Source organism: Benincasa hispida, chromosome 10 (assembly GCF_009727055.1).
Source record: "Benincasa hispida cultivar B227 chromosome 10, ASM972705v1, whole genome shotgun sequence".
NCBI lineage: Eukaryota > Viridiplantae > Streptophyta > Magnoliopsida > Cucurbitales > Cucurbitaceae > Benincasa > Benincasa hispida.
Window position 1 is genome coordinate 485806 of NC_052358.1, and position 72089 is coordinate 557894.

Genomic DNA, 72089 nt, shown 5'->3' on the forward strand with positions numbered 1-72089 from the left:
CATCTCTAAATTTGGGGGTGGGAAAGGTTTGAGCAGATGAGATCAAATGATGCGGTCATTAAGAAAATGCGTTCATTATTATCAAAAAAAAAACATTCTCATACAAAACTCCAATGTCAGCGCAAGGGAAATTCCAAAAAAAATCCCAACCTGATAAGAGTTAGTCGTGAAAGGAACCTGCTCGTAGTTGGATGTTCGCATGACACCCATGGGAGTAAGCCAAAACGAAGGAGGGTTTCCAAGAATGATGCAATATGAAACGAAAAAAAATGAAAAAAATAATAATAAGAGTATACGAGACAACTTCTCTGACCAGCAAAAGTTAAACTTAGCTGAAAATCAAGAGTTAAATTTGAGATTGGCACACAACCGTGGTTGGATGTTCGCATGACACCTGTGGGAGCAAGCCAAACCGAAGGGTGTAACCATGATCGAAAATCTCTAATAAATGATGCAAACTTTGACCACCGCATCCGGACGCATCAAGTTGTTTTTACACAAAGAGGTAAACATTCTTTTTAAAACTAGAAAGGAATTTTTGAGTAGAAATTTGTTGTATAAAATAATAAAGTAGGGCTTGTTTATGAATTATCAAGGATAGAAGGAAATTCCATTGTTAAGTAATGTTGCCTAGGTGGAGCATTCGGAGCAACCAATCGACGCAAAATTTAGGATAGGAATTGAACAATATTGCCTTAGTCACGATATGTTTGAGGACAAGTATATATCTAAATTTGGGGGTGTGATAACTTGTAGAAATACATGTTATTTATACTGTTTTATTTAGATATTGCAGCCAAAAGAAAGAAAAGTTGCGTCGATAGTATGAAAATTGGCTAAGAAATACGAGAATTATAAATTATCGTAAATACACCCACTAACACCATTGCGATGGTAGAAAAGAATGTTTCAAGACTGTTTTGTAGGAAATCAAGTCATCGCATGCGTTCATGGCTCAAAGATAAACTGAATAATGCATCTACGTCGCATTGCACCCATCAATTGAGAACGAAGAGTTGATCAATGCATTGACGGCGCATGCGACAATCGATCACGAGCTTTGCGATCAACATAAATTCAACCGCATGCGGTAATCAAAAGCAACATCGCATGTGGCGATCGATCGAAGATGTAAAGAGCAACGCATTTGCGGAGGATTCTGACGCGTGTACAGCTTTCAGTCGTGCATTTCTAACGGGATTGATTGCATAACAGAAGGAATATTCACTCCACCATTTCAGGAACTACCTTAATAAGAAAGTGGGGACCACAGTGCATAGAGTCAAAGCTTCGCTTATAAATAGCCTCTACAATGCCATTGAAAGATATACTTGATACGGCTGAGCTGAGAGAGAGACTGGCTAGGTGACTAATCAGAGTAGATCTGGGAAAAATTAAGAGGCAAGGCCGAGAGGTGAGTCTTTGGGTAAAGAATCCTTCCAATCCCCACTGTTGAAGCTCTGTACAAAGGTCACTTCTATCAGAAGAGTAAGCCTGATAGGGAAGCTCTTCTCTCCATTTGTTCTACACATCGGCAAGCAGAACCTCCGTCTAGATCTGTGTCAAGACGTTGACACTCTTCTGTATTTGTTTCTATCTCTTTTCATCACTTGTATTCATCTTCTTAATCTTTCATTCACACCATGTATCAGACGCTTAATCTTAGTATTAATTGTTACGATAATTTCCATTATCATCTCTCTATCTACTTCCGTTCATCCATAATTCATTTTCTCCATGATGTTTTCCTAATTCCCTGGGTAATTAGTAAGAATTAGCGAGTAAATTAATCTGTGTTAAGGAAATAACTATGTTTAGCTAAAGCATGCTAGATGACATCTTCACCTGTGAAAGCAGAAGTGAAGATGCTATTCCGCTTATCGAGAGAGGGCTGGAAGAATGCGTTAACTAAAGCGAGAAGTACTTCCAGAGATGGAAGCAACCTTGCGTTCATCACGTTCATCCCTATTTCACCATAGAGATATAGGAACGTGGCCAATCACCGAGAGGTGTACGCCAAGGGAAAACGGAACCTTAGTTACATCTTTAACGCAATTAATAAACTTGTGATGTTTTTACTAGTTATTCTTTCTATTTCTGATTCATCCCTAAAGACTTGCCATCACATACCACGATCTTTTGTATAAACTTCATAGTCAGTCTCGAACTTAGTATCATGTATCATGTGTCTTGTATCTTGTATCATGTTAGTTTAGGACTTTACTTTTATCGCACTTTTATTTTATCAACGCAATTTATTTTCATCACACTTTAAATTCATGTACAAACAAATTCTTTATTAATTGTAAAAACCGGTTGCATATATCACAAAAGTAACACACTAACGAAAAAAATCCCTGTGTACGACCTCGGATTACTCTGAGAATGCATCGAGTTCAACATCTCCGCTTGAAAACCTCTTAAAGGAATATATAGCCTAAAACGATGCATTGTTAAAAAACCAGGCGTCTTCTATCAGAATTATGGAGATACAGGTGGGGTAGATTGTCAGTGAGTTGAAGAATCAACAACCAGGAGTCTTGCCCAGCAACACGGAAACCCTAGGGAATAACAACGAAAAAGAGCAATGTCATATGGTGACATTGCGAAGTGGCAAAGCTTTTGTAGAAAGAACCATGAACCCAAGAACCAACAATCCTTCAAAATAACTCAACACACGCCCATCGGCATTAGAAGATCAAGAAGAAAGGATGCCTGAATCCACGAGCCATTCGAAGCCAAGCACATCTAACGCGGGAGAACCTGCGGTGTAGCTGAATGCACCATTTCCTAGACGCTTGATGAAAAAGAATGATGAACAAAAATTTAAGCGTTTTCTTGAACTCCTGAGGCAACTGCACATTAATATTCCACTTGTAGAAGCCTTAGAACAAATGCCAAAATACGACAAATTTTTTAAGGATATTTTGATGAAGAAGAGGAGAATCAGCGAGACAGAAGTAATTGTGCTAACGCAGGAGTGCAATGCATTAGTCAGCAATAGATTACCCAAGAAACAGAAGGACCCAGGAAGCTTCACATTCCCGTGCTCAATCAGAGGGTTGGACGTAGGACATGCGTTGTGTGATCTGGGAGAAAGCATTAACCTCATGCCACTCTCAATCTTCAAGAAATTGGGAATTGGTGAAGCACAACCCACTTCTGTAACACTTCACTCACTGATAGGACGATCACATACCCTAAAGGAAAGATTGAAGATATTCTGGTAAAAGTTGACAAATTCATATTCCCAACGGATTTCATCATCCTAGACTATGAAGCAGACAGGGATGTACCAATCATTCTTGGACGACCCTTTCTAGCCACTGGGAAAGTATTAATAAACGTGCACAAGGGAGAACTGACCATGCGCGTAGACAATCAGGAAGTGAAATTTAATATGTTAAACGCATTAAAGTTCCCGGATAATGAAGAATTTCAATTGAACAAAATAGAGTTGTCTGAAGAAGAAGCGACCCAAGTTTGTGAGGTCCTCGCATTGGAAGAAAACATGAAGGAACTCGAGTTGCCAAGTCTGAGTGAGCGGCAGACGAAACCAACGCATCCATCATTAGAAGAACCACCAAAACTAGAACTGAAACCGTTACCTAACCACCTTAAATATGCTTTTCTTGGATCAAACAAAACCTTACCTGTAATTATTTCAGCAAATCTTTCCGAGCCTAACGAACATTCTCTTTTGCAGATGTTGCAAAAGCACATGCGTACAATAGGATGGACACTAGCTGACATTCGTGGCATCAACCCATCTTACTGCATGCACAAAATTAGGCTAGAAGAAGGGAAGACTGGATCAATTGAGCCCCAATGAAGTCTGAATCCCATAATGAAGGAAGTAGTCAAGAAAGAAATCTTAAAGTGGTTGGACGCAGGAGTAATCTACCCTATATCCGATAGCAGCTGGGTAATCCCAGTTCAATGCATTCCCAAGAACGGAGGAACAATAGTGATAGTCAATAGTAACAATGAGCTCATCCCTTCAAGGACTATCACGGGTTAGCGCATCTGTATGGACTATAGGAAACTCAATGCGGCAACCAAGAAGGATCACTTCCCTCTTCCCTTCAAAAGAATTTTATTCTTTCCTAGATGGATACTCTGACTATAACTAAATTTTAATTGACCCAGAAGATCAGGAAAAGAGGACATTCATTTGCCCCTTTGGAACATTCGCGTTCAGACGCATGATGGAAATTTTCTCTAACTTCTTGGAAAAGACTGTTGAAGTTTTTATGGATGATTTTTTTAGTTTTTAGAGACTCATTTCAATCATGCTTAGATAACTTGAAGGTTGTCCTCGCTCCATGCGAGGAAACAAATCTTGTGTTGAATTGGGAAAAAAATGTCACTTTATGGTGACTGAAGGCATTGTTTTGGGCCATAAGGTACTTAAAGTCGGGTTGGAAGTTGATGAGGCCAAGGTAGATGTCATAGCTAAACTTCCCTCGCCATCAAATGTAAAAGCTCTACAAAGTTTTCTAGGACACGCTGGCTTCTACCAAAGATTCATAAAAGGATTTTCTCAAATTGCGCGACCTCTAAGCGCATTATTAGAAGCAAACCGGCCCTACAAATTCAATGACGACTGTTGCGACGCATTTGAAACACTGAAGTATGCATTGACTACAGCTCCGATACTAATAGCACCAGATTGAACGCAACGTTTCATTCTAATGTGCGACACAAGTGATGTTGCAGTAGGCACCATGTTGGGGCAGAAAAAAGGGAATTTGATACACCTCATCTCTTATGCATCGAAGACACTGAATGACTCTCAGGAACACTACACAACCACGGAGAAATAAATGCTGGCTGTAGTGTTTGGCATCGAAAAGTTTAGATCTTATTTAGTTGGTGCATCAACAACCATCTATATAGACCACTCAACCATTAAGTTCCTGATGAGTAAGAAGGTCGCGATAATCAAATTGGTGCTGCTATTGCAGGAATTCGACATCAATATTCAGAACAGAAAGGGGACTGAGAATCAGGTGGCTGACCACCTGTCCAAATTAGAAAATCAGGAAATACAAGACCAAGAAGATGAAATCAAAGATGCATCCGCGAGATGAAATCAAAGATGCATCCGTGAGATGAAATCAAAGATGTATCCTCAAGATGAAATCAAAGATGCATCTCCCACTTGCCCTAGTCTATCCGCAGGCAATCCTAAGGAACCCTCACACTTCATGGATGAAGACCCTACAGAAGAACACAGGGATGACGTGCCAGCACAATGAGTTTGGAGGTGTTGGTTACTTTGTTCTTTGTTTCTTTTGATCTTTTGTATTTTGTTGTAATGTTTGTTTATTCCATTACTGAGTTATCCAATGAAATGAATGAAATTTCTATCATTTTTCATCCTTGCGTTTCTCCTTAGCATACCTTTTTGTTCTTTAGCTATTTGTCTCGTATTGTGCGCTGTTTTACCTCAATGATATTAGTGATATGAAATTTATAAGTACAAAGTAGGCGTTAGGAAAATCAACAAAGCCTGAACTTTTCTAAAAAGTCTACATGTTTTCTTTCTAACACATGCAAGCTCTGAATCAAAACTTCTTTCTAAATTCTCAAAGCCTTTTCGAAATTTTGTTTCTCTTTTAGCAATGAGGACTTAACTGACCTCCAAAATTTGGGGGTAAGGGAAATCCGAGTTAAGACGCATTCATCGAGTACATCAAAAAGAAAGGAAACAAAATAGAAAGATGTTGAATACAAACTCCTTTGTCAATACTCTAATAGAAAACCTCAAAGGTGGGCAGGGGACTGAGAATCAAGTGGCTGACCACCTGTCCAGATTAGAGAATCAAGAAATACAAGACCAAGATGATGAAATCAAAGATGCATCCACAAGATGAAATCAAAGATGCATCTCCCACTAGCCCTAGTCCATCCGTGGGCGATCCTATAGACCCATGCTTCATAGGTGACCCTCAAACACTGTAGCTATGAGAGCCTTTGTAAATGGGTTAGCAACATTAAAATGGCCTGGGTTAGTCTGATTCGTCTCATCTCCTCAACCACTGGAGGCATCTTAGGACACATGTCCTTAGACAAAGTGACTTCATGCCTGAACGACAGTAGGCCCCACTTGAAGTCCTACATCGAGTACTTGAGCAACATTTTGTCAATGTACGATGCCTAAGACATTGCTATCACTCTGTTCTTACGATCCCGAAAGATCTATATACTTAGAACAAATTGAGCCTCTCCCAAATCTTTTATTTGGAATCAGGTCGCCAGCCAGTTCTTAACTACAGTCAGTAGACCTACATCATTCTCAATGAGTAGGATATCGTCTACGTACAACACTAAGAAACTACTAGATGATATTCTTGTAAACACAAGGTTAATCAACGTTTTGGTTAAAGCCATACGACTCGATCGCAGTATCAAATCATATGTTCCAAAATTGAGACGCCTGTTTCAGTCCATAAATGGACTGATTCAGTTTGCAAACCTTTTGCTCTTGACCTTGGGCTATGAATCCCTCGGGTTGCACCATATAAATGGTCTCCTCAAGATTGCCATTCAAAAAGGCCGTCTTGACGTCCATTTTCCAGATCTTATAATTATAATAAGCTGCAATGGACAGGAGGATACGGATTGACTTTAACATGGCAACAGATGAGAAAGTCTCCTCATAGTTGACTTCTTCTACCTGGGTATAACCCTTTGCCACAAGTCGAGCCTTGAAGGTCTGTACCTTCCCATCAGCACCCCGTTTGTGCTTGTAAATCCGTTTATAACCTATAAGTCTTACCCCATCAAGCTGATCTATAAGATCCCATACCGAATTGAAGTACATCGACTCCATTTCGAGATCCATGGCCTTGACCTATTCATCCCAGTCAACATCCTCCATTGCCTTCTTATAAGATAACAGATCCGCAACGTCGCCATTTGCTATCATAGCAAGAATTTCCATGAAACCCATATAGCAAACGGGTGGGTTCGCAACCCTTCCACTACGTTGAGGTTCCCACAACTCTTGAGGTGGAACCGACTTATTGAATGAACTCCCATCAACAACTCTTGCTGATGTAGCAGGCTCTTCAACAACTCTTGTCGAAGTTTCAATAGTTTCATTGAAAAGCTTATGCAACACGACCTTACTTCGTGGAATGTGCTCCTTTATATGATCCTCCTCCAGGAAAGTAGCGTTTGTTGAAACAAACACCCTATTTTCTGTCGGATCATAAAAATAACACCCTCATGTACCTTTGGGATAGCCTACAAAGAGGCATAACCTCAACCATGGTTCCAACTTCTTTCGATTAGTCTCAAGCACATATGTAGGGCAACCCCAAATGTGGAAGGATGTAAATTAGCTTTACACCCCTTCCACAACTTCAGAGGTGTTCTTGCAACACTCTTTGAGGGAACACAGTTGAGTATGTATACCGCAATCTCCACTGCGAAAGCCCAAAATCTGTCTCTTATACACATCTAGATGTGTATAAGAGACAGGTATACCGCAATCTCCACTGCGAAAGCCCAAAATAAGTCCGGTAAGGAAGCATAACTCATCATCGAGTGAACCATGTCTAACAAGGTCCTATTTCTCCTCTCCGCTACACCATTTTGCTGAGGTGTACCCGGCACTGAGAGTTGGGCAACGATTCCATGTTCTATCAAACCTGGAATGCCGAGTCCAAAAACTCTTCACCTCGATCCGATCGAAGTGTTTTTATCTATCTATCTAATGTGTTTTCAAATTCAGCCTTGAACTCTTTGAACTTTTCGAAGGATTCAGACTTCCATTGCATAAGATAAACATACCCGTATCTGGAGTAATCATCAGTAAAATTGATAAAATACCCATAGCCACCTGGGGCTCGCACATTCATAAGACCACAGAGGTCAGAATGTACTAACTCAAGAGACTCCTTGGCTCTATACATTCAAACGTACAGTTATGCAAACTAACAGTCAATTAAAGGCATGCTTTGAACAAAAATAAATGAGAGAGAGAGTTGCCATATCAGTTGAATACATTCTTCAAACTTCGGAACTCAACGCAACGGAACCCTCCACCCGATCAACCAACACCCAACAGTAGCGTCGACTACAGCAGCACGAACAATCGCACGAATATGAATGCCGCGGGGATGACACCACCAGAAAAGAGCCCCAGGTATTCTTGGAGTAAGAACCCAAAGCGTGGTCTTTGGTGAATTTGGTAGGTGATAAGAAAGTTGGAGGGAAAAAGACGCTGTCATATAGCATGATACATATAGTTTAGAAGAAACTACACGACCGTGTAGATTTTACTGAACGATCGTTTAGGAAATGGTATACGATCGTTTAGCAAACTCAACACACACTACGATCGTTTATGGAAGGTATCTGATCGTGTAGGAACTAGTGTGCGATCGTTTAGTGCGACGTGGACGATTGTTTAGGCGGAGAGTGACTATCATATAGGCTCTCGAAATACCTAAGCGATAAATTACTTTTCACCAGTGCGATCTCTTTTTCTTTTTGGACGGACGATTCAAAATGAAAACTATTTTCATTTTAATTCATCAGTTAAAATAACTGATGCTACCCCACTAACCCTCATCCGAACGTGAAAAATTGTCTTAATTATCATATAATTAACCAATTAATTAATAATAAATATAATCATATTATATTTTTAACCTATAGTTTGATATCACATATCTACTATAGTATTTTCTCCTCTACTTGATATAAATCACATTATATCTAATTGTCTTTAAAATAATGTATCTCATACATTTAACCAATTATATCATATATAATTAACCAGTCCAATTATATCATATATAATCAAACTTCCTCTTGTCAATTTGAAGATTTCAAATTAACCCAAGCATTGGTTCTCGACTTCATCCAAGCTACCCAAGGGACTTAATGGACCTGTGGCTCGAAGCTCCAACAGTCTGTGAATAGCTGACTAAACTCTTTAGCCACAAGATCCACCATCCGTTAACTATCAGACATTGCACTAAAGACCAACAGCTGAACTCTTCTTACCATAGATATATTTCTGTGTCCATTGATATAATCAATCATGAGTACGATGACCCTTCACAGATGCTCGTAAGTACAGCTGAACCAAATTATCATTTAGCCCCTGTAGTTATATCTCACTCCTTAAGTACCACTGATTCCTCTAATGAACAATACAACATAGTCCAACTACGTGTGAATACCTCTCGGGCCAAGAGAAGGTGTGTGGTACCACGTCGTTCAAGCCCCGGAATCAGCCTTTAAGGGAGCTATCTATCTACTTACCTCTGCCTCAGGGAAGGAGTGAATTCCATCTTGTGTAGCTGAGTTCCCAACTCCCAAATTGGACGAATCCCCAAAATGGTAGGTTTGAATCGGCAATCTGGTGAGTTCCCAGTTCCCAGCTCCCCAAAATGTAGCTGAGTTCCCAGTTCCCATCTCCTAAGTTGCGTCGATAGTATAGAAATTGGCTAAGAAATGAAAGAATTATAAAATGTCGTCAATACACCCACTAACACCATTGCAATGGTAGAATAGAATGTTTCAGTTCTGTTTTGCAGGAAATCAGTTTATAATTTTTGAAAATCAAACTTATAAACATCTCTCTCATCTTTGAATTTCTTGTTTAGTTATATACTTTCAATGAATGTTTTAGAAAAACAATCCGAGTTTTGTAAACTAAGAATAATTTTTAAAGACTTTTTTTAAAAAATGGATAAGAATTCAACCAAACAAAGTAAAAAAATTAGTTGTTTTCAAATATAGAAAAATGAATCAACTTATTTATAAATATAGTAAAATGTTGCTAACATTGATAGTCATCTATCTATATTTATCACTAGTACTGATAGATGTCTATTAGTATCTATTACTATCTTTCACTGATAAACAGTGATATTTTGCTATATTTAAAAAGTATTTTTAATAGTTTTGCATTTAAAACAATTACACATAAAAAATTGGGAGGTAATAGATTTAATTTTCAAAATAGTTACCAAATGAAATTTTAGTTATTTATTTTAGAAAAACAAAACAATTGTGAGATAGAGATTTAAAACCTTTAACACCCATGAATTTTTAGTCAAAGTTAAATGTTTTTTTTTTTTTTTTGGTTCAATCATCATATTGGAATGAAAAATCAAGAGCTATTTGATAGATAATTTAAAAATAGAAATTTGGAAATAAGATATTTAATGAAAATATAATTGTATTTGATGTCTTCAAATATTTGTTTGATAGAAAATTTAGAAGTTGAATTCCAATTTTAAACAATTCTTCGAAATATATTTGATAATATATTTATAAATCATAAAACTATTGAAGATATCACTAAATATTAAGTTAATAAACTACTTCTAATTAATTTAAGAATTAATAAAATTTGTATGAGTATTATCTGTTTAATATATTTTATAACACATCAAATTATACCTACTTTAACTAAAAAGATTGAGTCTATGTTGCAATACTATGTTTATTAATGTTTTTATTTTTCTTTTAATTTAATTTTGCGTCTTAACTTTCAAGTTCAAAATTTGGATACTTGAAAATTTTTAAAATGTCGTTTTCAAACTTTGTCCGAAAAATAATTTTAAAAAACATAATTCAGATTACATATTTTAGTTTGAAAATATAAAACAAAATTTAAATTCTCTACCAAACAATGATAAACTTCTAATATTTTAATCAAATGATATATGACTTAACCAATTAATAAGTGTTCAAGTTTCACATATTACGAAGTAATAGAATATAATAAAAGATTAGGGAAAAGTTAGGTTTGAATACTAAAATAGTTAAAAGTTATTTTTTTATCTCTGATTTTTCATGGAAATAAATATTTAATCTCTTCATTTTAGTTCGTAATGATTTAGTCTTTATACTTTCAAGTTGTAACAATCATGTCCTCAAAATTACTGTTAAATTCAATAAAATCTTACATATATAGATTGACAAACTTATTGCGGGTCATGTTTGTTTATAAATCCTTGTTTAATAAACATTGATAAATTGAGTTAGATGAGAGTTTTCACAATAAAAACTAAACTGTTACAAACGAAGGACTAACTTGTTACGAATTTGTAAGTATAAAAACTATTCCCCAACTAAAATATTACTAGACTCAATTGTTGCCAGCTATTAAAGTTCAATGAATAAATGTTATTTATTAAAAAGTTGGAGGACTAAAAACATAAAGAATACATACATATTATATATACAATAATCTAGATGAAGAAGAAAAGAGGAAGAAGAAAATATGAAGAGTCAAAATAAAATATAAAGATTTCTCATAGATGTGAGAAATAAGAAATAGAAAAGCTAAGAAGTTGAGATAGTGAGCAAAGAAATTTTTTGTATCGATATATTTCACACACAAACGACAAATATGGCCTCAACAACTTTATACACAGTGAACCCTAGACAGGGACAATAAAGGAATAATAAAGCTGTATTTTACTACGACAATTAGTGATTGGCCTAATTAAGATTTTATACAACACAATCGAAATTATTCTCTCTTGGATGGGGTGATGCATAATTTGTTGTTGGGACTGGGTTGGTCTCCTAATATCCTCCTTCAAACGAGAGGATAGTTCGATTACTCTAAGTTTGGATCTTAAGTTGAAGAATTTTGTGTGAGTGAGCGATTTAGTTAAGTAGTCAGCAACTTGATCTGCAGATGTAACATACCGAATATTGAGCTTACTGGCAAGGACTTGACCGCGCACAAAGTGTATATCAATCTCGATATGCTTTGTTCGGACATGAGACATGGGATTAACAGCTAAAGCCTTGGCACTGTCACACCATAACATTGGCGAGATAGGTGGTAGAAAACTAATTTCGTGAAGTAATTGATTCATCCAAATCAGTTTAGATGAGACATGGGTAAGGGCTCTATACTCAGATTCAGTGCTTGAGCGTTACAACACTTTGTTTATTTGATGACCAAGACACTAGATTGCCCCCAAGGAACACATAATAAGCTGCAACTGAACGTCTATCATCTACGTTGGCTGCCCAATCGGCATAAGAGTATGCACTGATTGCAGATCAAGGCTGGGTTGAAATAAAAGCCCATGGTGCTAAGTGCCTTTGATGTATCGTAGCACTCGTTTCACTGCTTGGCAATGTGTTGTGGTTGGACACTTGAGGAATTTGCTTAAGTGATTGACTGCAAAGGATATATCAGGTCGAGTTGTGGTTAGATAAATTGTGCTTCTATACAATAGTGGATTTTCCAAAGGAGAGGGTATGGGACTTGCGTTACTGAATTCATGAATTCAGTCAGCGACATATTTTTCTTGATTTAACAAAATCCCTTATTCTAAATAATGTACTTGAATGCCTAGAAAGTAATTTAGGGACCCCAAGTTTTTCAAAGAGTAATGAGAATCAAGAAGTTGCACTAATTTGCTTATCAGTGACACATCATTCCCAGTGATGATTACATCATCGACATATACTAGTAACAAAATAATGGTTGGCCTTGTTTTGTAGATGAGCAAAGAAGAGTCTGATCGTGAGTTGTAGAAACTCCAATTGATTATAATCTGTTTTAGGGTATTGTTCCATGCTCTTGGGGCCTGAAACTATAAATGACCTTGTTGAGCTTACAGACATAATTTGGGAAGTTTGGATTGACAAATCCGGGTGGTTGTTGCGTTTCATCCAACTTACCATTTAAGAATGCATAGTTGCTTCATTATCCAACCTTGTGACACTACAATGCTTAAAATGATACATAAAGTGGTTGGTAATAGATCCACCGATCACGCGAGTAGGTTCAGTTAATGACCCGTCCTTGCCCTTTTGAATACAGCTTTGCCTCGAGTGATCATTGGATGTGAGGGCTGTTTAATGGTATTATTTCCTGGTGGAGGAGGAGATGTGGGGATACATGTGGTAGTGGTGATAGGTAGAGGATCAGGTATAGTGTTAAGTGAGGCACAAAGAGTTGGAGAGGGGATATCCGGACTATGAATATGAGATGATTGAATGAACAAATAGTCTGTTGGTGTATTGAGGTCTGGATGATGCATTGGGGATGTGAAAGAGGACTGATGTTGCTGGTTGTAGGGGCTTTGAGATGTTGGTAAGGAGAGGTTAGACCGGTGAGGAGATATGAGGGTGGAAGGGGTGGGTGAGTTGATAGGGCTGATGGGTGGAGTAAGCATTGGGCTGAGTTGTGTATGACTGATTATAGGGCTTGTAGGTGAGGATGGGCTTGATGGAGCTCTCTGAGACGGTGTTGCAGCTTGTATAGGTACTTGTACAGAAGAGCATAGAGAGTTAGAAGACAATGAAGTATTAGTATTGGAAATAGAAGGAATGCCACTGCCATCAGTCTTGGTAAAAGGAAGTCGTCCTCATTGAATATAACATGTCATGAGATAACCACTTTTCCCTCATATTTGAGGCACTTATACCCTTTGTTAGACAGACTTAGATCCAAATAGGTATACCGTTCAGATTAGGGTCGAAGGCACGGATAACATACACAACTTTATACACAAATGACACATATGGCCTCAGCAACTTTATACACAGTGAACCCTAGACCAGGAACAATAAAGGAATAATAAAGAATATTTGTATTTTACATATGTCAATCTGTGATTGGCCTAATTAAGATTTTATATAATCAACAGAAATTATTCTCTCTTGAATTGGGTGATGCACAAGTCCTTTATTTTCTTATTTTCTTTTATTATCTTGATTTGTTGTTGGACTGGGTTGGTCTCCTAATATAGTTCCACACAATGCTCTTTTCCATGGTATGTTGATGTTCATTTTCATAAATCTTATTTTAAACATTTTAGAACTATAAGTCGAAATACTTTTTTTTTGAAATAATAAGTTGAAATATTATTTTTTTTAGAAGAATTGAAATAAGTATTACTGGTATTCTCACATGAAGTTAATTTATTTTATGTTTTATTAACGTTTTTTTAATTAGAAACATTGATTTATTTTTTTATGTCTATAGTAACGAATAAACATATTAGATTGTTAAAAAAAAATATATTCTACCATAATAGATAATATTGAAATAACAAAAAAAAAAAAAAGAACGATAATATACAACCTTAAAGATCTTGATCACTATAGATTGAGAGCTCAAAAAGATTTTTTTTCCTAAAAAAAAATATCCATTAAAATTAAATGATAATTTTAAAATTACAATATTTTTCTAAATAATTAGAAAAAATCACATTACTTTTGAAATTATCAGTAAATATAGGCAGGAAAGAAACTAAAAAAGGATTTTTTTTTTTCTCCTTTTTCTGGAAAATAGACACACAGTTGGTTACATGCTCACAAGAAATTCGGAAAATAATTAGTTTTTGTGATTTTAGATTTTGTTTATTTTAAGGTATAATGTGATGCAAAGTTTGTGGACTTTATTAAAAAAGAGAAAAACAAAACAAAAATTTGTGGACTAAAATGAGCAGGTGAGCATACATTTTGTCGCATGTCAAATTTAACGTGTGGAGTGTCCAAATTTACTCTCAGTCTCCGTTGTCATTTTTATTTCTTATTTTTAGATTTTTTTTTTCCTTCAAGATTTTATGGGCCCTTAATATAAAATTTCTATTAAAATCCTATCTAACGTTAAAATTATTACATTTTCCCAATAAAAGTAAAAAGTGTTCATACCAATTTCTATCTTTCTATCTTTTTATTTTTTTCAACGACTATTTTTAATTTTTCTTTATTTTGGCTTTTTTTATTAGAAAAAAAAAAGCAAATGTGAGACCTTTTAGTTAAGGTCAAATGTCTATTTAAACAAATGTTTATATATGAATTCAAACCTATAAATTCTTAGTCAAAGTTATATATACTTTTAGTTCGACGTGAAGGAAAGGTCATGAATTTGTATGATAGATAATTTAAAAGCAGAAAACAATCTATAAAGACGGTTTTTGTAATACATTTTTAAGTATTTAATTTTAAAAATAAGTCATTTTGGAAGAAATTAGTTTTTTTTAATTGTATTTTAATAAATTTGTATTAAAAGTATTTAAATAAAAATGAATTTTTTTTTAATTTATTTATGAACTTGTTTTACGTTAAAAATTTTACATAATTATTTTTTTGTTTCATATAATTTATAGTACATTACATGATACATTCAATTTTAAAGAATAAGGAATTGTGTCTACCACACGAAATACTACTTTTATTAATATTTTATTTTTAAAAAAATATAATTTGCATTTTAAACTTTCAAGTACAAAAACTCAATTCAAAACTAAAAAAAGTTGTTATAATTCGCACACACTTGTTTACATTTTTTTAAATTCATTGAATTTGAAACCATAAAATACAATCCAAATTTTATACCAAATAGATCCTGAAATGTCTAATATTTTAATGGATGATATATGACTTAACTAATTAAATAAGTGTTTGAGATGATTTTAAATCGTTAAAATTATTTTTGTCATATTCAAAATCATTCTGAAACATGTTTTTAACCATTCAAAATTAATTTAATACATGTTTAGAATGATTTTGAAAATGATCAAAGTGATTTAAACCATTTTTAAATCATTCAAACATGTCTGTTAAAAATCACTTTTGGTCCCTAAACTTTTATGGAAGTAACAAATTAATCAATTTTTTTTTTTTTTGTAATGATTAGTTCAGTATTTTCAAATTTGTAACAATTTAGTCTGAAAATTTTGATATGTATCATTTTAATTCTTATCCTTCCAATTTGTTACGATTTTTCGATAGAAACTTAATCGTTATAAATCAAAATTGAGATTGAATCTTGTAACAACTTGATTTTTTGTTTTTAATTTATAAAAATTAAATCAATAGCAACTTTCTATCTTTAAATTTCTTATATTGGTATGTATTTTAAAAAAGAAAGCCAATTTTTGAAATTTAAAGAAATGATGTTTAAAAAATTGATTTTGCTTTTAGAATTTGGCTCAGAAATCAATCCTTTTACTAAGAAAATACAAACTGCTCAAAAAGCATAAGAAACTGTTCTAGATTTTTTTAAAAAATTTAGCAAAGAAATCAACCCTTTTACTAAAGATATAAACTAAGTTAAAAAAGTATAAGACAATGTACTATACTTTTAAAAACCAAAAACTAAAAGTCAAATAGTTAAGGTCCGTTTCGTAACCATTTTAATTTTAATTTTGATTTTTGAAAATTAAGTCTATTTTCTCTTCATTTCTTACACTGATTTACATCTTTATTAAGTACAATGGTTAAGTTTTAGTCAAATTTAAAAAACAAGAATAAATTTTTAAAAGTTGCTTCTTTTAGTTTTCAAAATTTAAATTGATTTTCTAAATCATTGATAAAAAATAGATAACAAATGAATAAATTTAGAGATAGAGTAATGAAAAGGTATTGTAATTAAAGTGTAGGGAGGAGGAATCGAACCTCAAACCTTGAGGTCGATAGTATGAATATTATGTCAGTTGAACTATGCTCTTATAGGTCTTTAGTCGTCACTTCACTTTCCATCCTTCGACTTTTCAACGTCTAATGATCTATTTTTAAACTTCACAAAATAAAAAATAAAAAATCAAATGAAACTTAAAAATAAATCATTAAACATTGAAAAGTCGAATGATCGAAAAGTGAAGTGACCGACTAAGAACCTAGAAAATGATTTAAGACAAGAATCCATATGAAGAGGATAGATGAAGAAAAAAGATATGATCTCTCATAAATGTGGGTCCCACGTGGTGCACTTTCCCGTTCTATTTTGATGATGTTCGTTTTCTCTAAATATATATATATATTAAAAAAATAAAAAATAAATAAAAAGAAGAAGAAGAAGAAGAAAAAAAAAGAGAAAAAGAAGAAGAGAAGAAGAAGATCTTGAGAACTATTTTAAGGAAAAAGAAGAAATTACACCTAACAGAATTTACGCTTATTTCTATCTTCCTTCCAATTTCTTTTTCTTTCTTTTTTTTTTCCCCATTTTTTGTAGTTCGATCTGTTTCGATTTTGAGAGTATTTCATTCTTTGATCTTCATTCAATGTCATTCAAATCACTCCATCCTCCACTTCAAGGTACACACACACCTCCATTGTTGTCACTGCAACTGAAACCTTAATTATTCATTCTCTTTTTCTTCATTTGACATTCTGTAAGCTATTTGTCGTAGTTCATGGAGGACTTTGGCCAAGACAGAAGAACCCCAACTTCTTCAACCCATAAATTTTCAGATGATGGGGTTCTTGTTGATGCCAATGCCGGAAGCTTCGCTGAAAGACGAGCTTCCAAAAGAGGGAGAAATGGGTGGATTCATACAAGGGATTCGCCCATTCTTCCATCTCCTTGCCTCTCTATTCCCCCTGGAATCAGCCCAACTGTGTTGCTTGATTCCCCGGTTATGCTGCTCAATACACAGGTGAGATTAGGGTTTGTGTTTTGAATCTTTCACCCTTTGTGTTGCCTTTCACTGCCGGGTGATTTTAATTTTCATGGATTTCTGTTCTTTGTTGTTGTAATTCTTTTGTTTTGTCATTTGTGCGTATATCGAATCAATATCCTTTTTCAGCTGGTGCTGTTGTGATTACTTTGCCTTCTACCTTTGGAATGCTGAATCTGGTTAATTAAAACTTAAAAAGGAATTGATAGTTAACCTTGGAACAATCCAGACCTATGTGTAGGGACAGTCTTCACTCTTGCTGAGACGTGGGCAGGATGCATGGATACAGGGGAAGAATGTCGGGGCTGTGTACCAAATCTGAATTCCGAATCCTAGGTCTAAGATGGTATATAATTGATTTAGTTTTTTCCTGTAATAGCTTGGATTATCGTGTGATTGTGATCATTGCTACTGATTTTCTGTTCTTGACAGGTTTTCTAGTTTTACAAACCTTTTTTGTTATTACCTTTTAGTTTTTCTCAAAACACCATGTAGTGTTCATTTGTTTTTCTTCCCCCACTCTGTTTTTCTCTGTACTTTCTCATGCCTCTATGGGATAGAATCCCTCCCATTGTTGCTGTTGTAATTACTCTATCTTCCTCCTTTGGATGTCATATGCAAGTAAGGATAAGAAAGGCTTAAAAGAAGTGAGTTTCACTTTTTTTTTTTGATGGCCAAATCATAAAAACTACAATGTTAAGCCTGCTTAGCTTGGAGCAATTTTATATTGGGTGACCTTGCATCTTGACCGATTTTGATTTGTAAGGATAATCTTCACTCTTTTAAGATAAGTAAAGTGATGTGGCCAGGTTGCAGAAGATTTAAGGAAATGTCTGCCTTCTCTATTATTCTATTATTTTTAACCGTGTTATGTGTCTTAGGATAACTTCGATTCTACATCACCGTTGTGCAAACTCTAGATCTTGGCTTTCAAAGTCTTTTGACTTTGAGAGCTTTTCCAGTAACTCTTTTCTTTCTTTCTTCTTCTTCTTCTTCTTCTTCTTCTTCTCTCTCTCTCTCTTTTTTTTTTTTTTTTTTTTTTTCCGTGTGTGTGTGTGTGTGGATTCTTTGCAACTTTTCTCTTTTGTAGGGAGCCCCTGAATTTTCCTTTCTTTGGAAGGTTAAAATTCCTAATTTCTTTTTGTCTGACAAGTTTTTTGTGGAAGAGAATAATGCTTAAGAACGTATCGAGAGGCTTTCCTCCATGGTTGTGGCCTCAATGGTGTGTTCTTTGTAGGAGACAAGAAGAAGATCATGACCATTTACTTTAGGATTATAGTTTTGTCACCTCTTTGTGGAACAGGTTCTTTAGGACCCTTGGGATTGTGCTAGCACGTAATAGAGGATGTTGTTTGATGTTTGAGGAGGAGGTCTTGGATTCTCCTTTTTGTAAAAAAGGAAGGGTTCTTTGGCAGTTTTGTTTTTCTGCTATGTTATGGGATCTGACTTGAGAGGAATAGTAGATTTTTCTGTGGTTGGAGCGGTCTGTGGAGGTTTTTTTGGATACGATTAGGTTTAATTCTTCCTTATGGGCATTTGTTAATACAATTTTTTATAATTACCAGCTTAGCCTTATTCTTTTGGATAGCACCCCTTTTTGTAATTGGGTGTGAGGGCTTGGTTGTTTTTGGGATTTTTTTTGTATACCCTTGTATAATATATTTCATCTATCTCAATGAAAGTTTAGTTTCTTCCTATTTTCAGTTTATTTTCATTTTAAATTTCTTTTATTAAACATTTATTTTGATGAAACCAATTTCCATCTTTTAGAAAACTTGAGGAGGAATTTATCAAACTGTACGTGACAATGCAAATGGATTCTGTTCTTTTCACGTTTGACATTACACATCACCACTTGGAACATTTAGTTTGTTGTGAATTTTATCAGTTTTTCTTTGTTTCTTGGTATCCTTCTTATTTAAGACGTATGAATGGGATGTTATGTTAGGATTTGCCATCTCCAACCACTGGCACTTTTCCAATACATCAAATAAAAGACGAGAAAACATTGTTGAATCCTGTAATGCCTGAAGATGGAATTAGCCACGACAGTAAGGATTCCTACTTCACGTTTGCACCTCATGGGGAGCTTTGTACTCTTCAAAGTCTTTTGAGGCTTGAAAATCAGGTAAGGGATGCTATTTCGTTTCGTGTTTGCATAGTAAGTAGTAACTTTGCCCACAATCTTAGTGAATGTGTGAGGGAGAATAGATGCTTACTAGCTTACTCTTGTGCTAATGCAAAAAACGAGAAAATTTCCTTAACTTCCCCCCCCAAAAAAAAAAGATTATTCCTATGTGAGTATTGAGGTTGCTTTTCTCCTTTTCAGTGTTGTTAATAGTTACGAATTACAAGCTCATTTAGGTGAATCATATTTAACTCTAAATCTTCAGTAACCTTGTTAGTATTCAACCTTATCATATGAATTTCAAGCTGAGAAAATACCTAGATCCAAATCAAATGCTGATTCGTCAGCCTTGTTGAATGTTCAACATTGAAAATCAGTAGATCAATTTTCCTATCACAATCTTTATGAAACGATTAAAGGGATTTCTACAATTTGGTGTTAGAACTCTAATAATTTAAATACTTGACAAGGCATTTTGTTGCTGAAACATTTTATAAATCATTAGAATGACTGGATTTTCAATTTAGTTGTCATCTTGAGCTAAATGGGTTTGGATAGAATGGATTGCAGGTTCGTCACTTAATGAGTCAAACCTGCTATCATCGAATGTCAAAGATGATTGAGAACAACAAATCAAAAGTTTCAAATCTGAGGTGATCATTGTACAGTAGGAAAGATAACAATAGTTGGTGAAAGAGGAAAAGCAATGATGCAAGCATTAGTGCACGTGTAAACGCCGTTTTGATTTCTAAGAGTATTCCTTTTAGTTCTTTAAAATTTTTCTTGCATTAATGATGATTTTTGAGACACAGATTGTAGTGTTTACACGGACCCATGGTAATCTCATAGTGGAAGTAGTTTTCAGTTTGACTTTTCTTATTTCTCCTGGATAAACATTTAGCTTTGCCCTTAGCTTAAACCAGGAGACTATATCAGTGCTGAGACACTGGAAAGGAATAGATTTGGAGAAGAGGGAAGGAAAAAGAGAAGGAAATAAAATGTAAGGCTGATACCAGAAGCCCTTAAATTCATTGATTTCAAATTCTTGTTTCTTTCAGAATTTATTAGGCTTCATAATGGTGTGTATAGTTCAAAAGAATCCCAAAACTTAGATTAATCTTGTTAAAATCCCGATGGATCTGATATGCTGAACTTTGAACTGTATGCCTTCTGTTTTGCTGCAACAAACGCACTTCTTATAACTTTTCAGCTCCCTCCATCAGAATCCCAAATCTTTTCCATGATCTCTCTGCAGCAAGAAAATTAGGACCCTTTTTGGGTCTTCTCCTTTTTTTTTTTTTCCTCCATTTTTTTCCCTTTCTTGTTTGCCTCAAATTAGGACTGTGATGAGAAAAAGTGGAAGTTTTCTAGACAAGTTTATCGGGTTTTCTGTGTTTTGATCATAAGAATCGACATAATATTGAGTTACAGATGGGTTATTGTGTTCTTTTTTCGTTCCTGAAAAGTGCCTTCCTAGAGTAAGTGGGTTACGTTCAATAATTTTTTCATTTAATGGCAAAAGAGAATGGCCATGTACCTCTTCTATAGAGGAGGTTAATGGGGATGAAGCTAGGCAAGAGGAGAGCTTTGATATCCCGTCATTGAAGTTTCAGAGATAAGTGAGCCTGAAGACATCATTGAGGAAAGCATTGATTTCATTAATATCCAGCCACTATAGAGGTAAATGAGCCCAAAAGTTGCAATATAGAAGTTATTGTGGACATTAATACCCCAAAGATCAGACCAAAGGTTCTCTCGCGCTATCTCCTACCACACACTGCCTCCTGCCATAATTTTTGCAAATATGGTACAAAACATGCTCTTGAAGGGAAGCTTGCTAGTCCAGTCTTGAGTAAAGTTAAATCAGTTGGAGGTGAGGGCTGGGATTTGAGGAGGATTATAGTTTCATTGGCTAAACAAAACAAAGACGCAAACAATTCAATGTCCTCTCTAGAGTATGACGCCATAAATACTACCGACTTGAAGGAAGATATGGTATCTTCCCCCGAGATTGCTACTCCCTCCCCAAAAAGGCTTTTACCTTTCATCAAGGAAGTGCAAGTTGCGGCTGTGCATTATAGTCGGACAATACTTAATTTGTCTCTATCAAAGGCATCTTATTTTGCTGGACAAGGCAGTTCACGAACCAAAAAGATTAAAGAAGTTTGAAAAGGAAAGAAAAAAGATGGAGATGTATCTCCATGGAGGAGGATATTGCGTTGGTGCCACAAGTTTTCTTGGACTCCAAGAAATCATGTCAAGCATGTTACAATTCCAGATAAGAAACTCATTGGGAAGTGTGGCTTGAAGAGCCAAAGCCATCATATAAGATGTAAACCTGATCCTTCAAGCAATGAGGATATAAAGGAGAAAATTTTATACATGATCGAACCATCTACCAAGAATGAAACAGAGAAATGGCTCAAAATAGTGTTCATACCACTGAGTCGTCTCGACCGCAATCTTCATTTGCAACATACAACAGCTCAAAGTATGAACAAGAGGCAGATGGAAACCCCATACTGCCACCATTGTCAGTGGAAAAGAACATTGTGTGGCATGCTAGGAATGGAACTAATTCTAAAATTTCATCTGCATCTCCATTAGTATCCAAGGTATTCAAACGTATAAGACCTAAGAGGTTTGGTATGGTTCAAAGGTTTGAGACCCGATCAGCTCCTTCATCACCATTGTCATCTAGGTCCCCATTTGAACTTGTCCATGTTGAGCATCGTGGCTCTACCTCAGGAAATGATGTGAAAAAAAGTGAGAATTCGAAGGTGGAACACAGGCTTAAGACCCAAAGGATGACTCAACTAATTCAAAAAATGGAGATAGCCAATCTAGACAGCTGAAGTTTAGGAAGGGGAGGGTGGTTGAACTTTAAGCTGAAACCAATATATCAAGGAGGCTTAAATTTCAGCATGTACGTTTACTCAGTGAAACTCAAAGTCCTAAAGTGATTCAAGAAAGTGAAACATCAAATGGTAATGAAGTAAAGGAAGCTGGGAATATTTCTTTGATACAACAAGATCAGGAATTAAAGAAAAAAAGACGCTTTAGGGGGAAGGAAACTATTGATGGTAAATTGCTTTCTAATAGAATCAAATCTGAGAGAATTGTCTTTAGATATCAGGATTTGAAAGGAAAGAAAGAAATCCAAAATTTGTTTAATAATGTCATTGAAGAGACAGCAAGCAAGCTTGCACAGGCCAGGAAGAGTAAGGTCAAGGCTTTGGTTGGTGCCTTTGAAGCTGTAATATCTCTTCAGGACAGCAGACCTGTTGCAACAAGTGTTGCATGATATAAACTTGTATGTTATATATATATGTGTGTATATATATATATATATATAATATACCTTCTGTGTAGATAACAATCTGAAAAAGGTAATGTAAATATATATAGCTTCAAATAACTGTAGTCCTTCAATATGGTTTGTGATATTAAATGAAAGCATTTACTTTAGGAGCTTCTACTATGCTTTTTTCTCCTGTCTTCTTAATACTCATGCAGAATCTATACATGCCAATTGGAGAGGCTGTTTTTGACTCTTTAGCACCCTTTTGTAATTTCATTTATTTCAATGAAATCATTTTCTTATCTTAAAAAAATACATATGCAGAAACTGTCACCTTACACCCTTCATTACTCTCGTCATAATATGGCGGCTCCACAAAGCCTCGACTGTTGTATTGGCATTTGAAGGAATCTTGTGAAAGTTATCATCAGCTTTAACATCATTCATATTTGATTTGGAACTCAGTTCTGGTGGTAAATGGGTATCAAGGTGTTAAGAACAATGATTTTTGACTCCAGAGTGCAGAAAAATAAATATGGAATCTTAACTTGAACAACGGGTGAGTGTTAGGTAGGGCCACATATTGGAAAATATATTCTCATCTGTGACTTTTATCTACACGTTGGTTAGTTTAGAGTGTTGCAGAATGGGGCAGATTTATGTTGCACATTCTTCACAACTGATTGCTGTAGACATTAGTCTGTTTAACATTTTAAAAAACTGGTCCTTATCATTTTGTTTTATCATAATTTTTGCTCAGGAAGCTGACATAGATCGTCAAGCCTTTGAATCAGAGAAAACGCTGATGGATTTTGAATTCCTACCTGATTTTCCAAAAGAGGCTTCTGTATTGAAATATGAAATTGCTCCATCCACTGATAATAGTTATTTTGATGGCAAGATTGCTAATGGCAACTGTGAGAATATGGAAAGTTGTCTTTCTTGTATAACTACTAATCAACCATGTATACCTGAAGAATCGACAAAAGGAGACGACATTGAGATGCAGCATCCTTTGGAAGATGAACAGAAAGGGTCTTACATTCCTATGGGAATGTTAAGGACATCAGAAGATGGATACAACTGGAGGAAATATGGACAGAAACAGGTGAAAGGTAGTGAATATCCAAGAAGCTACTATAAATGTACACATCCAAATTGTCAGGTAAAGAAAAAGGTGGAGCGATCTCTTGATGGTCAAATAACTGAAATCATCTATAAGGGTGCTCATAATCATGCAAAACCTGATCCCAATCGTCGAGCCATGCTTGGATCTGTGCCAACTCCAGGTGATACTCCAGAAATTGGTGAAGGTGGTGGAAACCGTTCCAAACTTGAAGCTGGGCCGACATGGAGAAACACTCAATATGGGGTGAAGGATATCAAACTTATCTCAGATTGTAGTGTTGACGGTCTAGACAAGACATCCTCCATGTCAGTTGTGACTGAGCTTTCTGATCCATTGTTAAATCCCCAAGGGAAAACTGTTGGGGTTCTTGAAACAGTGGGAACACCAGAGCTTTCATCCACCCTTGCTAGTCATGATGATGATGGTGGTGGCGGTGACGGTGACGATGACGATCTTACAACTCAGGGAAGTATTTCAGTTTGCACAGAAGCTGATGATGCCGAACCTGAATTGAAAAGAAGGTGATGATCCTGCTATTAACTGGATATTATTAACCATAAATATGTTCGTTATGGACTACAAATTGGCTAATATCACTCTTTATGTATCTACGAGGGGAGGGATTTAATAAAAATGGACTTTAAATGCATGAATTGATGAAGTCAGTATCTACAGCTTTATTTTCATATTCTTTTCTGGTGAGCAGCATCTACAGTTTTTGACGCCATAGTGTGGATGAATTTCATAACTTCCTGGTTCCTACCACTTTAAGAGAGTGCATTTTTGTGGATCCACTTAGGTTTAACATATTATGAATTACAGAGCTTAGATTTCTCAAAAGGTATTGGTAAGTTACAGATCTAACCCTTCTTAATTTGATTTTTTACATCGTTTTAATTGATGTGCTTTCTATATTGGATTTACCTCGAGTTGCTCGCGTATGTTAAAACTCCTGACAAAGGTCATAATGAGTTGCAAAGTTGCTAATCTTCTGAGTGAAATTGTTGCAGGCGAAAAGAGGGAGGTTCAATTGAGACAAACTTGGCTTCAAGATCTGTACGGGAACCAAGAGTAGTTGTCCAAATTGAAACTGAAGTTGACATACTTGAAGATGGGTATCGGTGGCGGAAGTATGGGCAAAAAGTTGTCAAAGGAAATCCAAATCCAAGGTATTAGCATTGAAGTCTATCCTAGTGCGTGTGTGAATATGGGTTTTTGTTGCATTCCGTGTTTCTGATAACTGAAGGGACAAGGAATGAGTTTACTGTAAAATTGATAGCTCTTACTCCCACAATCTTATTTTTCTTGTGCTTCAAAAATTCTCCCTCGAGTTAAAATAGTCTTTGTTCCCAAACATTTGATATGATCATGATTTACGAATTTGTAGATCGAAAAGATGTGTAGGCATAAACATGGTATTGTTACTGCCGGTCATGCTCTATTGATTCTGTTTCCTATCATTTGAGAATTACTGTCTTTTTCTACAGGAGCTACTACAAATGCACGAGTGCAGGCTGTTCAGTAAGGAAACATGTTGAGAGAGCATCACATGATCTGAAATGTGTTATTACAACGTACGAAGGAAAACACAATCATGAAGTGCCTGCAGCAAGAAATAGCAGTCAAGTAAACTCGAGTAATGGCAATGCCCAACCGGCTGCTTCTCATGTGCAACCGAACATGGGTTTGTCCAGAAGCTCAAATGTCCCAAAATCCGAAACACAAATTCAAGATCTTGCCACCCAGTTTTATCCAAAACCAGAATTTAACCATGACTATCAGAGGTCTGGTTGTTTTGACACTTTTACGAACGATATGAAACTTGGAGCTCCTTCGTTCTGTCAAATGAAGTTCCCTCCACTCCGAAACACCTTGCCTTATAGTTCCTTTGGATTAAATTCAAAGCATACTGCAACAAATATCTCTGGTTCTTTGGCATCCGTGGTCCCAGACTTCCCGATTTCCTTGCCATTGAACCAAAACCTTTCAGCTGCTGGTTACGATTTTACCAATGGAAGAACAATACCACCATTCCAGGTTTTCCTGGCTGGTCAGCAGCTGAGAGAGACAGATAGATTCCTCAAACCCAAACAGGAGCACAATGACGATAACATCGGTGCTTCCTTCCAGCCAATTGTTGATAGTTCGAGTGGATCTTCATCATCGGTCTCTTCAGTTTATCAACAAATCATGGGAAATTTTCCATAGTTTTTCCGTTCTTCACACAACAGTATAGGTGTAGTAGTGAGGCTTTTTTCTTGTCACATTTGTTGTAATTACTCATATATTATTCAATGACCACAAATCCATATAGTTTCTGCAGTAACTCTGCCTCAAAGCTCCTCAAGGTAACTCAAAAGTGGCCGGAAATGCTTAAGTACAAGTAGTTATGTTAAATTAACTGAGAACAGCAGTAGCCTAGGCTGAAACTTGATCATCTCTTGTGTAGGCTCTAAAAATAAGTTTTTCAGAGGCATCTTACGATCAACTGACATATCCTTTACTCAGTAGAGATCAATTTCATTTTTGTTTAGACTGTTTTTATGTTTAAAACCTTGTTTTTTTGTATACTATTATACCTTACTGACTGTAATCACTTTCTGCATTCTTTCAGTTACTGATGTCCATTTCAGAACAAACAATTCATGTTATGAATAATGGCCATGGGGAGATCATGTCACTTCTCAGATGGCTATTTTGCTCAATGCTGCCTACCACATCAGGTTAGATTCTTGAACCGACTAATTAAAGAGGCATTTGAAAGGAATTGAAGAAAATTTCAGCAGTTTCTTGTAAATCCTGAATTGCTGAACAAAAACTACCTTTACAAAGTACTAAAACAGGCTATTCTAAAAACGGATGAGGATCTTGATCTGATGAAACAAACTGCCTCCAATTTAACTCTTGCAGGTGAGCAAATAAGGCCCAAGCCCCTCGTTTCCAATGTTTTATTTGTGTCAAAGCTCAAGGGTCGTTCCGACTTGTTTTTGTTTCCTTCTTGTTTCCAATTTTTGAGAATCAGAGCATTTGGTAATTGTTCCTATTCCTTGTTTCTCATTTTTCATAAATGTTTTCAAAATCGTGTAGAAATTTTGGCAACTAATTTGTTTTTTTGTTTTCAGTGTTTTCTCAACGCAAATTCTAGTATCAAGTGTTTTCTGAACACATAAATTTAAGTTATTTTATCACTTTTTACTTATAAAATCTATGATAATTATCTAAAAGTAAATATAACATTAATTTTAAAAACTAATTTCCATATAAAACTTGTACATTTTTTAAATTTAAAGTTTCAATCAGAAATGATTTCCAAACTTTTTTTCTTTTTTTCTTTTTGTCATTCTTTCAACAAAAATGAAGGAACGAGAAACAATTACCAAACTCATACTCATTGATATTTTTCTTAAAATGAGAAGGAACTAGAAACAAGAACTGAGAAATGGTAATGATAATAACCCTTTTGTTATCTGCCCCAATGGATTGATTTGTTTTAAACCAGATACATTAATCTTTAATTTAAATAGTAATTGCAGACATATGTAACTAGTGGTATCATATGAAAGCAGTTCTTTTTGTAAATCAATTAAAAGAAAATGACACATATTATAAGATGATCATAAGTGATTTGATCTTCATTTTGAGTGAACTATGAACTCCAAGGGAGATAACTTTGGTCAACTTTATAAGCCTCTTTAAAATTTTGTACATATAGTTCACTCAAAATTTTGAATAAGGAGAAGTATAAGCATAATATCATTAGATGAAGTTGACTCATTTCCACATTTAGAAAGGTAAATGAGTATTTTACTTGTTCAAATTTTGAAGAATGAGAGGCTAAGTACTCACTCAAAATTTTAAGATTGAGGCATTAAATCATAAATAGATGGTAGGGTAAAATGCAATTAAGAGGATAAAATGATCTCTTGACTGAACTCAACCATTATTAACCACTTTACAAGGGTCATGTAAAAATTAATATACACTACATGAAAGTGCATCTTTGATGCACATAAGGACTTGAAATAACTCAATTGATTATTGGCTCAAAAGACAAATTACATATTTATAGATGTGAAAGGCAGTAACTAAACACACAGGTTAACAGAATGTAAAAAGTAAAGATAAGGGTAAAAAGGGCCAAGAATACGAGCATATTCATACATCAATCTCTGAGGATTTTAACAATGTATCGTTTAATTATAGAGGGTAATGGAATGTAAATCTCAGAGCAATTATCCTATCCAACTGGATAAAACGTCAACAACTTGTGCAAGTATACACAGTTTTAACCAACATGAGCTTCCCTGTGCCATGCACTTTTTTTTTCTCTTGAAGTTGGGATTTACATGCAAATGTTTGTTGTATTCAAAGGTTACAGCGTTAACCAGTAATATAATGTAAGTCTTAGCTTATCAATTCATGGACAACTTAAATTTGGACACGAGACCTTTGCAATCCCTAACATTGATTTATGTGAAATTATTCTCAACCCCATGCTTATAACATCTAGCACTTTTTACGGAGCCTTACCCTTCTAGTATTGTATTCCACTTGTATAATCTTTCAAATGGCATGGGAAGTGAGAGTTTGCCCAACAAAGAACAAAAATGTTCAAGCAAGATACAAGTTAATAATAAAATTAATTTTCCAGCTCAGTCCAAATGGGTTTAGCCCATTATTGGGCTTACAAACAAGTTCAAAACAGTAGAGGAAGTCTAGTTACCAATAGAGCAAGAAATGGTTAAAACATAAAACTCTAGAAGAAATAGCAATGGCTAAGCTTCTTACTTCTCAGCTACAACAAAGAAGGAATTATTACTTCTAATTTTAATGCTTTAATAACCAAATGTTATAGCAACCAAATGTTGTTATTAAAAAAAAAGGAAATGTTATAAGCAAATTTTTACATCATTAATAAGCGTATATATGGACGATTTAACTCTTTATTCAAGAGTTATCTTCCCTTAAACTTAGCTCACTGTTTCTCCTCAAACGATATCCATAATAGAAACTCACATTTTTTAACTTTAAATCGATAGACATTCTATCCCCTTATCATCTACCATACTAATTGATAGGACCAAATGCATATCGTTATGCCATGAAGAAACTCATTACCTTAAAAGTAAAGACGATGCAACCTTGGTGCTAAATTGTAAGAAGTCTATTGCTCTCTAAGATTTACACAACACCTGATCTCTGACGTGCGCTTGTCGAAGTGTGAATCAGACAAAAAATAGCTCAGAGTCGACAACACGAAATCAGAAAGGATGAAGAAGATGGAAATTAGGTTTTCTATATTTCTTCTTTTCAAAACTAAATTACATATGCTTTATGAAGAAGAAAAAATGTTATTAGATCTGAGAGAATTAATTTCAACAATTAATTTTCAGTTTTATAAATTGATTTCTAAAATAGTAAAAAAAACTTATAAAAGATAAAGAGAAAAGTAGTAAAAAATTATTTCTTTTTATGTATGAGTATAGTTACCCGAACTTACTTGTTCGATTGGATGGATGGCGACATCATGCTCATGTAGATAAAATTTCTACTTTCACCACAACCACGATTTGAAACTTCCTTATAAGCCTTTATTTTTTTTTTTGGACCTTAGATTGGATTTTGTAGGATCCAAAATGAGCTTGAATGAAATTTGTGAGAGGAGAAGATTGTTTTTTAGGTATTAGGTGAAGAATCCTTCTTCTCCAAATCAGCAAAATCTCAGCTATAGACTCAATTGCATGGCCTCTCTCAGCTCAATTTGATTGGTTTTGATCAGATTCAGCATGCATCTCTTTTACTTCTGAATTTGACACCTCAAAATGCATAAATTGGAAGCAAGGAGGTGAAATTCAATAATGGAGAAAGTGAGAAAAACCCAATTTCTTCCACTTTTGAATTAAATTGAATAATTAAACACCAATTTGATTTGAAATTAAATTTCAAATTCTAATATTAATTTAATTTATTCAACTTGAATAATTGATATTAACCAAAATTAATTCTAATAATTAATTTTGAATAAAATCAATTTTAATTAAACTATTTAATTAATTCAAAATTTGATATCAAATATCAAATTATTCAACCAGCGATTCTTAATACATGAATCCCTATTCATGTAATTAATATTTAAATCAAATTTAAATATATCCAGTTCTTCCATTTCATTTAATTCGATAATTAAACGTGTAATTATATCATATATAATTACTAATTTCCTTAATTCGAATTTGTATGTTTCAAATGTATTCATCACGCTATTCTACTAATCAATCTATTTGTGAGCTAGTAGGGGGACCTAATGAACCTACAGATCATGGGCTCCAATGATCCGAGATTAATTGGCTAAACTCTTTAAACCGAATTAATCAACATTCGTTAACTACCGGGTCACTCCACTAAAGCCCAGTAGTTGCACTCCCCTCTCTGTAGATATATTTCTGTCCATTTGATTTAACTGTAATCGGTAAGTCGACCCTTCACAGGTTGTTTGTAATAACGGCTGGGTCAATTGTTGTTTTACCCTTGAGATTACATCTTGCTTCTTAAGTCCCACTGATCCTCTAATGAACAATTGATTTGTGATCCAATTACGAAACCAAGTTTCCCTCGGGCCAATAAGAGGGTGGAGCCCCATGTTCAAGACCTAGAATCAGTACTTAAGAGAGAAACCTCTCTACTATCCCTAAAAGCGGGTAGGACTGAATTCTGTCTTACACCTTATGTCCCCAACTATCTGTTGGGTTTTATGTCCTAAAACTCGCAGTTTGTAGAATGATAAACATTTTCTATAATCAATATACTTATTATTGATTTCATAAATTGTATGAAAGTCTAAATCCAATAAACTAAGACCCATGACTATTGTATGAGTACTTGAACTTTATGTGGAGACATAAGAGTGGATCATGTTTGAGTAAATAGTCAAAATGATCTATGGTACATGAATAAGGTTGGGCACCTTATTCTGGTAACACCATTAGATGCGGTCTACTTTGTAGTTGGTACAAAGAATTGTAAAGTACTACATACGATGTGATCCTAATTCGTACATGTTATGACATGAGGAGTGGGGGCATCCTATGCAATGAGTTTACATAAGATCAGGACCAAGAAATAAGTCACTCTTACTTTATAATGCTGTTTACTGTTTAAGACTGATTATTTCACCTAGATGACCTAGGTAACTCGATCTTAATCCTGAGCTAACTATGAACTCCTGTTTATTCGGGATTGCCCTTAGCTTTGCATAGGCGAGGGTTGGCTCAACAGTGCCAACTCAATAAGACTCCCATTTCAGGGGTAAGACCGGATAGATAGCTGGGAACATAGGGTACAAGACGGAGTTCACACCTACCGAATTTAGGGATAGAAGAAAGGATGTTTTCTCAAGTACTAAATCCAGGTCTTGAACAAAGGGCCTCACCCTCTCACTGGGCTGAGAGAGTTTGGTTTAGTGATTGGATCACAAATCAGTTGTTCATTAGAGAATCAATAGAAACTTGAGGAATAAGACGTAATCTCAGGGGTAAAACAGATATTTGACCCAGTCATCATTACGAACAATCTGTGAAGGGTCGATTTGTTGATTATGGTTAAATCATGTGAACATTATTTACAGTGAGGGGAGTGCAACTATGGGCTTTAGTGTAGTGACCCATTAGTTAATGAATGAGGATTAATCTGGTCTAATGAGTTTAGCCAATTAATCTTGAATCGTTGGAGCCCATGATCTGTAGGTCTGCGAAGTCCCCCTACTAGCTCGTAACAGACTAGCTCTAGAATAACGTGATAAGTTAATTTGAAACGTTCAAATTAGAATTAAGGAAATTAGTAATTATATGAGATATAATTACGTGTTTAATTTGAGAGTTAAACGGAATAGGAGTATTTAAATATGATTTAGATATATAAAGATGGATATGTGTTAAAATTAATTTAATATTTGATATTAAATTAATTATGTTTTATTTAAAATTAATTTATGAAATTAATTTTATTTTTCAGTTTTAAAATCAAAATGAATTTTAAAATCAAATTTTGATTTTTGAGATAAAATTAAAAAAGAGAACAAAACACAAAAAATGGAAAAAGAAGATTTTCCATTATCCATCACCTAAGTAGCTCACACAAATAGCATTATTGGTTGCCTTGTCTTCTCCAAGCATGAGCTACAACTCATGCAACTCTCTCATTTGCATATTGATCTACATTATAGTGAAGAGATTGGAGTGAAATTCGGGCATGCAATCTATAGAGAATTTTAGAGAAAATTCGGTTTGAAGAAAGAGTTCTTCATCAAGATTGCTACTGTGAGCTTTTCTTCTTCGTCCCTTGATTCAAGCTTGTTTTGAGTCCCGCAACTTAATCTAGAACACCAAGAGAATAGTGGGAAAAATCTTGAGGTAGTCTGCAACAAGATTTGGAGAAGATAGCAGTTGGAGAAGGAGCTTTGAAGAAGTTTTACAAGAGGTATGTCTTGAAACTCACTTGTTTTCTGCAAGAGCATGCTTTATATTTTGCAAAAATAAGTGAATTTGAGTGCTTAGATGATCCTTGTGCTTCCGCTATTGCTGATACAATCCTACACTATCTACCCGGTCTTACCCTTGGAATGGGAGGCTTATTGAGTCGGTACTGTTGAGCCAACGCTCACCCATGCAAATCTAAGGATAATCCTGAATAAACATGAGTTCATAGTTAGCTCAAGATTAAGGTTGAGTTACCTAGGTCATCACTTTGAAATAGTCAGTCTTAAACAATAAACAACGTTATAAAGTAAGAGTGACTTTATTTCTTGGTCCAGTCTTATACAAACTCTTTGTATAGGATTCCTCCACTCGCATGTCTCCACATGAACGATTCAAGATCACATCGTTTGTACTAGATACAAAGTGAGATGAGTAGGCTGCATCAAATAGTGTTACTAGAATAAGGTACCCAACCTTACTTATATAGTATAGACCGTTTTGGCTATCTACTCGAACTTGATCTATTTTATGTCTCCACATTAAGTCAAAGTATTCATGTAATAACCATGGATCTTAGTTTATTTGATTTAGGCTTTTACAAGTGCAATTTTCATATTCAATAACATATTTATTGAATAAACCTCAATAACATCTTTATTTCAAATAGAATATGTTTAAATTTACAAACTGCGGGTTTTAGGACATACAACCCAACAAACTCCCACTTGGACTAAAACTCCTCTGGATTTACATATATACAAATATACAATGTAAATATACAATGTTGAGTATGAGAGAATAAATACAATAAACTTGGGCATTAGATACCCAATAATTCTCTCACTTGTCCTAGATTTATCTATCTCGTAGTCTTAGTCTCACTAAGTGACCCTCGTACACTTTAGACTTGGTAAATGGATCAGCTAACTTGTCTTCAAAGGCTATCTATGTGACGATCACGTCTTCTCAGTGTACTATCTCCTTGATGAGATGATACTTGCACTTGAAGTGTTTTCCATGCTTATGGCTTCTTGGTTCTCTGGAATTTTCAATCACTCCACTGTTATTACAATAAAGGGTGATTGACAGGTGCATATTTGGGACCACTTTCAAATCGGTCAAAAAATTTCTAAGCCATACTACTTCCTTGGCTGCTTCACATGCAACTGCGTACTCTGCTTCCATGGTGGAGTCAGCAATATAACTTTGCTTTATACTCCTCCATACTATAGCTCTTCCATTCAGAGTGAATATTGATCCCTAAGTTGATTTCCTAAAACCCACATCGATTTGAAAATTGGAATCAATGTATTCTGTAAGGATTAGATCCTTAGTACCATGCATGAGCATATAGTTCCTCATTCTCCGAAGATACTTGAGGATGTTCTTAACGGTAGTCGAATGATCACATCCAGGATTGGACTGATATCTGTTGACAATTCCAACTACATAGGATATGTTAGGGCGTGTACATAATATGACATACATCAAACTTCCAACTGCTGATGCATAGGGAATTTGTTTCATAACCTTAACCTCTTGAGGTGTCTTTAGACATTGTTCCTTAGACAACTGAATTCCATGCCTGAAAGATAACATTCCTTTCTTGAAACTTTGTATTTTATATCTTGACAACATCTTTTCTATATAAGATGCCTGAGATAATGCTAGTGTTCTGTTTTATTATAAATAAAACAAACTTTTATGAAAAAACATTTTCATAATTTAGACAATATTAAAAATAAATTTAATATCACATATTAAATTATTTTTTGGCACCTAACTTTGATTAATCACATTAATCAAATTTAAAAAACACTTTCATGCTAATGTTCAAGAATACTCTAAAAAATAATTAATTAATAAATAAATTATTTAATTGTAAATTATATCTCATATAAAATACAATTTTCCCTTAAGCCCGAATTTGAACATTTCAAATTCCCACTTCACCTAGTTCTTCAATTTTGTCCATATTGAGATAGCAAGGAGACTTGATGGACCTATAGATCATGGACTCCAGCGATCTAAGACTAACCGGTCAAACTCTTTAACCTAGTTAATTAGCATTCGTTAACTAACAAAACTGTCCATTATAGCCTCTAGTTGCACTCCCCTCATTGTAGATATATTATGTATTCATTTGATATAACCATGGTAAGTAAGTCAACCCTTAACAGGTTGCTCATAATAACGACTAGGTAAAAATTTCTTTTACCCCGAGATTACATCTTGCTTCTTAAGTCCCACTGATCCTCTAATGAACAATTGGTTTGTGATTCAATCACTAAACCGAGTCCCTCTCGGGCCAATAAGAGGGTGGGGCCCCTTGTTCAAGACCTAGAATCAGAACTTAAGGGAACAACCTCTTTACTATCCCTAAAAGCGGGTAGGAGTGAATTCCGTCTTGCACCCTATGTCCCTAGCTATCTATCGGTCTTACCCCTAAAATGGGAGGGGGAGGGGGGCTTATTGAGCCGGCGCTGTTGAGCCAACCCTCACTCATGCAAATTTAAGGATAATCCCAAATAAACAGGAGTTCATAGTTAGCTCAAGATTAAGGTTAAGTTACCTAGGTCATCACTTTGAAATATTCAGTCTTAAATAGTAAACAGCTTTCTAAAGTAAGAGTGACTTAATTCTTGGTCCGATCTTATGCAAACTGATTGCATAGGAAGCCCCCCTTCTCATGTCAATACATGAGCGAATCAAGATCACTTCGTTTATAGCACTTTACAACAAATTGTAACAACTACAGAGTGGACCGCATCCAATAGTGTTACTAAAATAAGGTATCCAATCTTATTCGTATACTATAGACATTTTGGCTATTTACTAAACTTGATCCAGTCTTATGTCTCCACATAAAATTCATGTATTCATATAATAGCCATGGATCTTTAGTTTATTGGATTTAGTCTTCACAAGTGCAATTCACATATTCGATAGCAATTTTATTGAATAAACATCAATAACATCTTTATTCATAATAAACGTCAATTCACAATGTCAATTCACATTACAAACTACGAGTTTTAGGACATACAACCCAAAAAACTCTCACTTGGAGTAAAACTCCAGTGGATTTTACATATATATACAATGTTGAGTAATGAGCAAATAAATACAATAAACTAGGGAATCAGATACCCATTACTTCTCCCACTTGACCTAGTTCTATCTATTTCGCAGTTGTAGTCCCACTAGGTGATTCTCGAACACTTTAACCAAAGGTCTTTGTAAACGGATCAGCCAAGTTGTCTACAGAGGCAATTTGTGTGACAATCATGTCTTCTCGATGTACGATCTCCCTGATCAGATGGTACTTGCGTTTGATGTGTTTTCCGTGCTTATGGCTTCTAGGCTCCTTTTAGTTAGCAACTGCATCACTATTATCACAATAAAGAGTGATAGACAGACGAATATTTGGAATAACATCCAAATCGGCCAAAAACTTTCTAAGCCATACCGCTTCTTTAGCTGCTTCATTGGCAGCTACATAGTTAGCTTCCATGTTGGAGTCAGCAATACAACTTTGCTTGATACTCCTCCACACTATAACTCCTCCATTTAAAGTGAATACGGACCCCGAAGTAGATTTCCTAGAATCTATATTGGTCTGAAAAATCAAAATCAGTGTATCCAATAAGGATCGGATCCTTAGCACCATACACGAGCATATAGTCCCTCGTTCTCCGAAGATACTTGAGGATGTTTTTAATGGCACTTCAATGATCATATCCATGATTGATTGATATCTGCTGACAATTCCATCTGCATAGCATATGTTGGGACGAGTACACAACATGGCATACATTAAACTCCCATTACTGATGCATATGGAATTCGTTTCATAACCTCAACCTCTTGAGGTGTCTTAGGACACTGTTCCTTAGACAGATGAATTCCATGCCTGAAAGACAATATACCTTTCTTGGAATCTTGCATTTTATATTGAGACAACATCTTGTCTATATAAGATGTCTGAGACAAGGCTATCATTCTGTTTTTGCAGTTTCGAAAGATTCGGATCCCAATAACATATTGTGCTTCTCTCAAATCCTTCATGTCTTAATGTCAGCTAGAAATTCTACTTCATTCCCAATTAGTAGAATATCATCAACATATAGAACCAGAAAAGCTACAGTATTGTTGACAATCTTCTTGTAAACACAAGGTTCGTCAATATTCTGTTCAAAGCCATAAGATTTGATCACAGTATCAAAATCTCATGTTCTAGGATTGAGACGCTTGTTTTAGCCCAAATGGATCTATTAAGCTTGCATACCTTTTGCTCTTGACCTTGTGTAATAAACCCCTCTGGTTGAGACATATAGATACTCTCTTCAAGATAGCCATTCAAAAAAGTTGTCTTGACATCCGTTTGCCAGATTTCATAACCATAAAAAGTGGAAATGGACAAAAGTATTTTAATAGACTTGATCATGGCTATTGGAGAGAAGGTTTCTTCATAGTCCACCCCCTCTCTTTGGGAAAACCCTTTTGCCACGAGTCTAATTTTTTAGGTCTGTATCTCACCAACTTAGTTTCGTTTTCTTTTGTAGATCCATTTGCAACCAATGGGTTTGACCCCTTTTGGTTGATCTACAAGATTCCAGACTGAATTGAAGTACATTGACTCCATTTCGAGGTTCATGGCTTTTATCTACTAGTCTTTATCCATATCACCCATTGCTTGTTTAAAAGTTATTGGATCCTTTAAGCCATCATCAGGTACGAGTTTCAGTTAAACCCATGTACCGGTCAAGCGTTGCACAACCCTCCTACTACGTCGAGACATTCTCAACTCTAGAGAAGGATGTGAAATACTAGTTCCATCAACAACTCTTGTTGAAGAACCGACTCGATCAACAACTCTTGTTTATCTATCTATAGTTTTTCTTGTTATCTCACTTAATACTAGCTTACTGCGAGGTTGATGATTTTTATGTGGCTTCCTACAGAAATGTTGCATTTATCGACACAAATACTTTATCTTCCCAAGGATCATAAAAATAACCACCTTTTGTCTCTTTGGGATAGCCTACAAATAGATATATCTTTAAACGACATTCCAGCTTCTTTGGGTTTTGTACTGACACATGTGCTAGACAGCCTCAAATTCTGAAGTGACGTAAATTACTGTTATGTTCTCTCCATAACTCATAAGGTGTTTTTGAAACACTTTTCGAGGGAACCATGTTCAATATATATACCGTAGTCCCTACTACGTGAGTCCAAAAAGAACTTGGCAACTGAGAATAACTCATCATAGAACGAACCATGTCCAACAGGTTCTATTTCTCCTTTTTGCAACACCATTTTGTTGAGGTGTGCTAGGTGTTGTGAGTTACGACTGAATTCTATATTTTATCAAATAGTCCTGAAATTTTAAGTCCGTGTACTCACCACCTCGATCTGATCGAATTGTTTTAATCTTTTACCTAATTGGTTCTCAATCTCTGCCTTATATTCCTTGAACTTTTCAAGTGTATCAGACGTATGATGCATTAGGTAAATGTTGCCATACCTTGAATAATCATCGATGAAGCTAACGAAATATTCATATCCTCCTCTCACTTTATCATTCTTCAGACCACATAGGTCTGAATGTACCAGCTCTAAGACCTTTTCCAGTAAAATATCTTTTGGTCATCTCACCCTTAAGACAAGATTCACATGGCGATAAAGAGCTATCTTCTAACTGGTTTAGAAGTCCACTCTTAACAAATCTCCCAATCCTATTGAGATTCATGTGACCTAGTCTTAGGTGCCAAAGATAGGCATTTGGAGAAAATTTTCTTTTCTTATGATGAGTTTAAGCTGTTTTAAACATCTTTATATTCAAAATGGCTTTTATCTCTGTCGGTTTTAACACGTATAAGTTATCTCTAGATTTGCAGAACATACTATATTACCTTTTGAGATAATGAATATTTCATTATATTCAAAAGAAACTTTGTAATTTTGTTCTAGCAAACACGTGATAGAAATTAAATTCCTTTTCATAGAAGGAATGTAATAAATATTTTCAAGTAAAATGTGTCTATCTCCAATAAATAACTTTATATCTCCCACTACTTTAGCCAAAATAACCTTACCGGTCCATACCTTAAAGGTTGTTTCGCCTTTTGTAAGTTGTCTCAAGGAACTAGTTTTTTTAGCAAGTTAAGTTTGGGTAAGCATTTAGTTAGGTATATTTCGGCTAATAAAACCACCTAAGTTTAGGTGATACATTTATATTTAGATTTTAACCTATGATGTCTAAGTCATAAACTAGTTTTAAAACCTCACATCGCTCACGCATGCTCATAAAATCGGGTTAACAATGCTCAGTTATTCGATTATAATCCCCTGGTAGGAGGTGTTCCATAACCGTCAATTTAAATACCTCTTGCCTTAGATAGGATTATAGACCAATTGAGTTTGTAACCATAATTTTACAAGATCATGACCTATTTTAACTATTAAAATAAGTTATTTGTTAACCTACATGAGCATGCATCTTATCTTTAATATGGATTTTAAATATCTAATTTGGTTTTTATAACAATTACAAAATAGTAGACATGCTTATCACCCATAACATCCATCAAGCATTTCGGGATTTAATATAATGCTTTATATTAAATACTTGAAACCCTAAACATGCATAATATATATTATAACTCTTTATAACATACTATCAATGCATGTTTCATACTTTCTATGGTGGGATTTTAAATCTACATAGCATACTATATGCACATACAAGACTTATTTAATTATAATTATATAGTGTCCGAAAATCAGAAGAGAATTTGCAGAAAATCGAAGAACAGAGATTGTTTTGTCTTGTAGCATCGCAATGCCTTATGTAGCGCTGCAGCATTCCACTTCCGGATATAATAGCACTATAGTGCAGCCTGTGCCACAACACTCTACGCGATGCTTTAAATCCAAGAGCATGAAGTTATAGAAGTTTGGGGTGCTACCTTTAAATGTCACGACGCTTCGACAATAAGGCCCTAGATGCACACATTCGTGGTGTTGGGGTTTATGCCCGAATCTCGTGGTCTATAAATTATAAAAAAATTATTCAATAAATACAGTGTTATTTATTTTCTTTTATAACTCAAAATCCAATAAACTAAGATTCAAGGTTATTTAATGTATCTTGAACAATATTTGGTTGACATACAAGTGGATCATGTTCAAGTAATAACCTAAAAGGTCTATAGTATATAGATAAGGTTGGGTTCCTTATCCTGATACACTATGGATATGACCCACTTTGTAAGTGTTACAAAAGATTTGATCCAAATTATTCATGTGGAGACATGTGAGTAAGGGTATCCTATACAATAAGTTTGTATAAGATCAAACCACGAAATATATAATCTCTCTTTGTAACACCATTACTTGAAGATATTAATATTTCAAACGATGACCATGTAACTTGATCTGAATCCTAAGTGAGTTATGAACTCCTATTCATGAGGTTCATTCATTTATGTAAATGGGTGAGAGTGGTCCAAGTCATCGACTCAATATACCTACAATTTTGGGGACAATACTTTTCGAAGCTAAGTAGGTGTCATTAGTTCTACCTAACCTGAAACAAACAATATTTGTAAAGCTCGAATAACAACCTAAACTAACTCGTAGTTAAAGTGGAAGTAAGAGGTCGATCCAAAGGGTAAGGTTATTTAATCTTTTCCTTAACCAAGCTTAATTATAAAAGCTATAAAACGGAAGCGGGGTGTGGGGGAGGGCGTAAGACCAAGAAATATACTAAAAATCAAAAGACATAGGATAATTGTAAACAAGTTTAGAACAATCTTGCTTCTAATCCAAGTTAGACGTCCAATGCAATTCCTATGATTGAATTCTACAAATTTAATTCACAATCGGATTAAGCTCGCAACTACCTACTTAACTAGATTAAACTAGTCTCTACAAAGGCGGACAACTAGCAATAACCTAGTCAAGAGAGCATCCTAATCCTTAATTAAGGTTGGATAGCCCTAACCCTAATCAATCTACATGCTTCTACCTCTATTGGGTTCGATAGTGGCCATATAGAAGAGAAAACACGCACATTAAGTTCTAGGATTCAATTGCACCGATTAATTGTCAAGATTCAATTGCACCGATTAATTGTCAAGATAGCTTACTCAATTAGCCAAATTTTCTTCAAATCTAGTAATTAGTGATCTTAGGATAGCCATTAAACACACATTACTATTGCCTCTTGTAGATCTTGGCTAGACATTCTATCAAACACATTAAAAGCAATGAATACAATCATGATTGTGACAAAACCAAGCATCAAGGCTAAACATGTTCAAAATATAGATCATTCGACATGCTTCAAGAATTAAAAACAGATTCAAGAATGCTCAAATCAGATTGCAAATGATAAAGACAAGTAGAAAACTCAAAAGAATTGCAAGAACTCTTGAAATAGAAACAAGATTCGATTACTTCACAAATTCATGAAGAATTACAAATGGTTGATTACAATCCAAAAAGAAATCAAAATATAACCTAAGTAGGAAACAAAATTACCATAGAGACTAATTAATATAGAGAGAAATTCCAACCTCCATCGAAATCGTGTTTCCCTTTTGCAAAAAATGAAAGAAAAACTATTTATACTCGCAGGGTAGCGGCACGGCGCTGATGTTAGTGTTGCAACGCTAAATCACAAAAAGGCCAAAAAGAGTTGAGCTTGAGACGTGACGCTGGCCTTGACACTGCGTTGCATGAGTCGTGCGCGCAGAGACAGTCGCATCAAAATCCGAAGCATTACAACGTTGCCCTGTTTTGCAGCGAAAATAAGCTTTCTATCTCCAAGCGTTGCTTGATGCTTCTCCTAGGATCGTCACGCTGAAGCTTGATGGAATTTGGTAATTTATCTGATTCTCTTCAACTTTATTGACTTTCTTGGTCATTTTTAATCCTTTTTGGCCCAACTTCTCATAATAGCTCCTAATCGCCTCCATGGCCGTTTTACCTACAAAATGATCATTAAAAGCAAATAATCAACACGATTTTGGGATAATTAACAAAGAAAATATATGTCTTTTAAAGACATAACAAAACACCCCCAACTTAACTCTTGGTCATCCCAAGCAAGTCTAAACTAGAAATATGCATACAATCAATAAAAAACATGAATATTAATTGTGCATTCATTCAAAGAAGTCATTAAAAAAATGTTAATATGTTCATGTTGTTTACACAAAAATTTGGTCCATATCTCTCGTTTCAACAATCAAGCAAGCGAATGATACAAATGGGTAATTAAACCTTTAAAATTTTTCTAACAAAGATTTGAAACCTATTTTTGAAAAGAAAACATTTTCTTCTTGTAAAGCCATAAAAGAAGAGACAACTCAGTTTTAATTTATTTAAAGGCTAAAATTAGTAGAAAGGCTATATCCAACTCTCAATTCCTCTTTGCCCTACACTAGCTCGGTTGTCGGTCTAAAGTATACCTAACTTACAAAAAAGAGAGACAATTCTAAGACAAGGGTGCATTTCTTAAACTCACGCACACAAAATGTAATTGACATTTCTTTTACCTAGAGGGATAGCTTTCACACTCACACTGCAGGGAACCTATCGCTCTTTTCTCACGGGCCCTAACTTACACGATGGAGATAGCTTTTTTCACCTCTATCCATGCACACACACACATTAGTGAAGATTAAGATAAATAAGCAAGCTTGCTCCTTTTTTTTTTTTGTGCTAGCAATTTTTTCCTTTTTTTTTTTTTTTTTTTTTTTTTATTAAAACACTAGGCCCTTTTTTATCCTCTTTGTCTAGACTTGTCTCTAAAACAAGATAGTTTATCTTAGACCGAAATTTTTCCCATTGAGGTGAAAAAGAAAATTAAGTGGATATGACGTTCCTAATAGTTTTGAGATTCTAAATAAATCTAAAGACTAAGTATTTGATTTTTCAATGAAGTTAAAAGGAAAGGAAAGTTTCTTTTGAAGAATGAGTTTCAAAATTTTGTTAGAAAAGATTTTAAAAGATCTAAAATTTGATTTGTATCATTGCTTGAGAGAATACGTCCTCAAAGTTCATTGACAAGAATCAAAAGATGGAGAGAAAAAAAATGGTCCATAACAAACAAAGTGAATGTTATTCTTGAATGAATGAACATGCTTAGGAATGAATCGTGCGTGAAAGCAAAAATGAGTAATTTAAGAGGAAAAATGCCAAGATCATGATATTGTGTTTCTTAAGAGAATAAAAAAGTATGCCATAGAAATGTATAAGAGCCTAATCAATATATATTTAATCAAGATCATAAAATCCACATAACCCGAGCTCAGGTGCTCAAAGGTTCTAGAATGCAAAGATCATAGAGAAGTTTTTTTTTGTAAGGCTCATTTTTACAACCCTAATAAAAAAAATGTTAAGAACATGCAATGTACCCCACCCTCAACTTAAAAATTAAACATTGTCCTCAATGTTTATAAAACTAAGATATGAGTGAGAAGACAAAAAGAAAGGGAGTAGAAAACTCTCCTGATTTCACGCAATGAGTAATGGTAGAAATTTTTCCTTGTGTTTTTTTTGTTGTTATTTTTTTGTTCTTTTCCTGAATCATTTTTTTTTCTTTTTTCTTTCATTTTGTTGTTCCTACAAAAAAGAGAAAAGAAAAGAAAAATAAAGGAAAAGAAAAACTACAAGAAAAGAAAAAAGTTAGTCTAAAATTTTCTAATCCTAGAAAACTAATAAAAGAAAGCAAGAAAATGAAAATGAAAATGAAAATGAAAAATGAAAAATAGGGCAAAAATGAAGAAGATACTAGGAAAATATATGGCCAATATCAGTTTGATTTAGATGAGTCAGGCTCTCGCTGGACGTCGTACTGAAAACCTATGCTGGCACAGTAGAGACGATCTCTTTCGTGCATGAAATCGACAGTTCTCTGCATACGCCTAACACAGTGAGCGGTTTCGCTGCTCACCTTTAAGGCTTTAGTGGTGATTTTAAAGGCTTGCTCACCTAATTTGTCACCACTATCAGGTTGCTCATGGGGATGATTGGGAAGTTCTAAACTAAGTGGTTCCTCTCTAAAATGTTCATCTTCCCCACCTAGCTCTTATTCTTCTTGTTCGTGGGGTTCCTCAACTTCATGACCTCAGAAGGCTGAGATGAAATTTTAGAAATTGGAGCTTTACACCCCATACGCTCCTCATTTCTGGGTATTTCTACCCTGGACCTCTGACACAACAAAGTTATTAGGCTAGGGTGTCCAAGGCTACCCATTCTAGAACACCGTTTACATTGTCGGATGGAAGCGTGAATAACTCTCCTTACATTAATGGACATACCTTGAATGAGACAATAAAGAAGTTTAGCTCTATCTCGGTTCACATCGGTCAGTTTAAGTACATGCATCAATATGGAACATACAAAAGCATGCCAAATTTGACCTACTACAGACATGTCCGTAGATCTAAACCTAACTACAACTCCATTAGAACGTGTCCACTGAGCTCCTTGCCCACAGAGGGCTTCTATAATCTTTTTTTATCTAACGATTTAGATAGAAATCGTCCATATTCGTCATCAAATTGAGCTAGATTGAAGGTTTCGTTAATTATAGAGGAAGAGAAAGAGACTCTAACATCTCTCACTAACGAGACATCTCTGTCGAGGTCAATGTTGGCATAAAATTCTCTTACTAAAGAAATGACAACCTCACCAAGATTAGCAACTAGAGCTTCCCATCCTCTCTCCCGAATTTTGAAAGTGATTTGAGGATAAAAGTTTGGCTCTAAGGTTGAAGCTCTTTCTGATACTAGGTTCGTAAGAGCTACCACTTGATGGTATTTATTCTCAACCTTTTCAGAAGCAAACCTAGGGTTATTAGACTCAGGATGTGGAGGAGAATCCCTACCACTAGAACTAGCAACATTCTTTTCCTTCTTAGGCTTAGGACCCATGAAGAATATTCTAAGTAAAGCTCACAAAATAGGGGTTAAAACCTAAGAGAATCCTAATTCACTTTTCTAATAGATTTCTCAATCAATATAATCACACACCACTATTTGATTTAGAAACCTACAAAAAGAAAAATCCCAAGCATTTTATTTCAAATTATCCAAGATTCAACAATTAAAAGAAAAAAAAATCATTTCTTCCAAGCAAGTCATGCATCCATCAAGCAAATCTCAAATTCTCATCAAGCAAAACTCAAATACTCATCAAGCATAACTCAAATACAACCTAGATAATCATCAAAGAGTTTAAACAAAGAGGAATGCATTACCTTGCTTTAGTTGAAGCCTTTTCTTGAGAGGAAAAGAAAAAGCCCTAAAAAATGAGTATTTTGGTGAAAAACCCAAAAATTTCAAGGAGGAAATCCTTGAAAAGAGAGGAAAATGATGAGATTTGGAAGAAAAGTTACTTGAATTTGGAGTTTGGGAATGAAAATCGATGAGGAGTGGGAAGAAATTTGAGAGAAAATTGAGTTTCAGAAGAGGGATTTTGAATTTGGGTATTCTTCGAATGATAGAAACTACTTTAAATCAAGTTTCTGTCTCGTAACGTCGCGATGCTACTTATACGACGTTGCGACATTATGCCCTAATTTTTTTTCAAGAGAAATTAAGACTGTCCTAGCTTTATTAAGAACAAAGAAGTAAAATCAAATCAATAATTAAAACTAATTCTAAAAAAATGGAAACTAAAACTAAAAGAACATGTGTTTTATTTTTGACGTTTGGCTACCTCCAGGAAGGGAAAATTTTTAACGTTGATTGCTCAACGCGACCCATATTTTATGCTTTTCAAAGTACGTAAAAGTTTCCATACTTCTCCGGTCCTCTCTTAGATGAATCTATATAGCCTAGAAGGGCTATAAAAGAACTCACTCTTTGACGAGAATCAGATAGGTCGAATTTGGTAAAAAAAGAGCAAAAGAAAGAATCGAAAGACTCAAATGGCCCAAAAGAGTCGAAAGAAAGAAAAGACTCAACAATAGACTCTGACTCATAAGGAAAATATAAGCAATAATAAAAGATGCAAGAAATACCAGGACAAAGTATGGTTCTAGGCTTGGAAGCCTCTAATTGTTTACCTGAGATTCCTTAAGGTGTGGTGTAGGCTCATACTTGTCCTTACTTACTTGTTTTGAACATGACGTGGGATAAACATCATTGCCATCGTTGATCTAGGAGAACTCCTCAATTAGATTGGCTTTAGTGCCATAGACGACGGGAAACTCTGAAGTGTTCTCCAATGTCAGCATGAAGTGTGCAAGCTTAGGGGTTGGATGGACCTCAACTGACTCGGGGGCTTGAGTCTCCAGGTGAAACACAATTGAATCCTACTTACAATCAGAAAAATCATTAGCAAGTTTACAAATTACTAAATCCAATGTTTTACATTGATAGGAATTTCGAAGAACCGGCGACTTTACTGGATTATCGATGTGAATTCCTTCACAGCTTAACTCAGTATTCTAAAAAAATGTATCTTCCCAAGACTCCTCAACTTTCCTAACTAAATCAGTAATCTGCGCAACAAGGTCACGTAAATTCTGAAATTCGGCTTTGACTTCATGTTCGAAATAAAACCTATTATGCTGGAAACTTGATGGTTCTTGAGCAAGATAAGAATGTTCCCTGCACAAACTCGCAAGAGCAGTTAGAAAGTTCATCAACTAAATTTTTCGAGGAATTACCTATATTGATATAAGGAGACGAAATCGATGATGAGTTCGGTCGAGCTTCTCTCAAGTTGGGTAGTATTTGCATTTAGGACCATGTGGAACTTGTATTTGTTCAGTAAGTACAACTCGAATAAGAGAGGTTAGTTCATTTATTTCACTCCTAAGCTCATTAAATTCACTTACCTCTTGTTCTCTCCGATGGCCGATACTTTGCTTGAAGCGCGTAGTAGATGTTCATATCCACCATATTAAAAAAAGTAGACACATAAAGAAAAACTCCTATTTGAAGAAATATTGAATTAATATGAATTGGATTCATATTAATTCTATAGGTTAAAATTAATATGAATGAGATCTATATTAAAACTATAGGTTATGAAAGAATATGTATATTAGAATATGATTCATATATACATTAAATTAAATATATTATATTTAGTAAATTGATTAAATTAAATTAATTAATATTTAATTAAATTATAATTAATTAAATTAAATTAAATCGCTCCCCTACTATTGTTGGGGAGTGGGAAAAGAGGTTACGACTCCCCTCACAGTTTTCTTTTATGTAGACGAGATCTGCATATATAAGTGTTAAGATTCTTTTTACTTAGTGATAAACAAAGGAAAAAAAAAAAAAAGGGAAAACTCCTAAATTATTAATCTTAAAAAAAAAAAACTATTCTACCTTTTGCAAAAGATTCTCTAGCTTTCCCTTCTCTTGCAAGATGATCCCACTAGCCATTCTTTGCCCAAAAGAATAGTAGAGAAGATCATTTGGTGGTGTACAGTACGTGAATTATGTTCGTTTTTGAAATTTATGAAGATCGGGAAAAGACTTGAGTGGAGATCTACAAAGGTAACTTGTTCTTTTGCCTAATAACCTGTAGAAAACCATGCTTGATCTAGATGTATGTCTCCGTTCTGTGGATTTATTCTTGAAACAAAATTGAGACAAATTAATCACACGCTTTCACTAGGAATTTGATTCCTTCATGTGGAAGGTGCTAATTAAATTGATATAATTTAGATTATATCAATTTAATTATTTTTTATTAGGGATGCCAAAATTTGGTCTATTTTTGCTATTTATTATGCATTAGATGTATGTATAAATTAATGTTTGATTATATATTGCATAATATATGTCATATAATTTAAAATCGCACCTTAGGTTAGACATAATCAAGCATCATATTTAAATATAAATGTTATATTATATGATAGCATGTTAATTAAGCATGTTCATGCATCATATTAAATATAATTGTTATATTATAAAATGACATGTATATAATTTTCTTTAGTAATAATTTAAATGCTATATTACTTAATGAAAATGAATAATGCATGAAGCATGGCATTATTTAGAATAAATATAAAAATTATATATATAATATCATTAAATGCATGTTATAGGTTTTAATATCATTAAAATATAAAAGTTATATATTTAATGAAGTACAATTTAAAAATCTATAATAAAGAGTTGCATGTAAACATAAGATTCTAATTGACTTTTAAATAGTTTAAAATTTAGTATTTAAAACTTTATGTTAAGAAATTTCTAATAAGATTAGCAATAGAAAATCTTTTATTTTATTTTAATATGATTAAAATGAGCAAACAAAAGATTAATTTATTAAATATTTACTATAAGGCACCTCTGTCTAAGGTTGGGTATTTAAGCTGACCGTAAGAAAACATCCTTACCTAGTAACCGACTTGAGAGGTGAATTAGTCAAAATTTTTATCCGCATGCAACAATGTAGTTAGTTTTTAAAGTGTTTAATAATTTAAAACTTATTGTTAAACTATCCAATATTAATGTTATGTTGGGCCAATTAACAACACTTTGATAAATTAATGAGTTAATTTTTTTTTTGAATAGGTAATATTATTATACAACAACAAAGGATTCCACAGCTCGAGATCAAGACACCACAGAAGAAAAAGCACCTACAAAAATATCGAACAGACGGACAAGTAGAACAAACCAAAAGAACGAAACACTAGAACAAACCATAGTTTGAAGACAAATAAATAAACCAACTAGAAGAAGAAAACAGAAACAAACAAAACCCCACAAATCAGGGACAACACAAGAACCAAAGAAACCAAAAGAAAGCTAAAGACAGCAAAAACAAACAAGCTAGAGAAGGTCATGAAGATCAATTCACAAAGAAGTAACACGCGCATGAACTATAGAGACAATAAGCTGAAACAAAGTAGAAGGCCATGCAACTAACGATTCCTCTCCTACCAAATATAGTATATGGACGCACACTAGAAGACTCGAAATAACTTACTTCGAACACCCTTACCAAACCCCACCTGACATACCCAACTCGACTCCACCTCCCACCCAGCAACCCAATGGGATGAACCCAACAAATGCACCACACCCTCCCAAACCTCACCCCCAAATACACAGCCAAAAAATAAATAATTACGAAATTCTATCCCACCCACACAAAGCAAACAAGAAACATCCACCAACTGATCCCATCTCCTCAACCCATCCCGAGTACCTAATCTATCCTTCACCGCCAACCTGGCACAAAAAGAATGCCTCAGAATATTACCCTCAGACCAAACAAACGAGCCCAAGACACCCTAGGACGCAAACTCTCTCAAGCACTAGCAACAGTGAAATGACCATTACCACTCAGAACCCAAACCCAACTATCCTCAACACTCACCCTTGGCACCACATCCTGAACCAGTCCCCACATTTCAAGAAGTTCTCAAGAAAGCTGTAGGCTAATGCCAACAACCATTTACAAAAAAGAAATCTGACAGTCTAGCCTCACGAAGACTATCAGCATCATAAATCACACGCTCCTCATAATTCTCTAAGATAGACCACCCAGGAAACCACAAATCCCACCAAACAAAACATCTCCTCCAATTAATAATTTGCATCCTAAAAAATGGCTTAAGCCTATCATGAAAGCACAAAATCACCCTCAAACACCATGATTACCCCACCTCAGTACGAATTGCCCACAACGACCGGCCCTGAAGCACGTACACATTCATCCATGCAACCCACAAAGAAAATGAGTCTAATTTACCTAAGTAATAAACTCTAAGTTTTACAATACTTATGGGGGAAAAAGATGCATATGATATGTCATTTTCTTTCACGCTCATCGGTAAGTTCACACCGCGAGACTCATGCTTAGCCTTGTAGCGCCCTGGGAGCATCCTCCCTTAGGAAGATGTTTACATAGGGCAATATCAAGGTGAATAGAGAAAGTATTTATAGTAAGTGGGAGAAGAACATGTGAAGGACATGTGTTAACATATCCTACGGTCTTCTTCATTAGTTTGCGATGTGCGCTTTCATGCTTTATCTTGTGGCGCCCTAAGAGTGTCCCCCTTAGGAAGGTGTTTGCATGGAATCAATATCAAGACAAACTTCAGAAATGGATAGGCTCACTATAGTTTTTACACTAATATTGTCCTTCCCTATAGGATCTAAATGGAAGGGACTTATAAGAAAACATTAAGCAAGTTAATGTTTTCTTGACTAAATGAATGGTAACTAATTGTTATAGGAACAAGAGTTATTCTAGTGTAATAATTGAATAAGAACGTTTCAATTCAGTGAGGGAACAACTATTCACCTAGAGGTGATGTTGTTCAAAATCATTGAAGTATCATTGTAAATTAAATGAAATTTGAGTTCATTATTATTTTTTACTAAAACTTGATTGAATCTTAGAAGTTATACAAGATATTTAATATAAATAAATTTATTTCTTTCAAAAAAAAAAAAAGAAAAAAGAGACTAGCGTTTTTATTTCTCTACTCGATGCTGATAAATTAATTTGAGAAATCTATGCAACTTGAAACAATACAATCAACACTGTCTTAGTTATAGATGACCTTAAATTTTTCTTGAATGAGGAATGTCCTCTAACCCATAGACCATTTGTAGCATGAAATGTTCGTGATGCACATGACAGATGGATGAAGGTCCATGACAAGGCCCAAGTCTATAACTTGGATATCTCAACTGAAGTTTTAGCTAAGAAACATGAGAACATGATCACTATAAGAGAGATCATGGAATCATTTTGTGAGGTTTTTGGACAAAAAATTCACTCTACTAAAATATGATGCTCTCAAATTCATCTTCAATACACGGATGAAGGAGGAAACCCCTAATAGGGGACATATTCTCAACATGATGGTCCACTACAACGTGATTGAGATGAATGACACTATCATTGACGAGTCCAATTAGGTTAGGGTTATTTTGGAGACTCTTCCGATGAGTTTCCTCCAGTTCCATAGCAATATTGTTATGAACAAGATTGACTAAAACCTTACCACCCTCTTGAACGAACTCTAGACTTATGAATCCTTAATGAAAGTCAAAGAACAACAAGGGGAGGCAAATGGTGCCACTTCCAATAGGAATTGCCACAGGGTATATGTCCTTTGCTCAGAGGTGCAGGCTCGAATGGGATCTCTTCCTTTGGCACTAAGAAATAGAAGATGAAGAAGGGTGGAAAGGGGAAGAAAGCTACCCTTTGTTGTTGCTACCCAAATAAGCAAGAAGGCCAAAATCGTTGCAATAGGAGAGTATTTCTACTACAACAAAGATAGACATTAAAAGAGAAATTGTCTGAAGTACTTAGATAAAAAAAATAAGGCTAAAGAAGGTAAATATGATTTACTTGTTTTGAAAAGTTGTTTGAGTTAAGAATGATGATTCTACTTAAATAATTGATTTAGGGGCCACTAACCACGTTTGTTCTTCTTTTCAAGGAGTTAGTTCCTAAAGACAGCTTGAGGCTGGAGAGATGACTTTACGAGTCGGAACCGAGGATGTCGTCTCTGTTGTTGTTGTAGGGAGCTTTAAGTTATTTTTCAACAAGAAACAATATATGTTATTGGATAATGTATAGGAAAATTGCAGTGGGTGGCCGTTTAAGAAGAGGATATTTAAAGCGTGTCACACACTCTTTCCATTTTACAGATATGGAACTTTTCTTTTCACCTTCAAACTGCCCCTTCTCAACCATCTCTCTCACTCTCACGTTCCAGCCAAGTCGTATGACCAAAACTGTACCACCACCTATTTATTGCTTGTCGATCACCAATCTCTCCTCTCTCTCTTCTTTATGTGGCAACCTCTTTCCTTTTCATCTTAAGATGATACATAAAGAAGCCCTAATTAAATGAAGATTCATTTAATTACAAAATCGCCACAAGCTTTTATTTACTTAAATGCCCTTAAATTAAAAACACTTAAATAACTAATCATTTCAACCAATAGTATATCATGCGTATCAAATGTATATCAGTAGTGTATCCAGTGTATATCAGTACTGTATTAAGTGTATATCAACAATGTATCAAATGTATCAACTATGTTTATTAGTAGTATATCAAATGTATCGAGTATATCAAGTTTATATTAGTAGTGTATCAAGTGTTCTAAAGGTATCAAGTCTATAAAGGGTATATCGATAGTAGGAAGGTAAAACATGCGTTGTGTTGATTTTTGCCATTTTTACAAAAGTAATAAGTATGGGCTATGGGCCTAATTTCTTAAAATTATTTTGCCACATCTACAAGAAGCCCTAATATATATATAGTTACTAAGATTAAGAGGAGCTTGATTTATGTTTCTTGTTTGCTTGAATAGTTGTATTCCTTGACATTCAATATAAATAAAGTGTTTATTTCCAAAAATAGTGTTAAGATTTGTTCAGCTATTCTTGAAAATAACTTATTGTACTAAGATGGTTAGTCAACAAAGAAATTCTAAATATTGAATTGTTTAAAACAACAACACAAAATAAAAGACAAAGGATTTCTTCTAAAGAAAATACTCAACTTTGGCATCTAAGATTACGACACATAAATCTCAACAGAATTGAGAGATTGATTAAGAGCGGACTTCTAAATGAGTTAGAAGAAAATTCTTTACCAATATGTGAGTCATGACTTGAGGGAAAAATAACTAAATGACCTTTTATTGAAAATTGTTATAGAGCCAAAGAACACTTGGAGCTTGTACATTCATATCTTTGTGGTCTAATGAATGTTAAAGTAAGAAATGATTATGAATAAGAGAAGATTATGAATATTTCATCTATTTTATGGATGATTATTCAAGATATGGGTATATTTACCTAATACAACATAAGTCTAAAACTCTTGAAAAGTTCAAATAGTATAAGACTGAAGTTGAGAGCTTATTAGGTAAAAAAAATTAAAATACTTCGATTAAATCGAGGTAGAAAGTACATGGGTTTGAGATTCCAAGACTATTTGACTGAACATAGAATCACATCCCAACTCTCAGCACCTTGTACACCTCAATAGAATGGTATATCGAAAAGTAGAAATAGAACCCTGTTGGATATGGTTTGGTCAATGATGAGCTATGCTCAATTACTTGACTCGTTCCAGGGATATGCAGTGGAGACTACAATTTACCTTTTGAACCATGTTCCATCAAAAAGTATTTTGTTTTTGATACATCTTTGGAATTATGGAGAGGTCGTAAAGGCAGTTTATGACACCTCAAGATTTAGGGATGCCCAACACATGTGCTAATAACAAACTCAAAGAAATTGGAACCACGTCCAAAGCATGCTTATTTGTAGGCTATTCAAGACAAGTGAAAGGTGGTCTCTTTTATGACCCAAAAGAGAATAAAGTAATTGTATCGATAAATGGTACTTTCTTAGAAGAAGACCATAAGAGAGATCATAAACCCCGTAGTAAGATTGTATTAAATGAACTCTTCAGTGAAGCTATTGATACATCAACAAGAGTTATTGACAATGCTAGTACATCAACAAGAGTTGTTGATGTTGGCACATCGAGTCAAGCACATCCTTCTCAAGAGGTGAGAATTCCTTAACATAGTGGGAGGGTTGTAGACCAACCTACTCATTACATGAGTTTAACAAAAGCCCAAGTTGTCATACAGATGATGCCATTAAGGATCATTATCTTATAAATAGGCAATGGATGATGTGGACAAAGATGAATGGGTGAAAGCCATGAATCTAAAAATGGAGTTTATGTACTTCAATTCAGTATGGGATTTTGTAGATAAACCTGATAGGGTAAAACCTAGAGGTTGCAAATGGATGTACAAGAGAAAAGAAGGTGTAGATGAAAAGATACAGACCTTTAAGACTAGGCTTGTGACAAATGGTTATATCTAGGTGGAGGGAGTGGATTATGATGAAAAATTTTCATCTATTGCCATGCTAAAATCTATCTGAATCCTCTTATCCCTTGCCACATATTATGACTATGAAATATCGTAAATGAATGTCAAGACTGCCTTTTTGAATGTTAATCTTGATGAGAAAATCTACATGAAGAGCCAAGGGGATTCATAAAACAATGTTAAGAGCAAAAAGTTTGCAAACTCAGTTGGTCCATTTATGGATTGAAACAGGTATCCAGGCTTTGGAGCATTAGGTTTGATATTATGATTAAATCTTTTGGCTTTAACAAGAATGTTGATGAACTTTGTGTCTACAAGAAGATCATCAACAGTTCTATAGCTTTCTTTTTATTGTATGTGGATTGTATCCTACTCGTTGGGAATGATATAGGCTTTCTCATGGGTATAAATTAATGGTTGGCTACTCAATTCCAAATGAAAGATTTGGATGAAGCACAATTTTTTCTTAGGATTAAAATTATCAGGGATTGCAAGAGCAAAATGTTAGCCTTGTCTCAAGCATCATATATTAACAAAATTCTTGTCAGATATTAAATGCAAAATTTCAAAAAGGATACACTACCTTTTATGCATGGAATTACATTGTCTAAGGAACAATATCCTAAGATAACTTAATAGGTTGAGGATATAAGATGGATTCTCTATGCATTAGTTGTAGAGCCTTATGTATGCTATGTTGTGTATTAGGTTGGACATATGCTATGCAGTCGGGATTGTCAGTTGACATCAATCCAATCCAGAAGTAAATAATTGGACTAGGGTTAAGACAATCTTTAAGTATCTTAGGAGAATGAAGGACTATATACTTGTGTATAGTGCTAAGGATTTGATCCTTATAGGCTACACTGACTTGATTTTCAGATTGATAGGGATTCTAGGAAATCCTCATAAGGAACAACAAGCTATATGATCTTATCTTTTTTTCGTTGCTTGCAAAAGATAAAAAAATAAAATAAAATTTATAACCAAACTATACCATACTGGGTTAATCCTTAAAAAAGCTCGAGTTATAGTTTCATTAAGCCAATTTCCTAGCTAAAGCGATAAATGAGAGGGTTTAGTGTGGATAGAGTGGTGATGTGCATGAAAAATAAAACCAAGGGGTGAATATAATCTAAGAATTGATTAATCTAATTTCAAAAGCAAGAGATTGAGGCAGCAACACGACGCCTAAAGATAGCACGGTGGCACTAATGCCACTTATCGAAATTTAAAAGGGGGTTGATAGTGCAGCATTACGCCCTACCTTACGCGTATGTATTGTGCTGATGAATCTCTATAGCGCTGCAGCACTCTAGGGTAGCGCCATGTCACTACCACTTTTCATCACCAAAGATTGGCTCTCTGGAAAAAGTATCGATTGTGGCGTTGTTGCACTACTGCGTCGCCCTCTTCTAGGGGTAAAATGGTCATTTCATCTCCTTCGAAAGTTTAAGTGCTCGATATCACTCTAAATAGCTCTAAATCAACCTCGAACGGCCTGTAGCACCCTAAAATGCATCAATTGCTCGATAATCTACAATTTCAATCATTTAAACACATTAAACGCAATGAGCAAGGTAGATTAAAGACATATAAATAGCTTTTTTTTTAGCTATCAAACACCCCCACCCTAAACTTTGCTCATCCTCGAGCAAGGAAAAACTAAATATAGTTACAATTCAGGTGATGCAAGTGACTCTAATCTCAAAGCTAAAGATAACAACATAATTCACTAGGTAGAGTCATTCAAATGCATGCAATCAATTATGAAATTTAAAACTAATTCTCTATCCCTTAAGTGTATATGTGTGCTTAGCCAATCCTATCTAGTTTTTTACTTGCTGAAGAAAGCTGTATCCAACCCTTAGCTCATTTTCCCCCTACTTTGGCTTGAAAGATTAAGCATTAAGCCTCCTATACTCAAAGTGATGATGACACACTTAAGAGAACCAAACTTTTTTTTAGTTTACACAAAAAGGGAAACCTTGTCTAGACATGTCACCTTCGTTTTGGCTTGTCCACATAGGTTACATGACAAACATCCAACTATGAGCAACGTCTCCTTAGAAGGCACTACATCTTACTTATTCTTTAAGGATACTTTAACACAGAGAGAGCTACGAGTTCCATAGTCGCCCTATCCCTAAGAAAGATAAGTAATATCCTTAAAACATATCATACAGACTTACTTTTACTCTACAACATGCTTTACCTTTCTTACAACATTCTTTTATTTAAACGACTTTTACTCTACAACAAAAGTTTGGAAAAAGCATAAGCATACATTACTAGGCTGAGTTTCAGTAATTTTAATGATAATCACCTAAGCCTTTCGGGGTGGCAACAAGCATATGGACCAAATAACTGAATCCTTAACATTCAAGACCATAAATAGGATGAATATGTGCTAAAAATGCAAGGAAATTAAGACAAAATTTTTAAATTTGGCCCAAAATCATGCATCATTTTCATGAATCTTAAACAAAGTGAATAGCATTCATCTGAAGCCTATCATAGAAAGCCAAAATAACATTACATGCAACAAAATCAACATATCATCAATTCAACCATAAAGTCTGAGCTCAGGTGCTCGAGGACTTGGCAGACATACATATCAACCACCACACCCAACCCAAAATGATCATTGTCCTTAATGTATTTCTAATGAGATCACAAGAAAAATAAAGACAGGGAAACAAAAGGTTGCCTATGAAAGAGTTTCATGTATTAGTCTTTGAGGTGTAGTGATAGGGCTCGCCACCTTAAATCATTTCTTCTTCTTCTAGGGTGTTTGTACAAAATAAAAACAAGAAGCTAAGCTAGAAAGCAGTAAAGGAAAGCAATAAAATCTTCACCTTGCTCCCTTCAGGAGGGAAAATTTTTTAACGTTGGTTGCTTGACGTGACCTGTCCTCCTTTCAAGGTACAAAGAAATTCTCTTATTTCTTAGACACCTTCTTACTTGAGTTGATGTAATACTCAATTCTCATCAAGAACTCCGTCTTCTGAAGGGCACCGGATAGGTGGAGTATTTACTTTTTGATATATTTGAAAAAAATGGGAAAAGGAAAGAATCAAAAGACTCAACGAACTCAAAGTACTCAACCAAGTCCATAGTAAAAAAAGACTCAACTGATTCTTTAGAATAAAAGGAAGAAAACTCAAACATATGCGAAATACAAGAGGTTAGAATAGGGCGAGATCTTTCAACCTCTAACTCTATCATTTGGATCTCAATGGGTTTAGGCTCAATTTTTTCCTCTACCTCAACTATTGTTCTCCATGGCACGAGATCCTCGTTATCCTCCTCCTTGTCAAAGAGCATTAGCTCATTCCCTAAATCTTGCAGCTTGTAATGTATAAACAAATTGTTTATTTAATAAAATAAAAAGTTATTTTACTTGACATTTAGACATACTTAACTTAATCTAATAAACTAAGATCCAAGATTATCTTATATAACTTGAATAGTATGTGGTTGACATATAGGTTGATCATATTCAAGTGACAATCTAAAGGGTCTATAGTATATAGGTAAGGTTAGATACCCCATCCTAGTAACACTATGGATATGACCCACTTTGTAATAGTTACAAATGATTTGATCCAAATCGTTTATTTCGAGACATGCAAGTTGGGGTATCCAATACAAATAGTTTTTATAAGATCGGACTGAGAAATAGTTATTTTCTCCTTGTGACATCATTGACTGAAGAGATAACATTTTATAGGATGACCATATGTAACTCGATCTCAATCCTGAGTGAGTTATAGACTCCTGTCTGTAAGGGTTTGTCCTTTGATTTGTATGGGTGAGAGTGCCCCGTGTCGCCAACTCAATAAGCCTACCATTTTGGGGACAAGACCGAGTGAGGAGCTGAGAACATAGCTACACAAGATGGAATTCACCCATTTCCAACAATAGGGTAAAGTAGAAGAGTTTCTCCATTAAGTATTGACTCTAGGACTTGAACAATGTGTTCCCTTCCTCTTATTGGCCCGAGAGGGACATGTTCATTAGAGAATTAGTGAGACTTATGGAGCAAGAGGTAATTAAAAGGGTAAAAAGCTAATTTGACCCAGCTGTAATTATGAACAACTCATGAAGAATCGACTTACTTGTAATGGCTATATCCATAGACAAAAAATATTCTACAGTTCGATGAATACAATTATGAGTCTTAGTGGAGTGACCCATAGTTAATGAATGTTGATTAATGTTATTAAATAGTTTAATTAATTAATCTGGGACCATTGAAGTTTCTAATTTGTAGGTTTATTAGGTCCCTTGCTAGCTCACTATTGGGTAAAACAAGGATCCAAGAGTTTTTTAAGAAGTTAAATTATTTAAATTAAATAAGGGAATGTGCATTAATTGTATAAGATACAATTAATATAAAGTATATAGATACATTATAATATAAAGTTAATTTTGAATGAGATTCAAAATTAGACTATATAACACATAAGAATAATGTAATTAGTTAAGATTCAAACAATAAATAACATGGATGAGATTCATATTAAAACTATATGTTATAATTGATGTGAACGAGATTCATAGTAAAACTATAGATTATATAAGAAACACTTATTTGAATATGATTTAAATATGTTTTTAATTAAATATAAGATATTTAATTGAACAAAAATAATTAATTAGACTAATTAATTAGAATTATTTAATTCATTTTATTTTGTTTTGAATAAAATAAAAATTTAATAACTCCCCTGCACTGCAGGACAATGTGTGTCTGCGAGAGTGGGGGGTGTTATCCCCCTCTCACTTTAAAACTACAGAGAGTTTGGATTTGGGGTTGCTAGAAAAACACAAGTAAGAAGAAGCTCACTCTCACAAATTCTCTCCATCTTTACAGAGAAGAAAGTTAATCTTCGATAAAATTTCCTATTCTTAGTAAGGCTCTCGCTAACCAATCCTTGCCAAGAGAATAGTGGAGAAATCCTTTTGGTGGTGTCCAACTAGTTCGTTCGTTGGGAATACTGTTCGTTGTTGGAGAAACTTCTTCTGTGAAAAGGAACTAGAAGATGGTCTCCAAAGGTAATCATAATTTTTTTTTTTTTTTTTTTGTAGTTCTCCTCTATAGACAACATGCTTAAGTTTATGTTTTCCTTCTCTATAACTTCGTAATTCTAAATCAAAGTTAATAGCAAGGCCATCAATTGCTTCCGTTGGAGATTCCTGCACTATACTTTCATATGCTTTTTTTTTTTGTTTTAAAAATTATTACTATTGCTACAAAGATGAATCAACGAACTTCCTGCTCTACTTATATCGTTGAATCTATTGATGTGTGGCATGGTAGATTAGGTCATGTAAATGTTGCATCAATAAAAAAAAACATTTAGATCTTATGAATGCATTTGAAATACATGAAAATGATAAATGAACATGTGGAAAAATAAAGTTTACCAAAAATAACCTTTTAACCTGTCAGTGCTAAATGTACAAAATTAGTTGAGTTATTTCATTTGGATTTGGCTGACTTAAAAAACACCACTAGTAGAGGTGGAAAAAATCATTATATCTCCTTTGTTGATGATTTTTCAAGATACTCCAAGATTATCTTTTAAAATCAAAGGATGAAGCAGTTAGGATATCTTTTACATATAAAGTAGAAGTACAAAATAAATTAGACAAAAAGATTAAAAGGTTAAGATCATATAGAGGGAGTGAATATAGTGATAAATCACTAAAAGACTTTTGTGAATTAAATGGTATTATCCATGACTGCAACTTATTCACCTCAACAAAATGGTATTGTCGAACGTAAAAATAAAACACTTAAGGAAATGATGAATGTTATGCTTTTAAGTTTTGGGTTATCTGATAATATGTAGGGGAAGGATGTGCTTTTTGCCTCTTTCATTCTTAACCGTGTTTCTCATGAAAAAATTAGATAAGATACTGTACGAATTGTGGAGAAGCTATTCACCTAATCCCAACTACTTGAGAATGTACAGGTGCTTAACTAAGGTAGCATATCCTGCATTCAAGAAACCTACAATTGGATCTAAAACTTTTGATTGTGCTTTTATTGGTTATACTAATAATAGTGTTGCATAAAGATTAAGATTTATGTGTTTGAATGATAAATCAGTTTGTGAATATAGAGATTCTGAATTTTTTTAGTGTATTTTACCCATGATCAAGATAGCTAATGAATCAGTTAGTACATCGAATAATGATAAAGTATTTGTTCCTTTACCTTCTTCTTCTAATAGTATGCATGAATTTGAAGCTAGAAGAAGTAAGAAATAAAGAACTTGGGACTTGGTGGATATTCCTAAAGGAAGTAAACCAATTACATGTAAATGAATTTTAAAAAAGAAAATTAGACCTCATGGTTCAACTGAAAGATACAAGGCTAGATCAATATTAGTGGGTTATATACTAAAAAACAAAGTATTGACTACTTTGATATGTATTTTCCTGTGACAAATAGCTACAATTAGAGTCCCTAGCTGCCATTCATGGTCTTCAAATATGCCAAATGAATGTAAAAACAACCTTTCATAATGGTGATCCAAAAGCAGAAATATAAATGATACAACCTAAATGCTTTACAATTGCTGGTCAAGAGAATAAAGTATACAAACTTAAAAAATCTCTTTATGGTCTTAAGCAAACTCCTAAACAATGGTATGAAAAATGTTAGATGATATATAATTAAATTTAACTTCACCTATTAGCTTAAACTTTTGGATCAATTGGTGATTTAAGATAGTATCAAAGCACGTGGTTTAGAGAGGTCATGTGTTTAAGTCCCTACATTGTTGTTTTCTCCCCAATTAATTAATTTTTACTGGTATGACTCTTCTTCATATTTCAAGCTACAAGTTATGGAGAGTGTTAGATGATATATAATTAAATTAACTTTTACCCATTAGCTTAAGCTTTTGGGTCAATTAGTGATTTAATTGAAAAATTAGCAATACTTTAGTAAATAATAATTTCAAGGTTAATTATTCTAATACATGTGTTTACTCGAAGTTGTTTGGAGCTGATTGTGTGATCATCTCTATGTATGTTGATGACATACTTATCTTTGATACAAAAATGCATGTAATTAGTAATACCAAGTTGTTGTTGTTATGACATTTTGAAATGAAAGATATAGGCAAAACTGATGTGATCCTTGGTATTAAGATAGGAAAGATTGAAAATGAATTTTCTATATATCAATCACACTACATTGAAAAGTTGTTTAAGAGATTTAACTATTTTGATGACGATTTTGTAAGAACACCTTATGATGCTATTGTGAGTCTTAAGAAAAAATAAGCGAGATAGTGTTTCTCAATATGCGAAGATTATAGAAAGTGTTATGTTTTTAATGAACTATACTAGATCTAATATTGCATATGTTGTAAGTACATTGAGTAGATATTCACATAATCCTGAGAAAAAACATTGAATTACTCTTCTTCGTTTAGTAAGGCAACTTAAGGGTACATTGGGTTATTGTTTGCATTTTAATAATTTTCTTGTCGTATTAGAAGGGTATTATAATGCCCACTAGGTAACAGAGAACTACAAAGCAAGCTTCACTAGTGGATTATGTGTTCTTACTAGGTGGGAAGAGCTATTTCAAGGAAGTCCGCAAAACAAACATGCATAACAAGGTCTACCATGGAGTCTGAATTTATAACTCTCAAGCAGCAAGAAAAAAAATGAATGGATTTGAAGCCTACTGTGAGATGTACCTTTGTGGGGGCATCCGTACCAATCTTTTTGTATTGTGATTCATAAGCTTAGAGTTGTCCACGAGGCAGGGTAGGGATGGGCAAGCCTTCCTTATCCCCATCTCCACCCCCTATTTCATTCCCCATCCTCACGAAATTTTTTGTGAGGATCTCAGCGGGATCAGGTTCCCCGTGGGAAAAATTCCCCTATTGTCTTTTTTTCTATTTTTACCAAAGTTTCATTTAATTTAACTAAATAATTTTTAGCCATTTATTAATTCTTTAAATGAACAATTTCCAATACAAATTTTATTTAAATAAAACATTATAAAATTTCTTAATAAAAACAATGAATATGTGCAAAAATATAATTAAAATGTCAAATACCCATAATTTATAAATATTAAATATTATGGATGTTTTCAAAAAAAGGAAAATGAGCAACCTTATTTACAAATATAGCAAAATTTCACTATCTGTCCATGATAGACCGCGATAGACATCTATCAGTATTGGTATAGATATCTATCATGATCTATCGCGGTCTATCACTTATAGACGGTGACATTTTATTATACTTGAAAATATTTTCAATAGTTTTATCATTCTAAACAATTATCCTAAATATTACAATATTATAGTCCTTTTTAACTTAAAATTACAACGTTAAAGGCGTTAATATAAGATAGTCCTATGGATTAAAAAAAAAAGTAAGAAAGTCTTAAAGTTAAATATTAGTACTATAGGAAAATCTTCAATTACATATCAAGCCATACCAAAACTTCGTTAAAAAAAAAAAAAAATACAACAACATAGGAAAATACTGAAAAGTTATTATAAATCAATATGATACAAATTAATTAGAATACAATTTTTTAATAAAAAAAAGAAAAGCAAAATTAGAATACACTATAATGAATGGAGGTTAGACACCAGAGCTTGGGAAGTGTCTAGGAAGTGGGAAGCTGAGGGGAGTTGCTTCTTATATATATACATATGTAGTCAGGGCGGGGTCGAGGATGGGAAATATAATCTCCATCCTTGGTCCCGTTTAACAAATAGAAAAAAACTACTCCTCACTCCCTTTCTCATTTTCCATGCAATAAGGGATTTCCGGCAGGTTAAATGGACATTTCTACACAAGTTGCCATAGGAATTGTCAAGAATAGTGTGTATAAAGGCAAAAGAAGACATATAAGTCTCAGACGTAGAGTTGTGAAACACTTGTTTAAAGGAAGAATTATCTCCTTGGAGTATGTGAGGTCTAAGAGGAACTTGACGGATTCTTTGATTAAAGGCCTAACAAGGATGGTTATTCTAGAGTCCTCAATGTGCATGGAACTCAAACCCTAAAAAACTCCATAGCCCTTACTTTGGGTGGTTCTAGTACGGACTTGATAGATCATTGTGAAATCTTCGTAGCTCAGTTCTTTAGTGGTTTGTCTCTGACAGATTTGATGAAGTTAGTCCTGGTATGGATTAGATGTGAAGTCTTTATAGCTCAATTTTGAGTGATTAGTCGCTGACAGACTTGATAAAGCAATTAATGTAATTGTGAAGGGGTGCCCACCTCCTATGGAAAAGCTTAATGATCTTTTTCTAGATCTTTCACGTTGACCCGAGGTTTATATGCATGGCTTTAAATAGAATGTATTGTACCGCATAATCAAGAAAAATTCTAAGAGTAAAACATGTTATGGTGGTCTCAATCGTAGTTATTGAAACTTCAAGTGGTAACTCACTCACTCTAATAAAATTGTTGTACTACTTCACTATGCATTAATTCAAATCACAAGATATTGATGCTTAAGTTTATTTTCACATATTTGCTCAAAAACAAGTTTTTAAATAGTTTTTTGTTTTGGTTTGCTATACCAATCATTGTGGAAAATTGTTGGGAATGACATATGGGCCAAAGGCTTATAGTAAATTAAAATGATATTTTGAGGTAAAGGTATGAGTTTGTCACACATTGAAAGATTTTATTTTGCCAAAGTATATATATATATATATATATATATATATATAAACTTACAAGAGAGTTTCCAAATTGTAGTTGTGGTAATAGGAACTTTTCCAACATGAGCATGTCGCCGCTATCCATCCAATCAAACAAGCAAGTTCGGGTGACCACACTCATTCATAAAAATAAATAACCTTTTATTTCCTTTCTCTTTATCTTTTATCATTTTTGTTACCATTTTAAAAATCTATTTTATAAAACTGAAAATTAATTCTTCAAATTAATTCTCTCAAATCTAATAACATTTTTCCTTCTTCATAAAGCCTTTGTAATATAATTTTGGAAAGACAAAGTATAGAAAAATTTCCATCTTCTTCATCCTTTCTGATTTTCATGTTATTGATTCTGGGCTATTTTTTCATCTGATTTCCATCCGTTCTCCAACGAGCACACGTCAAAGATCAAGTGTTGTGTAAATTTTTGAGAGTAACGGGCTTTCTACAATTTAGTACCGAGGTCGGGTCGTTTTTACTTTCAAGGCAATGGGTTCCTCCATGCCATGACAATCTGCATTTTGTCCTATCAATTAGTATGGGAGATGATAAGGGGATAGAATGTTTATCAATTTAAAATTAAAAAATTTGAGCTTCTATTATGGATATTGTTTGAGGAGGAACAATGAACTAAGTTTGAGGGTGAGATAACTCTTGAATAAAGAGCTAAAACATCCATGTATATGGTTATTGTGAGAAAATTGCCATAACATTTAGTCCTTTTTTTTTTTAATAATAAAATTTGGTTGCTATAACATTTGATTGTTAAAGCATTAAAATTAGAAGTAATAATTCCTTCTTCGTTGTAGCTGAGAAGTAAGGAAGCTTAGCCATTGCTATTTCATCTAGGGTTTTATGTTTTAACCATTTCTTGCTCTATTGGTAACTTGATTTCCTCTACTGTTTTGAACTTGTTTGTAGACCCAATAATGGGCTAAACCCATTTGGACTGAGCTGGAAAATGAACTTTATTATAAACTTGTAACTTGCTTTAATATTTTTGTTCTTTGTTGGGTAAACTCTCACTTCCTATGCCATTTGAAAGGTTATACATGTGGAATACAATACTAGAAGGGTAAGGCTATGTAAACAGGTGCTAGATGTTATAAGCATGGGGTTGAGAATCATTTCGCATAAATCAATGCTAGGGATTGCAAAGGTCTCATGTCCAAATCTAAGTTGTCCATAAATAGCTAAGTTAAGACTTCAAGAATCCTGAAGAAAAAAATGTAGGAATACTTCCATACAAGAAGCATTGATAGCTAAGTTGTCCATTATGTTACTTGTTAACACTATGTAAACTTTGAATACAACAAACATTTGTATGTAAATTTAAACCCCAACTTTAAGAAAAAAAGTGCATGCTAAGCACTGAGTTTCGCTCATGTTGGTTAAAACTGTGTATACTTGCACAAATTGTTGACTGTTTTATCTGTTTGGCTAGGATAATTTGCTCTGTGATATACATTCCAGGCCGAAAATGGCCTATACTATTCTCATTCATAATTAACCAAAAGTGATATTGTTAAAAACCTCATAGATTGATGTATGAACATGCTCATATTCTCAACCTTTTTTACCCTTATCTCTACTTTTCAAGGTTTAGTTTAGCTGATTTAACGTTTTTGCATTCAGTGAACAACCTCTGTGTTAAGTTACCACTGTAGGATCGATATGACAATCCTAGAGAGAGTGAATAGGGTTTATTAAAACTAATTAAAACTTTTTTTTCCTAATGTGGGCTCAATTAAACAAATTAATAAATCTTTTTGTTAACAAGTAATTTAAACAATAAATTCATGCAATAAATTCAACCCAAAATAATCGAGAAGTTAATAATACTACTTTAAAGCCCCAAATTGATTATTAACAAGATTGATAATAAATGTATAAATTTAATAACTAGCAATCAAAATATACAAAAACGAACAAATATTGCAATTAATTCCACGTAATAAACTATAATAACAGATTAATTGCAAAACTAAAGTAGTATAGTAATAGAGAAAATTAACACCAGAAATTTTTATAGTGGTTCGATCAAACTCAACCTACATCTGCTTTCCCAAGCGCCTTTTGGGATTGTGTATAATTATCTCACCGAATCTTTCCACAAATTAGAGCCCAACCACTGCACCGCTCTTTTTGCGAGTTCAAGAGCAAACACAATCCTTTCTATGGATTAGGATCAAATGGTTACAACCGCTCCTTTGACGGATTAAGAGCAACTTTTACAAAATGTTTGGAAAATTTAAATAACACACATGAGAAACTCTCTAAAAGAGTGGATTTACAAATTTTGAGCTCAAATAAAATCAATTCCCACCATACATAAATGTCTCTCAAGAATAAGATGAAAAAGAAGAAAATTGAAGCTTGGAGAGAGCAACAATGGAGGCTTAATGAATTATGGAGGATGGTAGAAAGATGTGAAATTGTTGTTTTAATTTTGGAGAAGATGAAGAATTTAAAAAGAGATGGGTAGGTGAAACCAAATTCATTTGAGCAATTGGATGTTGGTAAAAAAAATTGAATGATTGAGATTTAAAATAAACTAACCAGGACACAAACAAAAAAATAATACAATAATTTATAAGTTTTAAAATCATTTCTTTTAAAACCCAACAAAAAGCAAATACCCACTATGTGTCCAAGACTAACAGTTAGACACAAACATAAAATAATAATAAATTCACTTCTTTTTAAAATCAATCCAAAAATCAAAAGCCTACCATGTGTCGCTTCTCCATTGCTCCAAGTGGCATCTTTCAATTGGTCCACTTTGATGAGAAAAATTCTACCACGTCATCTATTCGAGGTTCTATTAAGTTTGTTTCAGCCATATATTTTTCGTTTAAACTCTGATTTGAGTGATCCAAATTGTGTTGAAATCATTATTCTGAGCTCTATGTAATAGACTATTCAAAACACTAAAATTGTTAGTGAATAAGTTCAGATTTGTTATTATCAAAACATTAATTAATTAATTACTAAAATTAATTAATTTTGGATTAAGGGCCAAAAAACCAACAACTGCCTTTCATATTATAAATATGTAATTTTTCTTTTGAGCCAATAATAAATTGAGTTATTTTTTTCAAGTCCTTGTGTGCATCAAAGAAGCACTCTCATGTAGTGTATATTAAGTATGTATCCACATATTTTATTTTTTATGACCCTTGTAATGTGGTTAATAATGGTTGAGTTCAGTCAAAGAGATCATTTTATCCTCTTATTTGCATTTTACTCTCCCATCTATTTATGATTTAATGCCTCATTCTTAAAATTTTGAGTGAGTACTTAGCCTTTCATTCTTCAAACTTTGAATAAGTAAAATACTCATTTACCTTTCTAAATGTTGAAATGAGTCTACTTCATTGGATGATATTAAGCATGCAATAAATGATATGGTTTATTAAAGTTTTTAATAAAAAAGAATCATTATTGTTAAACTATCCAATATAAGTGTTATATTGGGCAAATTTAACAATCACTTAGTCAAATTGATTAGCTGGATTTTTCTAAATTAATGAACCCTAGGTTTAAAATACTAAGTGGGAGGAAAATGATGTATATGATATGTCAATTTCCTCTCAAGTTTCTCCCTAAATAGTTCATATCGTGAGATTTATGCTCGGCCTCGAGGCATCTTTGCTTGTGTCCCCCAACGATGGTGTTTGCATAGGTCAATACCAAGATGAATGAAGGGGGTGTTTATAGTAAGTACGAGAGGGGGCATGTGTCAACACATCTCACAGCCTCTCTCATTAGTTCCTCGTAAAGTTTAATGCTCGACCTCGAGCACCTTTGCTTGTGTCCCCCTACGAATTGAATTTGCATGAAATTTTACACAAACTCCAAAAAGGGATAGGACTTCTTTAGTTTTTGCCCTAATCGGTTTTTTCTTACGATTGTCTCATTGGGGCAAAACTCTAGAGTCCAAAATTAAGTGTTACATTTACAAGAAATTGTTAAGTAAGTTAATAATTTCTGGACCGAATAATGATGACTAATCGTTATAGGGATAAGATTTATTCTGGTGTAATGATTGGTTGAGATTGTCTCAACCCTATAATAGCTTTTATCCTAACTCATTAAAGCATCATTGCAAAATAAGTCGAAGTTGTATAAGCTAAGCTTGAAGAAGAAAAGGTTGCAGCAGAAGATGATGATCTAAGAGAGCAATTTCTCTTCCCTTTTCTATATACTTGATTTTGTATATTAAATCTTTTCCCCACACATAATACAGGGTAGTGATGTATAGATATATACACTTAGGTTTTAGAATAAGGACAAAAAATAACTAACGAATCTTCTGTACAGCTGGTAGAGAATAATTATATGGCAGAGGTTGTTAGGAAATCATACACATCAGCATCAGCGAGAGTATACACACCAGCGACACCAGTGAGAGTATACACACCAGCGATAGCATACACACCAGTGATACCAGCGAGAGCATATACACCAACAACACCAGCGATACCAGTGAAAGCATACACACCAGCGAGAGCACATACACCAGCGAGAGCATTCATATCCGCTTCTACATGGCTTCTTGTCATCTGCTGATGAGGCAATTTATTCTTCCTTGACATCCCCCCTCAAGCGAGAGGGTAAGTCCTTTAGTCCGAGCTTGCTTCGAAGGTAGACAAATGTATCAAGAGGTAAAGGCTTAGTTAGGCAATTTGCCAATTGTTCTGCAGAGGGTACATATCTAAGATGAAGTTGACCTTGAAGGACAATGTCACGGATGAAGTGCACATCTATTTCAATATGCTTAGTTTGTGCGTGAAAGACAGGGTTGGCAGTTAAGGCACCTGTACCCATGTTGTCACACTAGAGAATAGGTATACCCTTTAGAGAGAAACCAATCTCGATTAACATATTTTTCACCCAAATGATCTCGATTGCAGCATGAGCAATAGCTAGATACTCGGACTCAATACTGGAGCGAGCCACTGTCATTTGTTTCTTAGATGACCAAGAAATGAGAGTTGATCCAAGATAGAGGCAATAAGCAGCTGTAGATTTTCGATCATCAATACTTGAGGCCTAATTTGCATCAGAATAGGCTGTTAAATTGAGGTAAGTATCACAGTTGATGGTTAGGCCAAAGTGGAGAGTCCCTGCAAGATATCTAAGCACACATTTGACAACTGACCAGTGAGCTTTGAGGAATTGGCTAAGCTTATTAACAATGAAGGCAATGTATAGTCTTGTATTAGTAAGGCATTGAAGAGCACCAACTGTGCTGTGATATAGAAATGGGTCATGGAGGGGTGTTCCAATGCTCAAGGACAGAGAGGTGCCAGGTATTGCAGGGGTTGGACAAGGTTTCATATGGTTGAGGTTTAGTTTAGAGAGAAGCTCAGTTATGTATTGAGCTTGATGTAGATGTAGGCCGGAGGGTGTATAAGAGATTAGGACACCAAGAAATTTGCTGAGCTGTCCTAGATCTTTGAGAGAGTACTGTGTATGCAGTCAGGCAACAAGATGATCGATGTGAGTTGGATCACTGCCGGTGAGTATCAAATCATCTACATAGACTAGCAGCAGAGTGATAAAGGATGAGGTACACATATAATATAGAGAAGTGTCTAGGGAGCTTACTTTGAAGCCGAGTTGACAAAGAGATGCTTTGAGCTCATCATTCCACGCACGAGAAGCCTTCTTGAGACCATAGAGAGCTCTATTGAGCTTGCAAACGTATTGTGGGTGAGTTTTGCTTTCAAAACCCAGGGGTTGAGACATGTAGACAATCTTCTTTAGCTTGCCGTTGAGAAAGGCATTATTGAAGTCAATTTGGCGAAGCGGCCAGTGATGAGACACTGCCAAAGTAAGTATAATTCTAACAGTAGACATCTTGATAACAGGACTGAATGTATCAAAATAGTCAAAGCCAGAGTGTTGATGAAACCCTTTGGCAACAAGACGTGCCTTATACCGTTGAACAAGGCCTTGAGCATAACGTTTAATACAATAGACCCATTTGCAACCAACAACATTTTAATCAGATGAAGGAGGTACTAGTGACCAGGTATTTGTACGTTGCAGTGCAGCAAGTTCTTCATTCATAGCTTCTTGCCACTGTGGAGCTGTAAGAGCCTGAGAGACTGAGGTTGGTTCACTCTGAGTAAGGTCTTCAATACGTTCAGCAACCTAAGCCTTGGGTTTGAAAATACCAGCCTTCCCTCTGGTGATCATTGGATGAAATGAGGGGTTGAGTGGTAGGTTGTAGGGATTGCTGTAGAGAGGAGGGTAGAGGTGTTGTTAAGGGTGACACTGTAGGGGATTGAGAAGTAGTTGAGGGGGACAGTAATGGGCTAGGATATGAGGAAAGTGAACTTGTGGCTGGTGTAGGAAAAGTGTGAGATGATGACCTTTCCATCCTTAGTAAGACATCTGTGACCTTTGTGTATTGGGGAAGGGCCAAGATAGACACATTTGCTGTTGTGAAAGGAAAACTTATGGTGCTGGTATGGACGAAGGTGTGGATAGCATGCACCCCCAAAAACTCTTAGAGATAGAAGGTCAAATTTGCTTCCAAGTAACACTTCCATGGGACTGTGACCCTGAAGGATAGGAGAAGGAAGAGAGTTAATAAGATAAATAGCAGTTTGAAAGGCATACCACCATAGATGCAGTGGCATCTTAGCTTGTGCTAAGAGAGTAAGACTGGTTTCAACAACATGGCGATGTTTACGTTCAGCCCGACCATTTTGTGCTGAAGTGTAGAGGCAGGAGACCCTTATTTGAATTCCAAGCTGATCACATAAATGTGCCACTGCTTTGTACTCACCCCCACCATTCATTTGCATAATGTGAATGGATTTGTTGAATTGATTAAGAACAAAGGCTTGAAAGTGTCTAAAGGCAATTACAGTGTTACTTTTCTGTTTTAATAGGTATAGCCAAGTAAATCGATTACAGTCATCAACAAACAACACATAGTATCTATATCCATCCATAGAAAGCATTGGGGCTGGCCCCTATAGATCAATATGCACTAGTTCAAAAGGTGTGCTTGCATGGGAAAGAGAGTCAGAAAAGGGTAAGACATGAGACTTTCTAAACTGACAAGCTTCACAAAATGACTTCTCATTATAAGTAATTTGTAAGTTACATCCACTAATTACTTTTGACAAAACTTTAGGGGATGGATGGCCAAGTTGCCTGTGGAGAAGCATTGTGGTTACTGTCCTACTGGTTTGAAAAGCAGACTAACGTGAGAACTCTTTGGATGGAGCAGTCAAGCGAGCATCTGACAATCTTGAAGTAAGTGGTGCATTATCTATAGACTGGTTGACATCCTTCAGCTGGTATAGCTCATCTTTAAGCCAGCCTTTCAGGATTGGTACTCCCGACTCCTTGTCCTTGACCACACAAAAGTCAGCACGAAATTTAACCACTATATTGTTGTCTTTGGCAAGTTTGGATACACTTACTAGGTTTTTAGCTATGGCGGGCACATAAAGAATGTTTAATAATGACAGAACACCAAAACTAGTAGGTATATTTGTATGTCTATAGCGAGATATAGGAAGGGATTTACCATTTCCAACCACTACTTTGTCATTACCTGTGTAAGCAGATGAGGATTGGAGGAAGCTTGGATTGCTGGTGATGTGTGAGGATGCCTCATTTTCTACATACCAGTTGGGGTCAGCAACTGACTCAGGTGAAGCTACAGCTGAATGAGTAAGAAGAACAGAGGTGTTCTGTTCTTTACTTCGATTTGGTGGGAGTTGAGTAGATTCAATACGGTTGTGAGTTTATCTGGGTTGTTGAACTCCTTGTTGTATCTGAAGTAGCAAACATCAGCTGTATGCCCAAGTTTTTCACAAGTTTGACAGGTTGGTCTAGCTTTGGATGCATTATTCCAACGACCATGACCCCTGTTGCGACCTCCTCCACCCCTAAAATTTGGTAGTTGTCCAGAAGAGTTTCGAGGGGTGTGTGCTAAAGGATTGGACTTATTATGCACAATGTTGGCTGAGGGTGGGCTGGGTGAGAGTGAGACATTAGCTATTTCAGTAATTCCTATCTTGATAGTAAGTTGATACTCAAGCCTTTTCTCATATGATAGTAGGTCAGAATGCAGATCAGACCAACGTGTTGTTCCTTTACTTTGATTGCTACTACAACTGGGTTATACTCTTCATCAAGACCAGCTAGCACTTATGAAGTCAGATCAGAGAAGGAGACGGGGGAACCTGCAAGGGCAAGACCATCAGCAAAACGTTTCATCATAGCAAGGTACTCACTCAATTTCAATGCGCCTTTGCGAGTTTGCTGAAACATTCTTTTGAGGTAATCTGTTTCAGCTCTGGATTGGACTCCAACCAACTCTTGGATTACTTCCCAGAGTTCTTTGGAAGTTTGAAAACCCATCACTTGTGTTGCTATCTCCTAGTTCAATGAGTTATAAAAGCTAGCCCAAAAGGAGCTGATCCACTGCTATTCAGGCATCATAAGTTGAATTTGATTGCATTTCGACATCAGGGACTGAGACAGTGGTTGGATCTACACTGGAGCTTTCACCGGATCGACCACTGGTTGGAACTTGAATAAAACGATATGGGCAAGGATTTTTCCTAGTTAGATAACCTTCCAATCTGTAGCTTCTTAGAATTGGCCACGCAAGATTCTGCCAAAGCAAGAAGTTCAACCTATCCATTTTGATGGATGTCACTTGGTTGAGAAGTTGATTTAGGGGAGGACCTGTGATGGTTCCACTGCTGGCAGCTCCAGAAAAAATAGGTGAGAAAAAGTTTGTAAAAGGTTGATTTGCCATAGCTTACCTAGGGCTCTAATACCAAGTCGAGCAGCTGTATAAGCTAAGCTTGAAGAAGAAAAAGTTGCAGCAGAAGATGAAGATCTGGGAGAGCAATTTCTCTTCCTTTTTTCTGTATATTTGATTTCGTATATTAAATCTTTTCCCCACACATAATATAGGGTAGTGATTTATAGATATATACACTTAGGTTTTAGAATAAGGACAAAAAATAACTAACGAATCTTCTGTACAAC

At 34.7% G+C, this 72089-nt stretch overlaps 1 protein-coding gene across 6 annotated transcripts; it reads left to right on the forward strand.

Moving 5' to 3' along the window:
* Window positions 1-16802: 16802 nt before the first annotated feature.
* Window positions 16803-27578, forward strand: LOC120088585 (WRKY transcription factor SUSIBA2-like). 6 transcript variants are annotated; one of them, XR_005484972.1, is made up of 8 exons: window positions 16803-17049; window positions 17145-17390; window positions 19360-19539; window positions 23601-24490; window positions 24980-25138; window positions 25457-26205; window positions 26584-26692; window positions 26880-27577. XR_005484972.1 is itself a non-coding variant. In XM_039045982.1 (7 exons), the coding sequence occupies exons 2-6, from the start codon at window positions 17148-17150 to the stop codon at window positions 26175-26177; spliced, it is 2193 nt and encodes a 730-aa protein (XP_038901910.1). In that variant the 5' UTR covers window positions 16803-17049; window positions 17145-17147; the 3' UTR covers window positions 26178-26205; window positions 26584-27578. The 6 variants fall into 6 exon arrangements, 5 of the variants coding, with proteins under 5 accessions (XP_038901910.1, XP_038901908.1, XP_038901911.1 ...); XM_039045982.1 differs by having other exon boundaries at window positions 26584-27578; XM_039045980.1 differs by lacking the exons at window positions 26584-26692; window positions 26880-27577 and having other exon boundaries at window positions 25457-26295.
* The last annotated feature ends 44511 nt before the right edge of the window (window positions 27579-72089 follow it).

What these genes read in the sequence shown, in the direction of transcription:
- LOC120088585 (XM_039045982.1), top strand. Translation starts at nt 17,148, where the DNA reads ATGGAGGACTTTGGCCAAGACAGAAGAACCCCAACTTCTTCAACCCAT. An exon ending in TTTTGAGGCTTGAAAATCAG is followed by an intron (nt 19,540 to 23,600) that starts GTAAGGGATGCT and finishes ATTTTTGCTCAG; the next exon opens with GAAGCTGACATAGATCGTCA. An exon ending in AAAGGAAATCCAAATCCAAG is followed by an intron (nt 25,139 to 25,456) that starts GTATTAGCATTG and finishes CTTTTTCTACAG; the next exon opens with GAGCTACTACAAATGCACGA.